At 42.8% G+C, this 72,089-nt stretch overlaps 1 protein-coding gene across 1 annotated transcript; it reads right to left on the reverse strand.

The window, feature by feature from the left end:
* Window positions 1-13,376: 13,376 nt before the first annotated feature.
* LOC147898682 (RPA-interacting protein A) lies at window positions 13,377-48,623 on the reverse strand. Its single transcript, XM_087379715.1, has 6 exons — window positions 48,415-48,623; window positions 48,250-48,342; window positions 46,329-46,557; window positions 34,406-34,494; window positions 33,741-33,845; window positions 13,377-14,067 (listed from the first exon to the last, which is right to left on the reverse strand). The coding sequence occupies exons 1-6, from the start codon at window positions 48,475-48,477 to the stop codon at window positions 13,909-13,911; spliced, it is 738 nt and encodes a 245-aa protein (XP_087235841.1). The 5' UTR covers window positions 48,478-48,623; the 3' UTR covers window positions 13,377-13,908.
* Between the last annotated feature and the right edge of the window lie 23,466 nt (window positions 48,624-72,089).

Here is a 72,089-nt window from a genome sequence, read left to right on the forward strand (position 1 = left end):
TACAAAAGGGCAAACTCAAGTATCTAGTTCAAGGACCCTATCAAATTAGAAAGATGAAGCTGTGGTACTAGAAACATTGGATGAAGTCCAATTCAACACAACAATAAGTGGGAGCCGATTGAAGTGCTACTACTTCAACACGCAAGCCATCCCCGACAAAAATGAAGATTTAGGAAACCCAAGTCTTCCTTAGGATTAGATTGTATCATGAGCACTCACTTGCATATGTACATCTTTGCACATATAGATAGCAACAATCGATTTCAACCTCGGGCTCAGAAGTGATGCCTGAGTTCTAGCTGCCCTATGAAATCCCAGCAATAAAAAAATAAGTATATAGCTAGTCCATATCTAGCTACTAGGTCACGTGCACTCACACACTTTCGCTTAGACACATAGTCGATTGCATGAATAATTGTGCCACACAGTTTCATTCCACACTCTCAAAGCATGTGTAAAAATAAGATCTCTCACAAACACACACAAATGTCATACCTGCATGCCAGCTAATCTAATGATCAATGGTACACCATATGCACATGGATTGGATGCAGGTTCAGAAACAATACTGCCACTAAAGAGGATGTGCAAAAAGAGCCCACTGCCTCAACCATGAGACCCCCTCCAAAGTTCGCAGCCATCTACATCCTCTCAACCTCGGTGGACCATAAGCATTTGCAGAGGAGGATTTTGTGCATGACATGGAAACCCAAATCCCACCCCAGTCACCACCGGCCTACACAACCATTGACGGGTTCCAGTCAATAGAACGTGTGTGGCCACCTACATTGACTTATGCTCTTTCCAATGCAACAACAACTTTTATAGAGCAAAGGGGTCTCAGCAGTTTGTATGAGAGCCTAAAATCCTTGGAAGACAGTCCTACAATGACCACATACATCAAGGACTTTCTCCATTCTTACCACTCCAGCAATGCACAAGTTGGCAAGTATGGCACCATCACTATACATCAGAGCCCACTCAACATTATCCTTGAAAGTACAGTCATTCAAAGGGCCTTCTCACTCCCAACACAAGGTGCCAAATACCCTACAAGGCCTATCGATGCTAAATTTCTCGAAGTACAACCTCTCCTCACCAAGGGCACAATGCACCATAGGGATGGCATATTACTTTGCACCATCATTAACCCTTGCCTCAAGGAAGCAACACAATTCATATCCACAATCTTGGAGGTTAAGTGCAGAAAGAATCAATCTCTTCCACTCTCCACATTTGTTTTGCTGAGTAGGAAACTAAAGCAAGACTGGATCCAGCACTTAGTCATCTTCTTCACAAAAAAATTGGATGGTTCATCAGGCCAAAAATGTAAAAATTCCACACTTATTGGCTGTAATCATCAAAAAAGAGCTACATGAATGAGAAATGACTTTGCCCCAGTCACCAAAACCTATTGAGGAGTTGCTCACTGGCATGGGAGCCGTCACCAACTTCTCCTACTATCACATTGGTAAATGTGGATACCTCAGAAGAAATGCCTATTCTGGAGGTCAAAATTGAGGAATTGCCCCACGAGATGCTACATCTTGGTGCATGACTACAACCAAAATATCTCCAACAATAGCAACAACTAGATCTTGAGGCAAGTTTGGCATCAGATCCTGAGACAAGATCGATACCAGAGCCTGAGGCTAGATTGGCACGAGTACCACCCATTGATGCCATGCTAGTCCATGAGCCACAAGGGGAGCTAGTGCCAGATCAACAGTATGATTAATGTACCCAAGTGACTAAAATACCATTGGAACAACACCCCACAAGTACAATAGAATCATCAGGATGGCGACATGGGCACCAACTGTATCAACAGTATCACTAATCCTCATCACTGTTTGTCATTCTCCATCATCAAGCTAGCCAAATGATCCAAATGTCCGAACTATTCACTAGCTTGGCCAAGGAGGAACATGCAAGAGAATTGGACAGACAGACTACAACAAAAATCAAAGACCAATTCTAGGCAATTGCCAGAGAGGTCAAATCACTTCAAGTGCAAATAGATAAGGAGGTTGAAGAAGTGCGCATGAACCAAGCTCTCCAAGCTCAAGAGAAGGCAATGATGGATGTGACCTCCAAGCTCCACCAAAGCCAAATACAACTGATAGCAGTAATACAAGCAACGGCAATCCTACAGACCAACTATAACTCCTTTACCTTCGCACATTCTCAGCAAACGGAAGCACTGGCACAAGCTCGACTCACTCTAACCCACAAAGAAAAAGAGCGCCAAGATTGCCAAGACAAGCTTGAAGACATGCAACAGTCTTTGGTAGAATGCACATTCAGCATTGAAGAGCTTTACAAGGGAATGCAGAATCTTAAAGGACCAACTTGCTACACTTAAGAGGCCAGCACTTCACAAGCACAAGTCTTGGACCAATGGTCCAATACCCCTAAAGACATTCCTCAACAGGCGAAGGTCACCTTGCAAATGAGAAAGCTTAAGGAGGCATATGCATCCATCTACCATAAATATAAAGAAAAAATGGATGAGATGCAATCCCAAAAGATAATCATCTCCAAGCTTGAACTCCAATTGCTAGTGCACAACAATGAGGCAATGGAAGACAACACCAATGAAGCCCCACTCCAATGCACAATGGTGGTATACCAAGAGCTTGTAGCTACTCTACAAGTGAAAGATCACCTCAACAAATGAGTGCTTATAGTGCTTATCCAATGGAAGCAACTCCAAATCAGAATCATATCTGCTCATCCAACAATCAAATGGGAATGTTCCATAGGGACCAAAACTCTGCGCATAATTTTCCAAGACTTGTCCAAAAATGACAAAAATATATTTTGCCTATCTACACATGTCGGGTTTATAGCACTCACGATGGATGCTTTCATCACATATGTATGCCTCATGGGTAGTCCTCCCCTCAGGGTTATTGCTGGTTTGTTGCCATTGCTACACAGGCCATCACTATTATTTGCAAGGCATGACATAACCGACATCCCACCCTTGTAGCTGATGATCCCATCGCACCAGAAAAAAGAAGTGTTGGAAGATGACATGGCCTATCTCACATCCAACTTCCCATATCTAAGCACTCTCTCTGCCAACCTCAAAACCTCACTTCCCCTTGCTGCTACCACCCTCTTAACCTTCCCTGAGCTCCATACTAACATCTATTCCCTTCATCGTCTCTTTGCTCATGCCTCTCACCATTTTCAACTAACCCACAATAGTCACAAACTTTCGAGCCCCTCACACCTAGCTTCTTCCCTTCCCTTGCTAATCCTACCCTTGAGGATTACCAAGCTACTCAAACCATTTGCCGAGTTCTTCCCCCCCTCCCCTATGCTCCCCCTTCCACAACTAATACTCTTCCATATTTATTCCCCATGTCCCCAGATTCTCTCCCTACCCTGTCATCACCTCCGACACTACTTGTGCTACCATCAGCAGAAAATGACACAGTATTTGATTTTGAATATCAGGATCCGAATAATCCAATTCATACTCCCATGCCAAGTTCCAATGATGGGTATGATTTTGATGAGATACCAATTCCCAGTAACCCCATCAAGGAATTTTGGAGCAAATATCCTCTTATGAAAACTCGAGGTGGATGGACCCTGGACAACTTCCCTACCAACCTTCGGCAGCATCAAATTAGTGAAGATTGGATAAGCAAGTTGGATCCCCAACTTGATTGGCGCCGTCCCAAGCTCTTTGATGTAATCTTCTTAAAAGAATACCTGCATGCACCTCCATGTCTCAAAACCCTCTATGCAATTCCACGATGTCACAGATGGGAAGCCAACATACACACTTTGGGTGAAGATCGCACCATTGATTGGCCAATGATCCAACCATACTCTGGTGTAGAATGGAATATCCAAGGCACAATGATCTGAGCACTTCAGTAGCATGAGCAAATAATGTGCGACAACATTGATCGCTTCCTTCGCCTAAGTGTTATCTTCTGCAAAACATTGGAATACATTCTGGAGGTCCCCAGTCACCTTGATCGCCATTTGCCTCCACTCAGTTTCAATCCCAATGAATGGATCCATGCTCAGAGTACAAGTCGACAGTACAAGTCGACTCTATCAAAAAGTCATCTTCTTAGAAGCACACCACGTATCTCTGTTCAAACAAATGGTGGATACAGGCTACCTAGAAACCGAGCAAAAATTGTATGGTGCCAAGGCTTTACAATATGATCGACTGGCATGACACAAGTTCCACAGCCACTGGATTACATGCATGGAAACCCAGCTATGTGATCCACAATAAGCCATAACCCAAGGATGGGTAATAAAATGGATCCGGGAGTATGTTGTCTTTGTGCTAACATGGACTTAGGGAGTACAAAATGTGTGTGTAGAGTAGCAAGACAAAGCTCCACTTATACTTACATAAGGGTAGGAATAATCTCTCTTAGGAATCCTTAACATGCAAGTTCTACTTGCAACTCCTACATGCAAGTCCTACATGCGACTCCTACATGCATGTTCTACATGTGAGTTCTACATGCAACTCCTACATGCAACTTCTATATGCAAGTTCTACATGTAGAGAGAGAATGTCTTACAATTCCTACATGCAGAGAGAGAAGCTCTCCAACTTGTATAAATACCCCATAATGGAATGAAGCCCATAGTCTTTGGTGCATTGTGTTGAGTTCTACTTTTGTATTCCAAGGAATTGTCTCAAGTGTCCTAACCTTGCAACTCCTCCTCCCCTCTCCTTCAACCTTGCAACCCATCCTCTCCCTCTCCCCCTCCCCCTCCTCCTCCTTCCTCCTCCTCCCTTCTCCACCTCCCTTCTCCTCCTCCTCCTCCCTCCTTCTCCCTCCTCCTCCTCCCTCCTCCCTCCTCTTCCTTTCTCCTCTCTCTTCTTTCCCCCCATGCTCTTACACCTTCCTCTCCCACTCCTATGCTCCCCCTAAACCCTTAGTTCCTCAACCCTTAACCTCCATGATCGACAAGGGAGATGAATTCTCCACCATGTACTCTACCCTGAACCTTGGAACCTCCTTCTAACCCTTGAACCTCTTCTAAACTTTGGAACCTCTCTCTAAACCTTGGAACCTCCCTCTAAACCCTGAACCTCCCTCTAACCCTTAAACTCCTCCTAAACCCTTTAACCCCCAATGAAGGTGAAAGTAGTCATTACCTCAACCATGATGATGCATGTTCCTTTCACACATGCATGCACTATGTTTGCTTACCACACTTCAACCTACGTCTCTCACCGGAATATGACTCGAGGTCCTAAGCTACACTTATACTACAAACGACAACACTGATATATCTGTAGGTGACAAAAAGCCTCGGAACCTTGCATACTGAGAGTACCCTGCTCTTCCTGTGGAAGCCGTGGGAAAGATCCAACACAGTGTGATGGTCACTCATTCAATATTTTTCTCCTTGAGAATTTCACGTTCATCAAACTTCATAAAAAGTTTGAGATGTCATTGACACTCTTCAAAAGTGACACCGTAAAGTTAAACCAGTCTCCTTTGTACTTCTTAAAGATCGACAAAAATATTTTTACAAGGATTATACACAGTGCTTCCCTTGTCAATTTCATACAACCCTTCAATATGCATAAAATATATCCAACATAATCATCCACTTGCTAGTTGAGTAGGCCTCTTAATACCCACACTTCTACAGGCTTTAGTAAGAGCACACAATTTGTCCTCTTATCCTTCAAGGTTGATTACATGGGATAAACACCAAAGAAATAAATTCAAATGCAATCAAAATTTAAAAAAATTGAATACCAAACATACCATGTCATGAGTACTATGTGATTCACCCCATCCATCCACCATGGCTTCAATGAACTCTTTCACTATGACTTTATATAGTTGCACATCCTCATTGTCTATGGGAGACTTTCTCAAGATCTTTACCACATTGTCTAATGCTTTCCAAACACATATTCTTAAGGTTCTCACATGAGGTTCAACTTCCAAATTAGTGGTACACTCATATAACTCCTTCCAATAATTCCTATGCATATTAAATCGATTTTGGTGAGGACTGGACCAAAACCTTCATGCCTTTGAACCCCCCATGGACACTTTATTTGGAAGATTTCTTGATTTTTCTAAGACTTATGTGTCCATGGATAGCTTTGCATTCCCTTCATATAGACCCATGCTTAAGAGAAGATTTTTGACCCTTGCAATACATGATGTCACTCTCTCTTTTAGTTTCATGTTCCATACATATACAATGTGCAAGTAAATCAACTTATCAATGAGCCATATCTCAGCATGCAATACACAAAAATGCACTCTTTGTAATGGGATGTTTAATATTGGATCCCATTTTTCATCATTTTATCTCTATTGGGTGTAGCATCCTAATCACATCTCATCACTCCATTGCTTTAGTACATTCATTTGTCAGCATTGTCATCTACCATATCACTTATCACAACTTTACCATTCCCAAAGTATTTTCCTATTTTTATTTTCTTCCGTTCCCCTTACCCTCTATATTTTCCTATACTTGTGTCATTACTCACTCAAAATTGTTATGAATGCATGCAAAAAAGGCATATATATGTTGCATTTGCACTCAAATCCATTCCAAACATATGCTTCAATGTTTTAAGGTATCTTGACATGTGTCATTCAACTTTGAAGGATCTAAATCCTTTAGCTTGAAGCAACTCTCCTTTGGTCTAGGCATCAATGACACTTGGAATCTAGATCTATCAAAGACCCATTTCAAGAACAAGGGTGTCTCTTTAGGAATTTCAAATGTAGTAAGCCACCAAATGTGCCTTTTTGCTTGAACACTAAAAATCTTCTCTAACTTCCTTGTTTTTTGCATGTTCAAGGGCTTTTTTCATCAAAGTAATACTCATCCTCTTCACCATGGAAGGGTTGGTCCAAGATTCTTTGCCACCTCTACCTCTTGCACTTATTTTATACTATATCTCCCATTGAACTTGAGCCATGTCTCACTTAATGCTTGCATGGGACCGGCTAAGTCAAGGGATTGCACATGGAGATTCCTTGCCACCTCAACCACTTCTTGCATACTACCTTATTATTGCCATGGACTAGACCCTCAACATGCATATGGGTCCTCTTACATGGAAGGGTGGAACATGGACCTTCTCTACCACCTCAACCACTAGGCTTGCATCCTATATGATTATTGCGATGCACTAGACACTAAGCACACATATCAGTACTCTTACATGGAAGGATGGCACATGGACTAGACACTAAACACACATATGGGTCCTCTCACATGGAAGGATGGCACATGAACCTGCCGCCATGCAACCTCAATTTTGGGCCCTTACCACTTAATATCATATACTCCTAATGACACATCCACACTCATAACCCTTAGGTATCAAATTTTCTTTGGTAACTTTTCCTTTATAACAATCCCCCCTTGGCAAGGAATGCATAGCATCCCCATGCTTGGGACAAATGTAGATGAGCTTGCCATGATCAAACACAATGTGGTGTCAAAGCCAAATCCACACATCTTGGATCAAACACAAACCCTTTACAACTCAAAAGGGCCACAAAACCCAGATGATGCATCAAAATACTCAAAAGCTACACACTCTCCCCTGTTGGGAGGGCAAGAGCTCCAACACATCATCCTCTCCTATGGAGGGAGATCACCATTTCACTTTAAAACATAATCCCCATCATGTTGGAACCACTACTCTAGTTTACATCAAGATATGTGTCTCCATCTATGGAATCAAGAGGAAAAACAAATGTGGAAAGGGTTTATTCAATTGGCAATGCATCATTCTATGCCTTCAACTCCAATTCAAGCTCCATGTATGGCCCATTATTTATGAAATCATCAAGAGAAGGTTGAGTGCAGCAGCTTCATCTCTCTACACCAAGGGAAAACATAAGCCACTGATAACCTCCTATCATCAACATTGCCAACAAATTTGCATCAATGAAGTTTGAGGTGTTAGCCCATAGTCTATAGTATTCTTCACATATTTGAGAACTCTTTGGGCTATAATGATGAGATGTACCTTCTTTGGTTTTTGCATAAACTAGCTGAGAACATAGACTACATAAGTGAGGTCAGATCTAGTAATGGCAAGATAAATGAGGCTACCTATAAACTATATATATTACTAAGGATCAATATTTAGAAAATGAGCATAATTTTAGAACTTTTGGTTGCACTCCATGGGAGTGCCACATGGCTAGATATTCATCATGTATAACTAATGTAAAAGTTTATTGGCATATTTGGACCAAGTCAACATGGTCTAGGAATAGACCTCCGGATTTCTTTGCCAAGAAACTAATGCAACTAGCCCATATGCTTCATGGAAATTCTTTATGTCGATTTTGCTTTGTCATTAGCAAGTAATTATCACATGATCATGTGATCCATTAGATCATCCACATAGATGATTATCTGCAATAAAAATTTAAAGTAAAAACTATAAATCTTGGTGAAACTTTGCAAAAAAGTTTCAAATCTTGGCGAATCTTTCAAACATTTATTTTTATTAGGGCATACAAGCTTTCAACACCAATGTAAAATTTTAGCTTCTTAACGAAACTAACTCGAAAAAATCATCCATGTCCAGGACTACAATAGCAATAATACTCCTCACAATTAAAATTTTGGCAAGTGAAAGTGGGTACTATGGCAATATTAGTCCTCTCAATGTCATTTTGGCAATGGCAAAAGTAACTCTTAGCAACAAGTCTTCCCTTATATGTGGTAAATTGAACATCTGAAGAAGGCTTGACTTTGTATATGCATTTACCACCAGTGTTGCATTTTGAGGCAACTCCTCAAATGTCGATGTGCATTGGTCCATGATTGCTTGATACTCTTCATCCATGGTAGCCTACCGTTTTGGCAATTTTACGATCTTGCTTTATGTTCCTCTGCATATCCAAGAATGGCACACTTTTCACTCTTGTAATGAAGTGCCTCTCTTCTCTTTCACCACGTGAGCATAGGTAGTTGATCCAAAGATCTTGAGATGTTGGACACTTGCAAGATTCCTTTGGCATCATATTAAGTAAGCGTTAGTAGGGGACTAGTGAGGGACAAATTGGCAAGTAGACTGCTATGCAAACAACTTCTACCCAATGCTTATTAAGCATGTCCTTAGTCTTCATCATGATCCTTGCATACTCAACAATGGCGCAATCGTCTCTTTTGCCACTCCATGTTGTTGTATTGTCTTAGGCAAGAGAAATTATTTGTGTAATCCCCATTGCAAAACTTTTTAGATGCTTTGGATACATATTCTCTCCCATTAGTTAGATCAAGTTCCTACACGTAGTCTTGAACTCTTTAAGCCTTTCAAAAATTTCATCATTGCTTCATGAAGTAGGCAAATAGTTTTCTAGTGTTGTCATCAATAAATGTGACAAAGTATTTTTTGAGTGATGGCCTTTTAGTGATATATATTGGCATGTCAATATGCACTAGTTCCAACTGTATCATGGCTTTTATGGCCTAGTTCTTGGGAAAATACTCCTTGTGCTATGTCCCATAAAGGCATCCTTCACACAAATCTCTCTGTTTGATAGATCAGTCCGTTATAAACTTGGGAAAGGGTCCAAGGAGGTGGGTCACGTTGTCTTGACTTTGGGGAAGGGATCTTGATTGAAATGGAAAATGAACCTAACAGTTGTTGCACCCATGAAGGTATTAGCTAAGCTGATATACCCTTAGATCCCACCTTCTCCATGTGGGATCCTATCTTGTACATGCCGATTAAGCTATGAAGGCTCTTCTCCTTCCCTCATGGAGCCTCTCTTTCCTCCATCTCCCTTCATGACTTTCACCATCGCCTTCCCTATGTGCATATTTCCCTTCCATCCTCATGTGTATATTTCACTCCCACTCTTCATCCTTTGATTGCCTCTTTCCTTCCCTTCCTCCTATGTTTATTCTTTGCCGATGCACTCATGTGGATTCTTATATGGTGTGGATCCAAATTCATTGGCACTTTAAAGTGTGGCTACTGGGATATGAATCTTTGCAACATAGTATCTTGAATATCCTTTATGGAGAATGATTTACTTTTTATTTTTCTCCACATGTTGTACTTTGGTTCCTCGAAGGCTATGAACTTGCAAGCTATGAAGCCGATCAATTGACTTAGATGCTTCCTTTGGGGAATTGAGTCTCCTTAAGTTATATTCTCCCACCCATTTCATTCCCTCTCCTTTCAATTTGTCTCCTCTATGTCCTCCCCCTCTCAGTTCTCAATCACTTCCCCTTCCCATTCCTCTCTCTCTCACCAACCCCCCCTTCTCTCTCTCTCTCTCTCTCTCTCTCTCTCTCTCTCTCTCTCTCTCCCTCTCTCCCCCCTCTCGTTTTTTGTTGCTAGTACCCCCAAACCCCCTTCACATTCTTTTCTTTTTCTCTCCCCATGCTCCCCCTCATCCCTCTCTTCGTAAACTCTGCCTATTCCCCTCTCCCTCCCTTATTTCGTTCACCTCCTCCTTTCTCTCCTCGCATTAGGCTCACCTCCAATCCTTTATCTTGTTGGTTCTCTCTTTGTGCCTCACCCTCTCTTAGCTTCTCTCCCCATCCACCTCATCTCTCATTCTCTCTCCACTCTCTCATGAGCACTTCGCACTTCTCGCACACACTTTTATCCTCTCCCCACACCCCCTCACCTCTCTTCATCAGTGCCTCACACTCCTTGCTTGCCTCCCATGCATGTCAGTGCCCATTCCCCCCTCTCTCCCCTCGCATGAGAACTCAGCCTCCATGCCCCCTCACTATCGCTTAGACCCACCCCCACTCACCTCCCTCCTTGCACATAGAACCCCCTTGTGCCACTCCATCCCCGATATGGCTCCCTCGTCCCCCCTCACTCTACCACTATCTCCTCTTTCTTACTCACGCCTTCTTACTCACGCCTACTACTTAGCTCAGCCCCCTACCCCCCTTGCATCCTCTTCTCACATCTCATTCACCATCTTGCGCTCCAATCGATGAGAAAAAAAAATGAAACCTTGCAATAAAAAGATTTGAAGGAAGATTATTCATAGTTTTGACACATGTCTACCATTCTGCTTCCACATGGTAGTCTTTCTGCTAACATGTGGCACAAACATAAGGTGACATGTAGCAAGGCCCCATACATGGGATCCATCCATGTGGCCATGTGGTAATTCCACCATTCCACAAGGCTTAATGTAATATTTTCGAGAGGCCATACCTTTTCATTGGAATGTTAATGCTGCAAAGAGAAGTGTTTACTTTTTCAAGATATTTTTTGCAAGGTAGTTGCATGCTTTTCAACAAATTTGGGGATATTCCAATTGAAATCAACTTCTTTGTGGCATCATTGATAACTGCCAGAGGGAATGTTTTTAGTACTCTATGTTTCATCCACGACTACGCTTCCCTTCATATCAACCATTTTTATTGCATTATAAGAAGCATGTCATCATTATATTCCCCCACTCCTCTGATTCTTCCTATTCTCAATTACTGAGAGACATGGGATGTTCAGACCCTGGTGCTTGTATAAAGTCCTCTAGGAAGTTGCTATCAGATGTTGAATATAAGCGTGTGGATAAGGGAAAGCCAAATTGCTAGAGCAAACACCATTAGAGGAAATAGCTTAGAGATTGAAAGAGCTTCAAGAAGCCAAAGTAACACTCAAGCTTTACATGTATTCCCCTTCCACATGGTGTTTCTATTCTTTGTCGAGCTAACAATTCAATCCAAGATCTTGCAAAGGTGATCCGTGAGCTTTGATTGAAGCTAATAGATTTTGAGATGGAGGCTACAAGAGCTTAGCCATAATCTTCCACATGTACAACACTTGGAGATATCTAATACTGAGATAAGTGAGTCAAATGGTGAAAAGATGATGCCTATTGAGGTCACTTCACTTGGGAGTGCCAATAGAAGAAGACATGACTATCTCTCCCTTTTGCAATGAAATTCATCTTGCAACAACGACGAGTCCTTTAATGATTTCTTTGGTCCATTGGTGACATGCATGAGTAAGATGAGTTATACACACTCATCCCTTCAAGCGCCCTTTCTCTTCATTCAAAAAGTATAGATGCTAAAGCACTTAAAGAGTTCATTGCTGAAGAAAGTGCTGATGAGATGAAGTCTTGATGGCTAATGCTAGTGATTATGACGAGCTCAACACTTCCCATTCACCAATTGAGGCCTTGAATCTCATGACTCTAGAAGAGTGACTTGTGAAGCTAAGAATCAACGAATTGAGACATTACCAATGTTTATGGAAGATGCCATGTAGGACATTGAAGAAGAATGCAACAAAGTAAGGGAAAAACTAGCTAATTCTATAGAAGTTGCTATCATGATGTAGAAGAAAATGAGGAACGTTTTCTTTCATCTCCATTTTCTCCTGATGTCACAAATGATGGCTATGCATGAAGCTCGATGCTAAGTTGAAGGAGCAAAATGATGCAGTATCAATTCAAGAAACTCTCTCTCATCTCTCTTCCCTTTTGATGTTCTAGATGGCGACACTTTGCTTGATGAGCATGATGATGATAAGTATTGGTTGTAGCATGATTGAGGTCATGTTTAAAGGTGCCTAGATTATGCCCCTCCATGTAAGAGGGAGGATGTGTTGGAGATCTATGCCTCTTAAATGGGGTGAGTGGCCATTTTTGAAGTTCATTGATGTAGCATCCCAATATTGGGACTCATTTGACCCACAAACGTGGATCGTCAAGACAATAGCAGATATTCATCCTAGGCATGTGGATATTGCATTGACACCATGCTTTGTGTTTGATCAACCTCCCCCCAATAAGGCTTTGGCCAGCATCAATTTGAGCTTTATTATATAAACGTACATTCGTTTGGATTTAGTAGTCATGATCAATTATATTAAGTTTTGAGTTTTATTATACAAGCATAAGTTTATTTAGATATTAGTAGTTAGCATCAATCGTACCATGGTCGGCCAAACAAGTGAAATGAAGATGCTTTTTGGAATTGATTTCAGTTGATTGGTGGTGCAGATATCAATATGAAGCAGTGGCCGGGGATCCTGTGAAGCAGGCTGCATAGTAGCTAGTTGTCTTTTCTAATTCGTTAAATATGTCGGTATTTTCCAAAAACCTTCTAATAGACCGTTCTTTTTTCTTGGGGAGAAAGAAAAACAGGCTGCATACATGCCCCAAATGTACAACATGACCAAGACCTAGCTCTGTTGGCTTTCCCACACAATGTATTACATTAATCTTAATTCCAGACAACCCACCTGAGTTATTGCTTCAAATGTTTAAAATCAGTTTCACAAAAAAAACTTCCATAGTCACATAAAAACTAATCTGCAAATGCAATTAAGGCTTGGCCACTTGTCTCAATTGAGCTTGAGATGTTTACTCCAAAAAACTTTGTATGAGAGCTACAAAAAAATGTGTACTTTCTCCCAAGAAACTGAACAAATCATGCAAAAAGGGTTCCCAAATGCATGTGCCTGTTTATACAACAGAGGCATCCAAGAAAGAAAACATTTTAACAATTGACAGCAACAAATTCAGCTGTCCAAATCTACTTTTGTAGCTCTCAACAAGCTTGTCAGATCAATAACAAGGAAGTGACTCTGTTGTAAATCCACAACTTTGACATGAGAGATTCTTTCCACCCACTGCTCAATTCTTCTCCAGAATGTCCAGCTTATGGGGGTAAGAAGCAAAAAGAACCAGCTGCAACGAGACCGCAGGGAAACTTTGGGATGTAGTTAAAGAAGTAAATGACTTTCATCGTTTCTAGGATTTAGCAAATAATATTCGTTTCTAGGATTTAGCAAATAATATTTTACAATACCGACTCAAAATTCTCACAGGTCCTGCACTGCATGTAGGGAGAAGCAACAGAGGATCTTGTCTGTTAAAAAACTGAAGACACGTGTGAAAAGCAAGTGTACAATACTCACAATACCAACTCAAAGGTCTGACAAGAGTTGCACTGCATGTATAGAGCAGTAATAGACAACTTATTGTCTGTAAAAAACAGAGGTCTACTTTTGCAACCCAGATCATGCTGCTGTAGTATTTCTCCAAGGCGTTTACGCAGAAACTCTAAATCCACCTTTCCAAATTAAGATATCACATTAGCATTAATAGAAAAATTATCACTTGCTGAGTTATCTTGAACTTAATAGAAGTTTCCTTTTGACTCACAAACACACACAAACTTAATAGAAGTTTCCTTTTGACTCACAAACAAACACACACACACATTTTTTTGGGTGAGATCCATTTGTCATTACATCCCAAAGAAAGGGACATCCAGTTGCGAGTATCAAAATACATCATTATATGATAAAAAGGCAGGATAATCTAGATCCCGCGCATGTAGATAATCATAAAATGATTGCCCTAGAGATGCCCGGAAGAGCTGGTATTTGGCAAGAGATGGATCGCCAAAGAACCTGTAATTGTGATCTTTCCATAGGGTCCACAGTGCCCAATAACGAAACACCCCCCCCCCCCCACACACACACACACACACCCCAGTAAAAACCATTACAAACTCTAAAAGCAAAGCATGTAATCATGCACCCATAACCCTCCATATTGCTGTGTGAGATTATAAGGCTCTGAGAGGAAAGCTTTCTAAAAATTTGGATCATTTTCATGACAAACCAATTAATGACAAGAGTCACATAAAGGACACTTTTCAAAAGTAGCCTCAGTTACTAAGATGGCGCTGGGCGGGATGATGAAGCTGAAAAGCCTCAGTATTATGGTCATTCTGGACATATGCTGCAAGCATGGCACTCCATGTAACTTGATCCCACACAAGTAGCTTGTCATCGTTTTCCACGTGTGTACACTCTTTAAGGTAAATCTACAAGTTTCTAACCTACCCTAACTTAATTTTAAGGTTTTATCTAGGTCGAGTTTGAGAAAATAGATTTATGATTATTTTCTAAACTAGAATTGCTAAGATTAACAGTTACTGACGAAGGGATTTTGAAATATAATACTCAGACAATGGCCAAATGGAATTGCAATTGTAGTAAATAAGAATTTCCCTCAATCTCATCAAACTTACCTTAAACCTGATGAATAGACCTGTCACCCATCACACATTACTGCTCGACTTGCCGGCTCCCAATGCAATTTTCCCCTCATGCATTTGTTGGAAACCATACCTGTGTACCCGCTGACAATTGGATGCAGCAATAATATGGACGTTGAGCACTACAAATGCATGCACACTTATTGCAATCCACCAACAACCATATCGCCTCATGTATAGTCCTGCTCTGAGTTGAACCCATCATCACCAAATCTACCTTACACGTGTATTTACTCAGGTGCCGTCAAGGATCTCTATGCCTAATTATGCATCACAGTGCATCTACCGCAAGGCACTGCTACAAATAAACTTGTTCAAGAAGCCAACCAATGCGATGCAACAAAATTGGACTTCTGCTACACAACGCATGTGTGTATGAACACACCGATCCCCGCTGTGCACAACTAGGCCCTACACAACACAATCTCAGCACTTTTCAATTGCATAGACAACCCAACACCATGTAAAAGCAGTGTACATCGTTATGCACATATAATTGTTGTGCAATTATGTGACACCACCCTGACATAGATCAAAGACATTAGTCAAGAAACAACTCTCACAGGCTGTTACTAGTGCCAAACCTTTGCCGTCCTCCTGAGGACACTCTAGCTCACAGGCTGTTACTAGTGCCAAACCTTTGCTGTCCTCCTGAGGACACTCTAGCTCACAAGGAAAAAAAGGCAACTCCCCATGCAACCTGTCTGATAGAGAATTCTGGAAGAAACTCTCAGCTGTTCAGAGCTGGCACGCAACACCAGGCCCAACCACTGACCTTGGATGAGAACGAATCAATCTGGAGGGTCCTGGCTGAAGGCGAATCAATCTGGAAGCTCTTGGGCAGTGAGCGAATCAATCCAGAGGGTCTTTATTGTAGGTGAATCAACCTGGAGGCTCCTGGGCAGTAGGCAAATCAATCTGGCGACTCCTGGTTGTAGGCGAATCAACCTGGAGGCTCCTAGGCAGTAGGCAAAGTAATTTGGAGGCTCCTGGCTATAGGTGATTCAACCCGGAGGCTCCTAGGCAATAGACAAATCAATTCTGAACAGTAGACGACTTTTGTTTTTTAGCTTTTGGCAGCTTCCTGGTTGATAGCAAATTCTTCTGGGGGCTCCCTAGCTGCAGGCGAATTCTGTTTTTGAGTTTCTAGCAGCCCTGGCAGCTCTGAAACAGCCCGCGGACTGCTCTGGTGGTCAAAAATCAGCAACACGATTTGTTAGAATAGCCTTGGGGCGCTTTCCTAGCCTGTGACCTCCCTCTCTGCCTTCCTCTCCTCTAGAAAACTACCTTCAAGTGAATCTCGACTTTTCTACTTGCTTCCCAAGCCAGCTTCCCAAATGTGGCCCCTAGAGCTACTTTTAGTAGTTGAATTTTTACCCCTCTCTTGCCCTTCAACTCCTTGCCTTGCCCCATGGAATTAATACATTGGATTAGCCCTTTTACAATTTAATCAATGAGAGTTCACAAGAAAACTCAGGTCCCCGTGAACAGAGACCAAAAAGGTCTGCTGAAATAGCACAAATTTTGTATGATTATCAGAGAAGCATCGGGATAGTCACAAAGACTCCCCAAAGGTTGTACCTTTGACTCTTTGCCTAATGTCAAGAGTGTGGGTAGCCTCTGTTGGAGGCAAACTTTGGAGGTCAAAATGGTCTTTGTGGCTATACATGAATACGAAAATTGGCAGCTTGCCATGCAGGTTTTGTGCAATATCTAGTGTGTTATAGAAGGTTCCGAGCAATTATAGGAGATGCTTGAGACATTGATTATGGAAATCCAGGGCAGTGGCTATATGAATCTCCTTAACTCACTATATCTACATGCATCATTTATTTTGCTTCTAGGATATCTAGAAAAGTTTTGGGTTCACTATAATGTAACATGCAGTTGCACAACTACTTTCCCTTTGCCATTATGTAAGTTAGTTTCTTTGTTAGTAGATTAGATGGATCATTTATTCCCTTAGCTATTTTCTTACGTGCATAGAAATATGAAGGCATTGTCAAGATATTTTGGCAAGTCCAAGTCAAGTTGTAGGCCTGAATAAGATGATCTTTAGGGTACTTGATGAAGAATGTTGTCAGCATACTCTTCAATCTAAGGTGAAGGTGACGAGAAGCATTCTTGGAAGAAATTTAAGACTATGAAGCTTAAACATTCCAAACTTACAAGACAAAGATCGAAGCATATGTAGGTGCGCCTATTGCAGTAAGAATGGGCATAAGAAAACTATTGCTTTGAAAAGCAGTAAGAATGGGCATAAGAAAAATATTGCTTCGAAACGAAGAGTGACAAGCAAGAGAAGATTTGGCAAATCAAATTTTCATCACAAATAAAGAGATGGATCTTCGTTGATGGCTGGCTCAATAGGATGAACTGTGTGGTTTCCTGTGTCTGTGGATGACTGAGACTATGATCTTGGAATAGTGAGAGTGCATGTAGTACGAGTATAGGGGTTCTTGTGAAGCTTTTCGTATGTTGTCTGGTCCGGTCTATCTTCTTTTCTATACACGTTTTGTTGTTGAAGGGCTGCTCTTTTGTAGAGTCTTCTTGTTTAGCAAGAAGTTGGGAGCTCGCTCATTTGTTGAGGACCTCTGTTGTGCTCGTTTTTGTCGAGGGTTCAGTATTTGTGTGGACGATCATATGTTAGGGCTTCACTATTATTTTATATAACAATGTTATAACCGACTCGCTCATAAAAGAACCGACTCGCTCATAAAAGACAGCAATTATACTTTCATAAGCTCTCCCTCACTCCCTCTCTCTCTCTGTAGATGCACTAGGGCCCAGGACAAAACGTCGGGCTGGACCCCCCCGAAGGTATTTTATTACTTGAAGAGAATCTGTTACAAAAGTTCAGCGTAGAGCTGTCTGGTAACCTCCTTCAAAACGTGAAAAATCCCCTTTATTACAAGAGCTTCAAGCTCATTTCAAATTGGCAACATGCCACTTGTCTAAAATCTAGACTAAGTCCTATTACATGCCACTAAGGGCCATTCTGGAGTCTTCAAAGCACTTGGTCACACGAACCGCCTCCTAGATGCTTGTCAGGCTCCCGTAGCGCTTAGGAAAAATAACTCTTCCTAGTACCTGCAACAATTAATTAAAGCGCACCACCATGGCACCCATTAATTGTTAGCGCTTTGCATGCAAATAACACACTGTGGACTAATTCTAGTCACGGTGGGCGTCCCCACTGAACACATGTGCACACCTAATAAATATAAAATATATATATTTATTCTCTGGTTGACCGGAGTCAACACTCTTGATTATAATTAAGGAGCTTTGACCAAGGGTCGAGGAGCCTTAATTATAGCCAAGTCTCTCCAACCGAAGTTGGCACATCTTGGTTAACCGGGGTTAACCCTCTTGGCGCATGCCAAGTCTTGTTGACCGAAGTCAACACTCTCTGACCGTAGTCAGCTCTGTAGTTCTCTGGTTAACCGCAGTTAACCCTCTTGGTAATAAACCAAGTCTCCTTGACCGAAGTCAGGTTTACTTGACTAGAGTCAAGTATCTTTGACCATAGTCAATCCCTTGACCATTAAAATAACTCTTTGACCATAATTAACACATATAAAACTCTTTAATTATGATCAAATAAATGGTCAACTGTACTTTGACTTAGGATATTTACATTGTGGTGACATCCCCTCGGCTTCTATTCAGTTGACCTCAACTGAAAAGCTTCCTTGTAAACATCCAAAAGCTGTGGATGGTCGGATAACATGTCTTCGTCCATCCACTTGGCATCTAATGCCGTATAATTCTTGAATTTTACAAGATACCTGTAAAACTCCTTACCCTGAGGGCCTTTACGTACAGTATGGTACACAATTTGCTCTGGCTGAAGGACTTCCTCCAGCTCATCCACTTCTGGTGGGTCCTCTGATACTGGTTCTGTAGGCTCTGGTCCCTGGAATTTCTTTAGAAGACTCACATGGAATGCATTGTGAATCCTCCAATGCTCTGGCAATGCTAATCTGTATGCAACCTCATTTATTCTTTCTGTAACCTTGAAAGGGCCATAGTATCTGGGAGATAACTTTGCATACACTTTTTGTTTGCCTTTAAACTTGCGGAGCCTAGCTTTTTCAAATCTCAAAAGTACCCAGTCCCCTTCCTTGAGATCTGTCTCCTATGCTTATCTGCAGCTCTTTTATGTTTCTCTTGAGACCTTTCAATTGCTGTCCAGACTTGGCTATAAGCTGTCTGGAGGTCTCTCACAAACTGATCAGCTGCAAATATTTCATCTTTGGTCCTCAATATAGGTGGCAAAATCACCTTCCCATATATGACCTCAAAAGGGGCTTTCCCTGTAGAGCTATGTACTGTATTATTGTAAGCAAACTCTACTAACGGTAGGTACTTTTCCCAGTCTGAACTTTGGTCACCCACGTAGCATTTCAGCATATCCAAAACTGTAGAATTTGCTACTTCACTTTGACCATCTGTCTGGGGATGGAAAGAAGAAGAAAAATTCAGATTCGTCCCCATGTTATCAAATAAAGCTCTCCAGAATAGACTGGTCATTCTGGGATCTCGATCACTAACAATGGACTTAGGCATACCATGATGTTTAAAAATTTGTGCCATGAAAAGCTTAGCCATATGATCTGCCTTTATGGTTTTGCGAACCGGAATGAAATGAGCTTGCTTGCTGAATCTATCAATGATAGTCCAAATCCCATCATTCCCTGACTTTGATCTCGGCAAATCAAAAATAAAGTCCATTGTAATACTTTCCCATGGTGCCTGAGGCACGGGAAGAGGCATAAGTAGGCCAGGTGCCTTCCGTCTATCATACTTCACTTTTTGACACGTAAGGCATTCAGTAACAAACTGATGTATATCTTTCCGCATCCCTGGCCAAAAGAAATACCTCTCTAGTGCTAGAGTTGTTGCTGTAATTCCTCTGTGTCCAGCATAGGGAGGTGCATGGCATTCCTTCGAAATCTTTTTCCTCATCTCCTGGGTGATGCATAGGCAATCATCTTTCATTAAATACCCATCTTTCAGGAAATAGTGACTGGTGGATTGCCCCTCTTGCATTTGCTGTAAAATTTCACCAAAATCTGAATCACGAGCATATTGCTCCCTCATGCCTTCCAAGTCCTGGTGATAAGCAATAGTCACGTTATGGACCTGGGGTCTCCGGGATAAGGCATCTGCCACTCTGTTCCGAATTCCTGGGGTATGGACAATCTGAAAATGATACATTGACAGCATGTTTGCCCATTTCATATGCTTCTCGGAAAGCTTGGTCTGAGTCAAAAAGTATCTCAGACTTTGGTGATCTGTCTTAACAGTAAAATCTGCACCCAAAAGATAGTGCTTCCATGTATGGATGGCATGAATTACAGCCAATAACTCTTTCTCATAGATTCCTAGATATCTTTCTGCATCCCGAAGTCTCCTGCTTTCATAGGCTACTACATGACCATTCTGATGCAATGCAGCCCCAACACATTCTCCACAAGCATCGCAATCAACATCAAAAGTTGATAAAGATCCAGGACTACAAGAATAGGCTCTGTAGTCAACTTCTCCTTGAGTGTATTGAATGCTTTCTTCTGTGATATTCCCCATGTGAAGGCTGCATTTTTCTTAGTAAGGTCATGTAATGGAGCTGCAATATCAGCAAAGTGTCTAATAAACCTTCTGTAGTAAGAACACAGGCCTAGGAAACTTCGAACTTCATGCACAGTTTTCAGCTCTGGCCATTCCTAAATGGCACGGATCTTCACTGGATCCATTTGTATCCCATTCTTGGATATTATATGCCCCAGATAGTGGATTTCTTCCAAGAAGAATTCACTTTTCTTGCTGTTTGCGTAGAGCTGATGATTTCTCAGCTCTTGAAACACTATAGCAAGATGTTCTCTGTGCTCTTCTTCTGTCTTAAAAAAGACTAAGATATCATCAAAGAAAGTACCCGTGAAATGCCTGTACTTTCGAAAGATGCGATCCATCATTCTATTGAATGTGGCTGGAGCATTTGTCAACCCAAAAGGCATCACTAAGTATTCATACAACCCGAATGTAGTGCGGAATGCTATCTTGTGCACATCCTGAGGCTGTATCCTCACTTGGTGATAGCCACTCTTTAAGTCTATCCTGCTGAAAACTGTAGCTCCATTTAACTGATCCAGCACATCATCAATGCGCGGAATATGGAATCTATTCTTGATGGTCATTTTGTTCAGTGCGCGATAATCGACGCACATACGGAATGAACCATCTTTCTTCTGTACTAACAGTACAGGGGAACAAAAAGGAGACGAGCTGGGCTGAATCAACCCTTTGGACAGCAAATCCTGTACCTGAGCCATAATCTCCTCTCTCTGAGTCGCACTGACTCTATAAGGTGGTCTGTTTGGTGGCTCACTACTAGGCATTAACTCTATCTGATGATCTTCTGGTCTCTCTGGGGGTAACTCCCCTGGCAAAGCATCAGAAAAGCAATCTTTAAGGTTTACAAGAAATTGAAACTTATCTTTGTCTGCATCATTTATTTCAGCATGCATATCATTCTCTTTTTCTTTTACAAAAACCATGTACGCAAAAATTGCAGACTTTATTGCTTTACCACATGTAACATCAGATACAATGGGGATAGTGTCCCCTTTATTCCTGGCAATTAAACGCTGATTTTTCCCCCTATGCACAAACTCCAGTACTCTTTCAGGAAGAGTCAACTTCACTGCCTTGCGATGAAACCAAGGCATTCCCAAGACTACATCATGGTGTTTCCGTGGAGAAATGAAGAAGTCTTCCTGATCCACATAACTCTGAATATGAAGACGGAGCTTCCCTATCAAGGGAGTAACTGGCACAGGATTCCCACAAAACATCTGATCGGCATCCAAAGCCCTGCCTAACTCCTCCGTCTTTATTCCCAGCCTCAGGGCTAGATCCTCTGATATGAAATTATCAGTAGCCCCTGGATCAAATAAAATTAGTGCTTGCTGGTCTCTAACTTTGCCCCATGATAGCAGCAATTCTCGTTCTTCTGGGTTCGAAGCATGACCCAGAATGTCAGGAATTCCCCCCGCCATTGGCTTTTGCGGTCCTCGTGGCTTCTCTGCCTCTTTTCCCTTCGAAGTTGAAGGCTTTTCTGGGCACTGGGCAGCCACATGCCCCTCTTTACCGCACCTGAAGCATTTCCCATCTCTACGGAATTCCGCTATCTGTTCAGGGGTGAATAGATATTTGCCCTTATAAGTCTTTGAAAACTGAGTACCCCTCGGCTTCTAAGGCTGAAACCCTTTCTTTTCAGCCTTGGGGTACTCTTTCTTTTCTGATTTTGAAAAATCAGTTTTCTTTTTATCAGCACGTCCTGCATGCAAGGATAGCACTGTAGATGGATCTTGTAATGGCACAAGACTCGCTACTGAAGCTGAATGCATAAGGTCTTGAATGTTCTTTGCCCCCAAAGCATTCACTACTGCCTGAATTTTTGGAGTGAGACCTGCTCTGTACTTTCTCATTTGGGTCCCTTTGGAGATCTTTTTGAAAGGTGCAACCTGTAAATAAGCATCCCAAAACTTTTGGTTGTACACATCCACTATATCTCCTGCATCCATATGCAAGCTGTCCCAATCTTGAAGAACATGGTCTCTAAACTGTTTAGGCATAAACTACTGGTAGAAGGCTTTCTTGAAGTCCTTCCACTTCCTTGGGGCTGATCCATCTGTGGTCTGTGCACTCCACCATGCACTAGCTGTTGCTGTCAAGTGCAAACTGACCATTCTTAACTTGGAGGATTCTGAAAAATTTTCTGTACCGAATGCAGCATCAAACTGCCTGATGAACTGCAATGCTTTGTTTGTATGACCATACTGTCCATTGTAGGTCATAAACTTGACAGATTTTCCTCCCTCTTTAAATTCCTTAGTCTCTTTGGAAGACTTTCTCTTCCTAGACTTCTTGTGTTTCCTTATTTTCCTGGATGGTTTATCTGATAAGGAAGAAGAAGACACAGAAGTCGAACTTGAGGTAGACGGTGATGGACTAGGAGATCGGTGATGATGCCTCGATCTCTTTTTGCTAGGACCGTCCCCTATGAGATCTCTCTTTCTCAAGCTGTACACGAGAGTGTGCCTCTGGCATTGGCACGTCATATACTGCATTAGGCATAGCTTCTGCTCGAAACAAATGCTGAGCCCTTGGATCCCTTTTGAGATTTTCCATCTCTTGTATATGAGTGCGTACCATCTGTTCAAATTCTTGTTGAGTTTGCTGCACACTTCTCTGTCTTGGATGTACATCCCTATCTTGTGAATCCCACTGGATAGGTGATTGATCCATATTCTGAGATTTGCAAATTACACACACCGTGTAGTACTGATGCACAACTACCTTTGCTTTTCCAACAGAAAAATACCTCAACAAGAGGTGCTTTGCATTCACAATCTATGCCAGTACTGGCTATCAATTCAAGGCATAAACCCACACAGTTGCCAAAGCATCAACAACTATATTGCCCTTTTCTGGCTGCTGCAGATGGCTTCAAAAGGCATCTGTTTTTCCCTCTTTTCACTACTCAAAGGCATGCATACTCTTTTTCTGCAAATCTCTGATTTCTCTGCTTTTCTGCTGCTTTTCTGGCAGTAGAAGTCTGACAGACAGGTGAAATCTGCTAGCAGAAATAGTCTCTGCAACTGTCTTTTTTTTTTGAAAGAACAGTAACCAGATGGAGTAACTGGCTAGTTACTCTAACCAGACTGACTGGTTCTGGTCTGGTTAGTCTGCAACTGGACTAACTAGACTGGTCACAGTCTGGTTACAGTGACCAGACTAGACTGGTTGGGTCAACTAACTTGACCTCTAACCAGTCCACTACCAAGGTTGAGTTAGATTAACCCCTGGTCAGCCATGTCAGCATCCAAGTCACCTGTTAGAATGCCAGGTCATCTCACACGTGCATGCCACGTCAGGTGGGCTGCCACATCAGCCTAAGGTCAGAGACAGGTGTGCAGGCGACGGAATTGTCCAGAGTATCGCACATCGCGCCTTCACGTCCGGCGAGGAAAGAAAGGTGAAAACTTCCGTCAGCACTCAACGTAACCAGCGCAATTTATCTCCATCCGCATCTCTGTCATATTTTGCCCACTCTTTCTTAAGGCTATCCATATGAAGGATACGCCTAATTCCTTGCTCCCCGAGTGATAAGCTAACTGCGCTTAATCCTTGGTAGTCAAGCTTCACGCTGCTTCTATGCTGTTCTGAATTAGAACAGCTACGTACCAAACCTTTGACATTCACAAACCCTGCCTAAACAGGCCGTAGCACACAAAACAGCAATCCGCCTCAACTTTTCCCAAATTTACTGTTTATCTGCCGGCTTAGCTCAGGGCATATACATTCAAGCACATCTTGTCGTGCGATTGGATTCGTGCGATTGGATTGCGCCGCTTTTAAAATCTCTTGCCCCAAATTTTCACCTCATACAATTGACGTATCTCAGGCGGCAATTCCTTCAAGCATACCAATGCCCCAAAATCTCAAACGTATGAGAAGAGCGACGTATTATCTATGGGCGATTTCTGATTTCTCTGCCGCGATTCTGAATTTCATGCTTATCCCAGCTGCAACAAGCCGTCATCTTCTTCTGAGTATTGCATAATCAGAGAATTTTAAAATTCAGTCCGCCCTCTCTTTTTCAGCAATTTCCAAGAAAACACACCACAGGGCATGTGCATCTGTGATCCTTCCTTTGGTTGCAGGCATATTCTGAGACCGTCGTAGCTTTAGAAAACCACGAATCTGCGCTCTGATACCAATATAACCGACTCGCTCATAAAAGACAGCAATTATACTTTCATAAGCTCTCCCTCACTCCCTCTCTCTGTAGATGCACTAGGGACCAAGACAAAACGTTGGGCTGGACCCCCCCGAAGGTATTTTATTACTTGAAGAGAATCTGTTACAAAAGTTCAGCGTAGAGCTGTCTGGTAACCTCCTTCAAAACGTGAAAAATCCCCTTTATTACAAGAGCTTCAAGCTCATTTCAAATTGGCAACATGCCACTTGTCTAAAATCTAGACTAAGTCCTATTACATGCCACTAAGGGCCATTCTGGAGTCTTCAAAGCACTTGGTCACACGAACCGCCTCCTAGATGCTTGTCAGGCTAGATGCTTGTCAGGCTCCCGTAGCGCTTAGGAAAAATAACTCTTCCTAGTACCTGCAACAATTAATTAAAGCGCACCACCATGGCACCCATTAATTGTTAGCGCTTTGCATGCAAATAGCACACTGTGGACTAATTCTAGTCACGGTGGGCGTCCCCACTGAACACATGTGCACACCTAATAAATATAAAATATATATATTTATTCTCTGGTTGACCGGAGTCAACACTCTTGATTATAATTAAGGAGCTTTGACCAAGGGTCGAGGCGCCTTAATTATAGTCAAGTCTCTCCAACCGAAGTTGGCACATCTTGGTTAACCCGGGTTAACCTCTTGGCGCATGCCAAGTCTTGTTGACCGAAGTCAACACTGTCTGACCGTAGTCAGCTTTGTAGTTCTCTGGTTAACCGCTGTTAACCCTCTTGGTAATAAACCAAGTCTCCTTGACCGAAGTCAGGTTTACTTGACTAGAGTCAAGTATCTTTGACCATAGTCAATCCCTTGACCATTAAAATAACTCTTTGACCATAATTAACACATATAAAACTCTTTAATTATGATCAAATAAATGGTCAATTGTACTTTGACTTAGGATATTTACATTGTGGTGACAATGTAGTGGGTTGTTGCTCGTCGTCATAGTTAGTTATTTGTTCTCTCCATCCTTAGTTTAGAGAGGGTGTTGGAGGTAGACTTTGGAGGTTGAAAAATGCCTTTGTGGCTTAGTCTCGTGGCTATGCATGCATACAACAGTTGGTAGTGGCCACGCAGCTTTTGTGCAATATCTAGTGGGGTGGCAATTTGTGCTCTTGGATTATAGAAGTCACAAGCTATTATAGGAGATGATTGAGACATTGATTATGGAGAGTTAGGGCGATGGTCGTGAGAAGCTCCTTACCTTGCTATTTCTATGTGTATTAGTTATTTTTCTTCTTAAAAAACTATATGCGTGCACGCGCGCTCGTGTGTGCATGCGTGTGTGTGTGTGTGTGTGTAGAGAGAGACACACACGCATGCACACACGTGTGTGTGTGTGTGTAGAGAGAATACCATTGTGAGGCATTTAGGGTATCCCATTGGCTGGAATATTACCCCTCAACAATAGCTTAAATGGATGCTTCAAAAGATTAACAAGAAGCTGGAATACTGGCACTTGTCAACTTGGCCTTTACATGTTCGACTTCGGATAGTGCAGTCTATCATTATGGCATATGTGCAATTTTATTTGCCTCTTCTTCACTGGTCTTTTAAGCATTTGGCTTCCTATATGTCCCAGGCTATGGAGATATTTTGGAAAAGTAAATCTCACAAAAAGGCTTTGCGACTACTTCCCATGCAGTCTGTTTGTTCTCCTAAGACTCATGGGGGACTGAATATTCTCAATCTTCAGTTTCATATGTTGGCAAGAAAGAGCACTATGATTGCTGATTTTTTTCAACAAAAACAGCCATGGGCTATTATGTTAGCAGCTATGTGTGGAAACACGAAGTCCCACGCATATGGGTATTGGATTATAGATCACTGGGAAGCATTCATGAATACATTTCAGGGGAAAATTCATGGCTGTCCTGTTTCTACTGCTTTTATTCATGATTGGAAGAGAATTCTCTCTTATGCTAAATGGTCAGGTGCTTCCTCCCATCATGGTAATTCTCTTCGTTTGGAAAGCATCCATTGGAGCAAGGTGTTTGATTCGCCTCTTGCTTTACATGCACCTATTAAAGCATATAATCTTATGAAATTGGGCATAAGATTTGTCGGAGATGTGGTGGATCAACATGGTTATGTGCTTTCATTTCCACAAGCTTGCAGGACATTCCCCTTGGGTCTGCATCATAGGCCCATTTGGAGAATACTTACAACTATGTTGCAGCCCTTTGTTCCTGTTCCTCCACTGTTTGTACAGGACAGATTACTGGATTGGAATCTGACTTCCTTGTCTCCTGCTACCTGTTCACTTTCAATGCATAATTTGACATCCTCGATGATCTACAGATTTCTTCTTCCACCGCCGTGGATTGATAAGCATGCCAACACTCTTTGGAATTTGGATAGGCCTTTATCTTGGTGGCAATCAAAACTCAAGAAAATTTGGAAAGCTAAATTGCCATTGAAACAGAGGCTTTTCTTTTGGAGATGTATAGTGGGAGCTTTTTCCATTGGGGTGAAATTGGAAGCACGTCGTATTGCTTCCTCTTCCTGCCCCCGTTGCTCTCATCACCGTGAGACAGTTCCCCATTTGTTATGGTCTTGCCCGCACTCTCGGATATTGATCACTCATGTCTCTCATTTGCTGCGGCTTCGGTTTCCCTCTATCAGATTCGGAAAACTCTTCTGGATGTTTGGATGCTTCTCATCTCAGATGTTTCCATTCTTCCTTTTCTTTCACTGGGCTCGTTTTTTGGTACTATGGACTATTTGGACACAGAGATTGCATTTTAGGATGGGACAATAGTTCCCTCGGGCATATGCTTTCTTCAGAATGTCCCTCAAGCAATCTTTGTATGATAGTTATGCTGCGAGGGATTTGGATGCTACTAGCCTTGAAGTGTTTTCTCACTGTTTTTGAGTTCTTCCATTAGGCTCTCTTTTGGAGTCTAATGTCATGTACATTGATTTCATATTAATGTTATAGTTTGGGCCCTCTTTACTAGGCTATTCTTCTTTTGGTGACAACCTTTAAAACCACCATCCAACAAACTACTAGGTGCATCTTTGTCGCCGCGTGGCACACTGGCATCGTCGTAGGTCTTCGTGAAGCAAACTACGTCCTCCATTGATGTATAAGTTGCAATTGAATAAATTCATCATTGTACACCTCCATGGCATTTCCCATCATGACGAGCCTTTTGAGTTTAAAGAAATTTCAAACTCGTCAAGTTCCTCTATGAATTAACTTTGAAGTCATCCCAAGAAAGAGGTGCTTCAAACGTCTTGGAATTAGATACTTCCATTGTCACGCAAGTAAGCCTCCACAACAACTACATGGTGTGCTTCTTGACAGTTCACCAGGCTGAACTATGCAGCCCAATGATTAAGTGATGAGGATACATAATCTTTTTTCCCTTCTTTTCCCAAGCATAAAGATGCCCCTGTGGCATAGCGGGCATCACAATTCGCTATTAGATGATGATGCTATGGCTGCAGATAAGTAACCATCTGGCTCATATAATTTAGTTGAGCCATGAGTTGAGGCATGGATGGCGCAAGCAGAGGTAGCTGAGGAGAGGGTGACTCATCATGTTGCACACCCTCCATAGGCACCTATGGGAGATCAGAAGACGAAGCGAACAAGAGAATAGCTGGCCGGAATAACAAGACTAGGAAAACTAATGGGATTTTTTGAACTAGTGGCCATGGATCATGTACTGGATTTGGATACCTTTTTGAGCTAGGGATTGGCTGAGTAGTAGGTTGCTTGTGCTTGCTAGTGTTGAGATTTAGATGGGCTGTGTTTGGACAGGTGCAAGGGCATTTAGCCTTGCTGTAATTTTGCCTTCTGAATAAAGTTGTAAAGAATACCAAAAGGGCCAATCAGGTGTCCAATGTCTGAGCAGGATCAATCTGGCTCCCCGCTGTGGATTTTGTGTTCTCTTTGTGCTGCTGAAAGTATTCTCTAAGTGGCTGAAATGATAGTACTTGCTGGTTCATATTATATACACCACCCTTTAGTTTATCTGAAGACTAGTTTCAGTGGTTTTGTAGTCGGGACATCACCATCTTCCTCAAGAGGCGTGCACGTGGTTGTTACTAGGGAAAGTACTATTTGCTGGAAGTTGTTTGCAGCCAAGAGAATCATGGAAAGTGATCGGGAGGGAGAAGTCGTCGCAGTCTTCTCAGGAAGAGCAGTCCTGACCTACTCTAGCTCAGCTCACTCAGGATGCAAGGTTTGCAGAGTCCCTTAGTGCTCCTCCGAGGCCTAAGAAGAAGAAGAAGACTCACGAGCAGCAGCCTATGCATCATGCATAGGAAGTTTCCCTGCCACAGTCTGCTTTTGGCCCTGGTCCTGGTTGGAATGGTCAAGGAAATAAATTCCAGTTTATGAATCAAGGGCAGAGTTTGGGGGAATGCAAACTGGAATGCCTAATATGAAGTACGGAAATATTGGTATGCAGCCATGAATGCAAATGGGATGCATGGTAACATAGGAGACTCTACTGGTATGCCTAGAATGCAAGAAAGGGGACCTGGGATGGTAAACCCTGCGGTGAGTATTGCTAAAATGCTCAGAATGAGGAAAAGGCTCCATTTTTACAGCCGAAAGTATATGATAATTCGACACCCAAGGGGAATCTTAAAGACTTCAAAGAAGATGGGGCAGCAGTGAAATTTGGGAATCAGGATAGGTTGAAGGCTTTAACATTTATTCAACAGTTTGATGCAATCTATTCAGGTGGAAACTTCACTTAGTCTTCCAAAATCAGGAAGGTATCCACTTTCTTGAAGGGAAATGCATTACAGTGGTAGACCAATTTGCTTTTGCAGGGCAGGGTACCAGTTACTTGGGTTGATTTCAAACAGGTGTTTTCAGCTGCGTGGTTGACTACACTTTTGAGGTAGATATCATGCAGCTTGGCATTAACTGAATGCCAACAATTGATATAACCTGGAAGAGTACAATAAGAAGTTGTTACCCATCAGTTCTTATAGGTATATGTGCCACTGTCTGAGCAAGTTGAAAAGTATTGTTGTGGGCTGCCAAAAGAAATCCGGGATTATTGCACTAAACCTAAGGTGAATAATATGTCACACCTAATCAAGAATGCTAACACAGCATATGCTCTTTTGCAGGGCATGACCAATGGCTTTAAAGGCAGTAAGAAGGATGAATTTAGAAAGAAAGAAAAATTCAACAAACCTTCCAAGTTTTTTTTTGTTGCAGGTCAAAGGCGTACTAAACCAAGTTTTAAATGGTTGTTCGCTGAAGAAAAGAAAGCCTTGATGGAAGCTCATAATTCTTTCTTTGCAAAGAAGAAGGCCATCAAGCCAGGGAATGCCCAAGCCGTAAGAGAAAGGAGCCTACTAATAATACGGGTGAGCAAAAAGGTGAGCAGAGGGGCAAGAAGTCCAAGCCCACTACCGGATTGATGCCTGATGTGATAAGTGAACAAGCAAATGGGGATGCCACAGAACTATGCTGAGCATGGAGCAATGTGCGTGATCAAATGTCTTTGACTTTCTTTTTGACCCAGGCTCGAGCAAATTTTATTTTCCCAAAGTTGGTAGGTAAACTTGGAATGCGTGCAGAGGAAGGCTTGACTTGTCCAGGGCATAGTGTACCAGCACTCCCATCATTGGAAAGCATCGGTTACACGTTTAGAGCTATACAGATACTAAAGAATTATTTATCATGCCTCTATATGGTTGTGATGTATTGTTGGATATGCCGTGGTGCCATCGTGTTTGTGCTTTTGTAGACACTTTTGATTACTCTGACACACAAGGGCAAGACTCATGAATTTATGTAAAACTCAAGGGAGAGTCAATCGTTGTTGTATCCGCTTCGGCTATTTCTTTTGTAATGAAAAATCATATTTTTGCGTATTTGTTTTTTGCAAAGGAAATACAGCCATAAGATACTCCCTCATATTTTTGGGCTGGATAAAGAGCGGACTGATTTTCTTGATTGCTTTTCTGAGTCTCTACTAGGAGAACTTCCACCACAAAGGCCTAAGGATCATGCCATTGATATAATACCAGGCAATAGCCCGCTGAACATACCACCTTACAATGTAAGTAAAGCCCAACAGGAGGAGATTATGAACTAGTGAATGATTTGCTGCTGAGTCGGCCTAGATTCTCTCTGTTTTGTTCACCGGTTCTGCTCGTGCAGAAAAAGGATGGTTCCTAGAGTATGTGCATTGATTATAGTGCACTGAATAAGATAACCAGATTCTTGATTCCGTGAATAGATGACATCTTGGATCATTTAGAGGAACCTACATTTTCAGCCACATTGATCTTAAAAGCGGGTATCATCATATACGTATAGGCCTGAGACGTGCACAAGACAGCTTTCAGGACCACTTTTGGCTTATATGAGTTGCTTGTTATGCCATTTGGACTTACTAATGCTCCTGCAACTTTCAATCGGACGATGGACAGAATTTTTCGAGAGCACTGATCTTTCGTGGGCACTTTCTTCGATACAGTTGGCAAGTTGGCTTGGAAAGCAAGCAAAAAAGTCAAAATTCACTTTGGAGGCAGTTTTCTAGAGGAGAGGAAGGCAGAGAGAGGTCACAAGCTCGGAAAGTGCCCCATTTCTACTCAAACAAATCGCCTTGCTGATTTTTGACTACCAGAGCAGTCCGTGGGCTATTTGAGAGCTGCTAGAGCTGCCAGAAACTCAAAAACGGAATTCGCCTACAGCCAAGGAGCCTCACGAAGAATTCGCCATCAACCAAGGAGCTGCCAACGAAACTCATCCACTGCCTAGGAGCCTTCAAGTTGATTCATCTACTGCCCAGGACCTCCAGGTTGATTCGCATTCACCTATGACCCAGGAGTCTCCACGTTGATTCGCCTACAACTAGGAGCCTCCAAATTGATTCGCCTACTGCCCAGGAGCCTCTAGGTTGATTTGCCTACAGCCAGGAGCCTCCAGATTCAAGATTGATTCGCCCACTGCCCTGGAGCTTTCAAATTCAGCCAGGAACCCTCCAAATTGATTTGTTCTCATCCAAGGTCAATTGTTGGATCTGGTATTGTGTGCCAGCTCCGGACAGCAGAGAGTCGCTTCCAGAATTCTCTATCAGACAGGTTGCACGGAGAGTCGCCTTCTTTTCCCTGTCAACTAGAGTATCTCCAGGAGGGCAGCAAAGGTTTGGCACTTATGAGCTATGTGGCTGAGTCGGGCTGTTAGCAAACTTTGCTTGGACAGCCAGGAAGAGGGTGATTCAGCCTTGTAGGTGTTGATGGGATTTTTGGAACTGGCGGCCATGGATTATGCACTAGATTTGGATGCCTTTTTGAGCCAGGGATTGGCTGTGTAGCAGGTTGCTTGTGCGTGCCAGTGCTGAGATTTAGATGGTCTCTGTTTGGACAGGTTCAAGGGCATTAGCCTTGCTGTAATTATGCCTTCTAAATAAAGAAATAAAGAAATACCGAAAGGGGTGCCAACGTTTGGGGCCAATCTGGGTGTCCAGTTTCTGAGCAGGAGCAATCTAGCTCCCCGTTGTGATCCTATGTTCTCTTTGTGTTGCTGAAAGTATTCTTTAAGTGGCTGAAATAATAGTTCTTGCTGGTTAATATTTATTCATCCCCCTTTAGTTTATATGAGGCTGGTTTCAGCCTCGCTTGGGGATCAATAACTTCGCTCACATAAGAGGGCCCAGCTTTCCAAAAATATGGGAGCTTTGGTTGGAGAGGATACATAAGACTATCCTGGCTCTTGACATCCATAATCTAGGACGACTCCCCTCCTAACTGGGTTGTTCATAAGTTAGGCCTAAAGGATCATTTTCACTTCTCTTCATATTTGATGTTCATCTCCATTGATTGCTTCCTCCTTTATAATCAAGAGTCAACCGTGGACTATATTTTTTTCTTTCATTCTTTCATCCACCTTAGGTCGCTTTGGTACTATAGCCGAGATTGGTGGAGCCAAGAGAGTTTTGTAACATATTTTAAAGAATGATTTCTTTTTTCTTAAAGGCGACAATAGAGGTAAGGAAAGAATCTATGACACGACCCCGGCACTCCTAAAACCTCTAAGCTGCAAACAAACACAAGAACACACCAAATGTGAGGAAACTGAGCAGGCTGCTCACCACCCAACCATGACATCTACGGGATGCGATCCCGAATCAGGAGATGTCCCCTCCGAGCCACGAGCTGAGCTACTAGCACGAACTCCCAACCAGATCCTAACTAGCCTAGTGTCCCATACCACCAGGTGGCACTATGAAGCCTGGGATCTACTACTGGGCCTTGGGCTAACCTATGTATAGGCGCGCGTCCACGACTCAATCCAGGATCAGACCTAGCACTTGGGAACGAGACTTGCTCCCATCGACTCTCTGAGAACTGAACCTCTAGGCCCCTTATATAGACTCGGGCCCTAAGCGCCAAAAATAGCGAAGACCTCTAACTGGTTCGTACCCTTGCCACTCAACCCGAGAATCAAGCCTGCCTAGCCCTAAGCCTCCCCAGGCTACCTGAGCTAGTCTTGTGTACCCAATACACGTTAGGTACCAATCCGTGCACATGACAATCTACCACAACCATTTCAGCATTTTGTTGAGAGGAGAGAGAAACATGTTGCAAGTTGGCCTTGAAAATTGGCAAATAAGTTCAATGAAAGAACATCCGCCACCCTCTTTCATTGTCAATCAGTCCTGCCTTCTTCATCCAGGGGTTGCAATCATCTATTCGGGATATATTATGTGAAGCCTTGCACATCATGCGTGAAACAAGCACTTCAAAAAAGTTTGCCTTGTCTAGGCTCATACACCTCACATTACTTCTTGTTTGATATACTGAACATACACACATGGTTGAAGCATTCTGACATTCAAAAGTGCGGTCTGCATTGAATACCTTCTCGTTTTGAACATCCAGGTGAAGTTTACCACAGCTGCAGTAAATGAGATGTTGGGTCTGGTGCAGGAATCCAGCCTTACATATAGGACACAGTAGCCCATCCTTTACAAAAGACAGTAAATTTGAGATATTAGCTGCCAATTTGGGAGGAACCACTTCAATTTCAAACCAAAACATTCTATAACACTTGAACATACATATCTAACGGACTAATATAGTAGATGCACCTGAGCTTCACAATTTGATTCGTCTATCACATTTTAGAGGGGTGGACAGTTAATGTATGATGAGACTGACTGGTGGAAAGTTAATGCATGGTGAAACTGATTTGTCTATCACATTTTTAAAATAGAGGGATGGAAAGTTAATGTATGATGAGACTGATGTTCTTAACCCCCAGAATGAGTAACCATGCTGGTTTTTGCTGTTGACTCTAGTTGTTTAAGACTTTTTTATATTATGATAGTGCATACTTAACAATGTTACAGTGTATAGCTATTTTCCTTCTTGTTTCTTTAAAGTTTTGAAGAGAGAGAAGACATTAAGGCATCCTTTCTTGCGTTGCTGGAAAACTTCCTAGATTGTTTTGGAAATGCAACCTGGCCACAGTACATAAGCGAGAAAAGAATATTAGGAATAAATTCCTCGCAGAAGAGCACTACCTCTCCGGTTTGCAATTGCTCCAACAATTTTGCTAGGGAATCATCCTCTTGCGTACAACGGCTCTCAAATTCCTCAAGTAAAGCAGCCTCTACAGCAGATGAAAACGGAAATATCAAAGATCACATGGCTGCAACTGGAAACTAAGACATTCAAACAAATCCCCCAAAAAAAAAAACTCGAAATTCTTGCTATCCCCTATCCACTCACAGAAATGTCCAAATGAATCGTCCCTTAGGGTCCTTTTACAGTGAAATAAAACTTGGCTGTCTGGGTGACACTTACATGATGTAGCTCATATCACAATTGCAGAGGTTAACAAGTCAAGAAGCTGCCACATTTTTATACATTAATCTAATCATAGCATAAGAGCGCCTGATCCTATGCAACAGACTATTAACATGCACAGTTTTTTCCAAAGTGTGTGCTTTACATAAGTAGCAAAGCATGTCCTCCCTAAAACAACAAATAAGGGCTCTTTCCTAGCAGCAGGAAAACCCCATAAAGTACTTTGTGGGTTTGTTTACCCCTTGTAGTCAAACAACCAACAACAATGATAGAAACAATCATAAAGGAGCATCCCTTGCATACATGTTGTTAGGAAGGTACAGTGTTACTTGCACCTTAATTTGAACTCCAATAAGACTGTTAAACCTTTACGATGTCAACATGAAACTTTAACATCACACTGCTATAGAATGAAGGATGCATTCAAGCTGTCTAGGTAGCTCGTGTCTAAGTGCAAATCCCCATGCCAGAGGGAATTGCTGTCCTGCTCATTATTTACACTCTGTGGCACCAAGTTGAGCAGGTCAAAATGGAGGACCTGCTCAACTTGGTGCCAGCCTTCCACGAGCCAATGAGATGACAAAAAATGGGGGGTGGGGGATGAAATGAAACACACTCCCTCTTTCTTGAATGCTTCAGATTTCTGTTCAGTTTTCTTAAATTGCACAGCAAACAAGAGTGTAGGGACAGAGAAAAGAACACTGGATATGGCCCTGCAATGGGGAAGAGCACCCAGACTGATATTATGTTGACTCTTGCTCAAGTACACAGCACATGCAATGTCTGTACGAAGTGGATTGTGGATGATGCATAGTTACCAGGAAATGGGAACGTTCCGAGATCTGCTGCCAGAATGGGAATGTTTCATGAAGGGGGAATGTGGGAACGGGAACAAGAACACCATGTCATATGCCACATCATAGACACATCATCATAAGACATAAAACCATGCTAGAAAATATAAGAAGCTAATATTTTACAGCTTCCAACCTTCCATTTCAACCCATTTTGAATTTTCATTGAGAAAAAAAAAAGGGAGGGAATGTTCCGGGGCCATTCCGGTCCCCCCTTGACTCCCGGAATGTCCAAAACCCTACTTTGGAAGAGGGAACGGCGTTCCCTCTGGTAACTATGGGGTGAGGTGAGCGAATGTGGACAAGAAGACACACAATGAGACATGAAGAGGCCCACAACTCTTCGTACCACCCCATTTACTCAATTCGGATATACTTAGCCCAACTAAATGACTAAGGTTCCCCCCTTAAGGTCTTGGACCTTATAGAAGTGCACTCTAATAGTCTGTCCCCACCTAGTTGCCTAACGCATGACTCTTTTTATTTCACTAACATAAGAGTTACTGTCCAAATTTTGTGCCGTCTGAAGCTTAGTTGCAGGAAACGTCCTAAAAAGTTAGGAAACCCCGTTTCCTAACGTTTCCAAAATTGAGACGTTTCCGAAACTTGAAAACGTTTTGCAAACGCCTAATCTACAAATGTGCCAGAAGAAAAGCCAACAAGGGCAGGTATTGACAAGAGATAATGGCAGGCTCTTGCATTATCATGGTGGGTGCATAGCGAAGGCTTTAGAAGTAACACAAGACTCAGATTAGACGATCTACATGGGTGACGACTAATTCATCAATGCACTATACGAATCTCATCTTCAAGGATCATCTGCTCCATGCTCTCCAAGAATCCAATTGCTTGCCTTGTGCACACGTCTAGCTTATATGGTGCATGTTTTGTTTAATTACTAGCTTCTGTATGTGAGCAGAAATATACTTTATTCAGCCTACCCCTGCCGTTTCCTATTAACACAAGTGGCGTTTCAAAACTACCACGTTTCCTGCATGGAAACATTTCGTGCAACATAGGTCTGAAGTAGTGGCTTCATCTCGACGGGCCCGATCTACTTAGATGATCCACTGCCATAACAATATCAGTTGGACACGTCAAAATACAAAACATGTGTCACACCATCAAATTGGCACATAATGTAATGATGTTCTAATGTGTATTAATTCACAAAATCATTATTTTCCTTGTCCTGGCACTCCCTCTTGCTTGGATGAGCAGGAGTCCTCTTCTTAATTATCTCTTGACTCTTCTGAAATATCTATTGCCTCTTCTGAAATATCTCGTCTCTTTCACTTGCATACGCTTTCTGTTTATACATTCGCATTTGCATCGCCTCTTTATATTCTGCAAATATCTATGGAAAATTTGCACAGCAAACAAGAGTACAGGGATAGAGAAAAGAACGCTAAAAACGAGCCTCCAATGGGGAATAGGGCCCTGGACTAGTATTATGCTGACTCTTGCTCAAACTCACAACAAGAAGACACATGATGAGACATGCAGAGGCTCACACCTCTTCGTACCACACCATTTACTCAATTGGGATACACTTAGCCCAATTAAATGACTAAAGTTTGCCCCTTAAGGTCTTGGACCTTATAAAAGTGCACTCTAACGTGTCTACCCCCACCTAGGTGCCTCCTTATACATTACTCTTTTTATTTCATTAATACTTAAGTGTTACATGTCCAAATTTAATGCCGTCTGAAGCAGTGGCTTTAGTTCGAGGGGCCCTATCTACTCAGATGATCCACTACCATAACAATGTCATTGTCCATCATAAATACAAACATATGTTGCACCATCAAATTGGTGCATGATGTAATAATGCATTGATTAACAAAATAGTTATTTCCTTGTCAAGACACGGAAAGGGGTACATCCCTGATCTTGAGGATGCGGACAGTCCCTGGGGATTGAGAAAAGCTAGTAGCATGCACTAAGTCTCTGTAGCAAGTATGGGGATAGTATCCCATGCAAAGCCTTGCTAGCTCTACTCTCTCCTCCACACACCCTCCTTCCGCCCTTCTCTGCTCCATCAGGGCCTTCTCACCCCTCCAACAACCAGCCTAAGGGCTGGTTCAGCACCTTTTGCCACCCAAAACCATCTCTTGCCACCCGCATTCCCCCTCAACTCATCCATAGCCCCTCCCCGCCACCCCCGACATCCCCTAGGCTCCCGGGCCCCCACTTTTTACTGTTCCTCAAGCTGCCTTTGATAACTTAGAGGTTTTTTGGGGAGACCATACTCATCTAGCCCACTTATTTTGGCCCTTCTCCATCCCTTTCCTTTCCCTTTGGCTTCTCCTTTGGCTTTTCTGAGCTAGTAGGTTGGGTTTTTGTTTGACTTAAGGATTCCGATCCATAGGGCAAACTTTCTTCTGGACAGAGGGGCTCTCATGGCAGCACCCTCAACACCTTCAGCCATCCAGATTTCCCTCTCCCCAAAAAACAAACAAAATGTGCAGAAAGCTATCCAAATTCTTCAAGATAAAGTAGTGGTGGGCTGCATTGTTGGCCTCACTCCCACACAACGATAGGTTCGAGACTGGGTCTAGGCGAGTTTAGCCTTGGAAGGTGATCACATTCAAGATGTAACCATCTACGAGAGGGAAGTTTTCTACTACAGCATAGCTCTTCAGTCATAGCTCAAGCACTCATGGAACAAGGCCCAACGTACCTTGGTCCTCATCTAGTTTTCTTCATCCCTTGATACCACAATGTTACAATGGACAACATGGAGACAACGCATCACCTACTATCACACCACTTCCTAGGCCTTCCTAAGCAATACAAGTCTATTTTGTCCTCTATTGGGGCTTGTTTCAGCACTATTCTGGAGGCTCCGACCATATCAGCCTCAGTAGTCTCTAACGATGGAGTCCTGAAGGTGCAATTCATGTGGATGACCAAATAGCCTCCTTGAGGAGGTACTTCTAGAGACCCTAGATGGTGGAGTCTTCAAGCGAAGGGTTGAGATTTTAAGCTTTCTCTAGGGCAGTGCTTATGTTGCAGATAGATGGGCCACCTCGTCAAGACTTTGCCCACAATTTACGGGCCACCCCCCAATCCCCAGGCGAAAAGAATGCCAGCAAGACAACAAGAGGAATAGGATCCCTCCCCCCCATGTCAAGTGGCACACCTCCTCAATCGCAAACATGGGTTGCCCAATCAGAGGGGGTTTAGACTAGAGGGGAAGGCAACAAAAACAGTAAGAGATCAACAAAGAACTATAGAAGATGAGCTCATTGCAAGCGAGGATGAGACCTTAGACTAAAAACCTCTCCGTCGTAAGGAAAGCAGCCGGCTATGTCTCGCTCGACCTCCCTACTGAGGGAGTTCTTCCGATCTTCCAACAAAGATGGTGCCACGAGCCAATGTGCAGTCTAGCTACAAGTCTCATCTTCGTTCTTGATGTCTTGGGATCTCAAGGTAGGCTTGCATCCAGTGATGCCTCTCAACGTCACCACACGGATCTGGACTACTCCCCCTCTAAGCCTCCGGTGGAGTCAACTTGCTCAGAACCACGCAAGCTTCCCACCATCAAAAGGCCATGTTCATCACCTCCCCATCTTCTCCATGATTTGGACGCTAGTGAAGTGGAACATGCATGGTTTCCACATTCATCACCTCCCCATATTCTCCATGATTTGGACACTAGTGAAGTGGAACGTGCATGGTTTCCATGATCATGCATGCCAACAACCACATCATTTGAACTTATGATAGGAGTTAGGCACTTGGTTTACAATTTCCTATGGCCAGGCTTGGATAGCACATAGAATACCTTGGGCTAGGGTCACCTAGAAGATGGTGATTCTACCCTAGGCAAATGGAGGATTGGGCATCATAGATCAGAGATGCAAAGTAGAGCCATGTTAGGGAAGCTCATTGTTAGGGGCCTAGCCCCAAGCTCTAGGTCTTGGAAGCTCATGTTGGCAAGGCATTCTAAGAAACATGCCCCACACAAGGGAAAATTGGCAATATTCTCACCGGTGGATGTTCACAGAGGGCCCTCTCACAGGAAAGGGATCATCATTGACGAGGAGCTTCATGAAGGTATGGCGGCATCACTCAAGAAGCCTCATTCATGCCATCCCCTAAAGCACAGATGAATTCGAGTGGAACCCCCTAATCTAGCACCTCTACATTTGAGGAGGGTCGTATGCTGGGGCAGCACACACACATTGGTTGGGAATAGTGGAACATTGGTCTAGCAAGATTCTTGGGGGCCTGGAGTTATCTTCCCTAGCAGCTCGAGGAAAGATTGCATGCACTCGCCCACCTGAAAGAAGCTAGCAGCAGGATACAAGAGATCAATAGGGCCATCCTAGAGGCATGGTGGAGGGGCTTGGTAGGACCCCAAATGCTACAGGCACTCGACATTGGTTTGGCCAGTTCTCCAAGACCGGAATCCCTTTCAGAGTTTTCTTCTTGCAGTAGGACCACGATGCGCCCTACTTAGTTTTCTTCAACATCGGTTCAAGCGGGTCACTCCACATGAAGTCCGAGAGCGAGCGGACAGAGACCCCAAGGATGATAGGGTCTTGGACTTAGTGGAGTAGTAGAGGATTAGAGTGGTTGGCCATTACCCTTGATTGTGCCTTCGGCTATGGGAGCGCAGACCGTGCATGAAGGTGCAGTGGTATCTAAGTGGGTGGTCTTGCTATCCAAGATTGGACACTTGGAGCAGGTAACAAAGGTTTCTTTCTTCTTCTACACCACCAACACTGGTAGATGACTTCAATTGGACACATTGTCTTGAACCTTTTCACATTAGGGGCACTGGCTCAAGCAATAGGTGCCGCATGAGCTCTTTACCAGGCTTTGGTCCTACCTTTGGACTAGCCTCCGCCCGCCCGCAACCCATGGAGGTTTGCCCATAGTTTGTCATTGCTGCGATGCTAGGGACCTTGAGACAATAGCTCATTGCTTGTGAAGCTGTGCAACGGCTCAAAGGATCTGGCAAATCTGTCTCGGGATTGTAGTGTAGCAGGAGATAGACTATCCTCACTCTCTCCTGCTCACTAACTACAAGATGATGCACTCAACACACAAAGTGATGATGTGAGTGACAGAATCACAAGGAGAGAATCTAGTGGGCCTCCGAAGAGGAAATATAGCTGAAATGTACGAATGCCCAAAGGGCTGAACACAACTGTATGAAGGGGCTTGAACCCTCAATTGTATGTGGTAGGCGCTGATGTCAGCGCTACCACGTGGCAACTCATGTGCTATCTGTGTGGCCTGCTCCTGCTAGCTAACTGCATGGCAGTCCCACATGGCAGCTGCTGACGTGGTTGCCTACGTGGAGCATGCGTGGCAATCCAGCGTGACCACGGGATGTGGATGCCCGTGACATCCCCTTTGCTCAAGCTCGAACTAGGGTAGAGAGAAAGCCGCCTTGTATGTTGCAAGGAGGTCTAGATAGTCTACAAAGAAATCTTCCTCCACCCATGGTGCTTCGTGGGAGCCCCTATGCTTGAACTTGACTACGTACAAACGTTGTCGATTCATGTTCCTCTTTTGAACCGATGAAGTTAAATCTACTCCGATTCCACGATCTCAGCCACATCAACAACTTCAAGCTGCTCCACATCGGGTATTGTGGTTGGTGCCGGACCCACATATGGTTTGAGCCATGACACATGAAATACTGGGTGCATGGTCCATGTCAAAGGTAATTGCAACTTCATGGCCACATCCTTCACCACCTTGATGATTGGAAAGGGTCCAAAAGAAAGCTTCAAGCACCTCCTTGCAATCTGCTTGAGACATTTCTTCATGATTCGCAAATAGACCCATTGCCCTTCCTTGTAACTTACATCACACATGTGCTTATTGGCTTACGTTCGGTAGGTCTCTTAGGCTTTGGCAATGAGGTCCTTTACTGACTCCATGACCTACTCATAGGTCTATGTGACGCGATTGGCTTCATAAACCTTCTCGGATGTCCGGGTGAGAAGGGACTTGACCTTTTTTGCTGCTTCATAGGGAAGTCCGGAAGAATGGGTGTCGTTCAGGATCCCTTAAACTAGGGGCAAGTATTGTTCCCAGCAAGACTGAGCATCTGCAACATAGCATTTCAGAGTATCAAATGATAACTAGTTGTAGACTTTTGTCTCGCCATTTGACTACAGATGAATACTGCTAGAGAAGCTGAGCTTGGTACCGAAGTTATTGAACAGGGCTCTCCAAAAAAGACTGGTAAAATTTGAATCCATGTCGGACACAATGATACGGGGCATGCCACACATCGGATACCACCATCTGAGAAATAGACATGCTGTGTCCTATGAGTCAATCGTACCTTTACATGGAGTTAGCATGACAAATTTGCTAAATCTATCCACTATGGTCAGGCACATGGTGTTCCTCATACCAATAGCTCGTTATTTTTCTTGGCGTTGATGTACAATTGGTTGTCCTTCAGAAGTTGAAGAACCTATTGAACATGCTTCGCATGATGTGTTGGATCCTTCAAGAAGATCAGAATGTCGTCAAGAAACACAAAGACACTCTTACCAATCAACGGTTTGAAGATCCAGAGCATCATACGGTTAAAGGACGCGGGTACCCTTGTGAGACCGAAGGGAATCACCATGAACTCATGCTGGGCTTTCTCTGTGCGGCTTTGTTCAAGCACTCCAAGATGTAGTCGATCCTCGGCATGGGGAACTTGCTCTTGATGGTTAGCTTGTTCAATGCGTAGTAATCCACACACATCCGAGCTGAGTTGTCCTTCTCTGTATGGTGAGTTACTGGGGCAGATGAAGTTCTTCGTATGGTGAGTTACTAGGGCAGATGAAGCCACTGCATAACAACTCCTCTAACTGCTGCTCAAGTTCCTCCTCCATCTTCTTGTTGAGAAGGTAAGGATGTTTTGCTGGGAGGTGATGATCCAAGCAAAAGCTCAATACGATGGTCCTCTGGCTGATTGGGTGGTAAGGCTAGAGGCAAGCTTGATGTGAGAAAAATGTCCTGGTACTGTTGAAGCAAAGCTTCCTGCTTGAGGGTCCTGGATGGAACTTCTATATTGGTCGCTTTGTGTATGCATGTCTCTACTCACTTGCGAATCTCGCGTGCCATCTGGATTGCAATCAAAGAGCGAGGCAAAGCGTCTTTGAGCCAAGCGATGAACTTACCCCCATGATCTAGAATTTTGAGGTCTGAACCCTGGACCTGATAGTCTAGGCAAATTTCAAACTGATGCCACCATCGGGCTCCCAAGATGATGTCCGCTGATTGAGTTGGTGTGACCCTGAAAGTACCGGTATCTGCCCATCATCCTATCTTTAGAGTGGCTCCTGAGGCCACCTTGTTGCTCTCCACCTATTGTCCTATGAATGCGCCATTCAGGGCGATGGTATCGGACGGAGTGAGAGTCAACCTGGCTCGATCAATAGCTTTGGTAGAAATAATGTCCTCGAAACTCCTTGAATCTACGAGGATGAGGACTTTCTGGCCGCCGATCTGTCCGTAGAACTGGAACATGGTGGGAAACTAGTGAGAGTCCCCCTTCTCCTGATCTTCTTCAATCCCCTCTGTAACCACTGAGGTTGCCTTGGCCGGAGTCAAAGCTGTAGAAGAACCACTTTACATGGATCCAACCTACTTGCTGGTTCTTCAAATGTGGGCAATCATGCTTTTTGTGCCCCTGCTCATGGCAAAAGAAGCAGCGGTTCTCTTTGGCATAGGTCGCTCAGGTGGCTGCATAAGTACCCTCCATAGCCATTGCTGTCTTTTGCTGGCCAGTTCTTTTGTTGCCCCGTGCTGGCCTTCTTTCCTCCATCAATAGCGGCAAAACCCGGGGGCTTTTGGGTCCTTGACCCTTGTGCATGGACTCAAAGTTTTGAGCAAGCTCATATGCACACTCATAATCCCGTGGCCAAAAACTACGAATGTAACACTGGATGTCTGATCGCAGCCAATGAAGGAATTTGCTCAGCTTCGGACTGTCCTCCAGCTGCAACTGTACGAACACCTGTGTGAATTTATTGGCATAATGATTCACTAATTTGTTGTTCCCCTGGCGCAGCTCGTAGAATTGACTCCTGAGCCTGTCCAGGTACTGTGGTGGCAGGAACTGTGATCGAAATCTCTTACAAATTTCGTCCACCTATAGAAAGGTGTCTCCTTGTCTACATCATAGTGGTCTTTCTACCACGTGAGCCACCAGGTGACCACCTCGCCTGTGAGGTGCATGGATGCTAGGATGCACCACTCGTTCTCCTTCATAAGCATCCCTGAAATATAACTTTCGAACTAATTGAACCACGAAGTCAACACTAAGGGTTGTTTCTTATCATCGTACCGTGTGAAGTTGAGTTTCCCCGGGAAGGAGGGCTTGGCCGGAGGTGGAAGTCTCTCCATTTCTCCCCCCGCTGGTCGGAGTAGAGAGATGAGAAGCTGCCGGTCCTGTTCTTCCTTCTCTTCTCAAGCGGTACATTCTTCGATCTCCTTGGCCTCCTAAGCCTCGCGGTCTAGAGTCTCTTGGCTTCCCGAGCCTCTTGATCGTGTTCGTCTTTTGTTTCCCGAGCTGCCCTTACGGCTTCTCGAGCTTCCCGATCGTGTTCTTCTTTTGCTTCTCGAGCCTCCCGATCGTGTTGTTCTTTTGCTTCCCGAGCCTCTCGATCGCGTTCTTCTTTTGCCTCCCAAGATAGCCTTTCGTGCTCTCTGGTCTGCTCACGATCTTCCCGTATCTCTTGAAACTGGGTCGTGCAGGTGAAAAGAGCCTTGGACTGTTGTTGCTGCATCTGCATCATAGCCTTCAACCTGGCTGTCATGGCAGACATGGAAGTGTCTGCATGAGTCTGTGGTGGGGGTGGGGTTGGTGGTGGTGGTGGTGGTTGAGGCACTGAACCCTCTTCCCCTGTGTTGGACTGCTCACTGGTGCTCATGGTGTCCTTACCGGATCTTGTCTGGACCATAAATGATGGGGGCTATCCCTAATTGACTTGAACCTCTTGATTCCTGGAATTAAAAAAATTCCCCTCTTTAGTGCACGCAGCAAGGTGTAAAGACCTACGGGTGAAGATAGGAGCCGGCCATATGCGCGATGGAGTTAAGGGAGGGAGCGGCTAATGGAGTATGGTCCTACCACTAGTCCGGGGTAGAATAGATACCCTACAAACCCCTCTGTCTCAGGAAAGATTCTGAAGCTCTGATACCAATGTAGCAGGAGATAGACTCTCCTCACTCTCTCTCCTACTCACTAACTACAAGATGATGCACTCAATACACAAAGTGATGCTATGGATGTGAGATAGAATCAGAGGGAGAGAATCTAGTGGGCCTCCAAAGAGGAAATATAACTGAAATGTATGAATGCCCAAAGGGCTGAACACAACTGTCTGAAGGGGCCGAAACCCTCAACTACAAACTGGAAAAGACTAAGCTAGCTAGAGGATGTAAATCCTCACTAGAACCCTGGAGAGGCTGAGGCAGCCTTCTGGTCTGCTGCGGGGAAGCCTGGCTCTGCTGCTCTTAAGGCTTGAAGGCCTGAGGAGTGGATGAGAAATGAGGAACCAAGGGGGCTGCTTTTATGATCAGGCTGCAAGATGCTGACCAACCAGCCTCGACCTGCTGCTGCTACTGCTGAACCACCTGCTGATGTGGCAGCCAACTGGCCACAGTGGCAGTTCCTGCGTGGCCTGCACCTGGGCTGACTGTGTGGCAGCTCTGCTGGCATGGCTGCCTGCGTGGCAGTCCACATGGCTGCCTACATGGAGCCTGAGTGGCAGTCCAGCATGGGCGCGGGCTGTGGATGCCCGTGACATGTAGCCAAGATGCAACAAATCCGGCGGGATTTCACGTGGGGCATGGCATGTTGGTTGACAAAGGGACGGCATGGCTTCCCTAGTAAGATGGTCGCTCTGGCCTACACATATGTTCACCTGCCTGGACATTCAAGACTTAGTCCCTCCCCTTCGACAGAAACGTAAGTTCTCTCCAAAGGACAAAGTTAGGGACTATCACCAGCATCAATGCCTGGAATATCTGGGTAGCGTGTTGTAGTGTAATTATTGGGTGCAGCAGACTTGACCTACAGCCACCCTCATCAGCATATGGCATAATATTATCTATACCCTGCGAGCCACTTGGGAGTAAGGTACAGAGGGGTGTCAAGGAAGACCGCTAAAAGGCAGGAGCCTTTCTGCATGGCATGGCCTGCAGGCACTTTTTACATTCTCAAGAATCCAGGAGTCTGCTAGTTGTATAACCCTCGATCCTGGTTGCCGGCACCTGTTTCCTGATACTCTAGACAGTGAGCTGGGATCCTCTGAAACAGGCTGTCCTCTGGAAAAAGTTTTTGAAAAAAAAGGTTATGCAGCAAATCTGGGAAGTCTCACATGCTAAAGTTTGAAATCTTTTCTGCACGAGGACCTGCTCTAACATCCCTATTTCTGATTTCCCTCACACAGAAATGACTTATCCCAAAATTCATGCCAGATGGCAACAGAACCCTATTTAGATACCCTATACCTAGTGTCTGGTAAATGTAAGGGAACACATTTTATCCAAAACTGAAGTGTGGCATTGACACGAGGCCTATAAAGATAAGCAAGAGTCTGCACTAAATTTGCAGGAAATTCCCAGAGTCAACAGTACCTTTCCCAATCTCCCAAATCCAAGCTTTCCTGTTCATACCTCACTGCATATCAACAGCTGTCATACAAAAATATGTTTTTCTTGTTCATCTCAAGATGAGAAAATGAAATAAAAAGGAGAGGTTTGTATTTCAACTTTTAACACTTCCATATGGTTGCATTTGTGATACCTCTTTTCTGAATCTCGGTCTGTGTTTCTTCATGAAGAATAGCTTCCATAGCTATCATAAGTTCTTCATAATCTTCTTGATTCAGTTCAAAGAACTGTCCCGAGGTTTCATATTCCCACAACATGCTATCATAATCAGTTCCATCTAGGGAATCCCGGGCACTGCTTGTATGCTGCAGTCTATTGATTTCATCAGAAAGAATCTGGCCAAAAGCTGACCCATCAGCCTCCTGAAAAACAACTCAATCAACCCCACAGAAATTAAGAGACTTCAAATATCATCAGGCATTTTTAAAAGTACCCTAACTTAGCCAGACAAACCAGCCTTTTTCCGTTTGAAAAGAACAAACTCATGCAATGTATCTCAAATCAAAATTGAATAGCCATGGTCTACCCAAAACCTGTCCTCACGTCACTAAACCACAGCATCATATACAACAACAATATAAGCACCTGGGCTTAAAGGTAAGCTTGCAAGGTACTACTCCCAGCTGGTATCAATAATGTTTAAGAGTTCACACAAAAAATTTCAAACAGGATTAGCAAATTATTTCCAGAGCTATTTTCCCCATTCCTTCGATATGAACAGCTAATCCAAATTACTTTGCCTTCCAGAATCAAGCCTGCCATCCTTGCAAGATTAATGGGACAGACCAGTCTTGCCTTCTCAATACAATAAAAAATTAAATATAGCAAAATCAAACCAAGCAAAAAGTCTGCAACTCACGACTCTGATTATTAAGACCAAGTTCTGAGTGAATATAGCATAGCCTAAAGATACAATATGCACCTCTAAAAACAATGCTCACCTTGGCAAGCAAGTTCCCATCTAGGTTGCTAGCTTGCCATATCTATCAAATCATCCACATTTCAAATACTGCAAGATTTAGTTTCACTATTGAAACCACATGTGAGTCAGATGGTGTGAGTCTTTCCTAAGCTGCCACTTATGGATGAGGAAAGCCTGAGTATGAGCAGCCTTGGTGGATGACAAAGGCCTGAGCATGAGCAGCCTTGATTATTAATTTCTGCTCTGCTTTTGTCAAAATCGGATCTTAACCTCGTTTTGTTTGGGTATTGCTGCTGTTGCATCCCATATTTTCTTGCAGCTCATTATCAAGTTAACATGGCCGCTCCAATCTCAGCCATTGCTTTCTGATGGGGCCTTTAGCACTTGTCCGAGTGCTTCTTTGACTCATTAGTCCATTTATAGTTATTGCTGCATGGGTGCCTGATCCTTACTGTTTTGCTATCGCCTGCGTGGGTGTCTGGTCCATATATGTCCCTTGGAGATTGGCCTCTGACTGGATATTGTTGACAAGTTATTGTTGAAAGAATATTCTTGCATGTGCTGTGAGCAACCACTGATGAAAGTTGGAAAGAAGGCAGTGTGCACTGCACTCGAGGAGGAAATTGAGCTGGCAGGGACTTCAAAGCAGTTGCAGGCAGGAAGCTTCTCACTGGTTATTGTTGGCAGGCTGTTGTTGGAGTCGTCTATTTGCATGTGCTAAAAAGACGTCTGTTAACGCTCTCCTTCTCAAAAGATGGATTTTTGTGATTGCATTTTCTAGTGCAGTATCAGAGGACTGGTCACAGGGCTGCAGCTGCTCGACTGTGACACTCCTATGCGACTCTAAAGTTAAGGTGTTTGTATACTGATCAACAAAAAGTGTTTTTTCACTCGTCTGCTCTCTCTCCACCAAAAGATTCTCAGGCATTGTAAGTGCAAAACCAGATTTAACACACAAAAAGTGCTACAAAGTTGGAGAGTGTAATAAAAACATTACACTCACATGATATGCGGTCCTGTATGTTTCTTTAACTGCCTTCATGTTTCACATTCCAAGAAATACAATCTTGCAATAACTAAACCTTCAAAGTTGAGCTAGCTATAAAATGTTTGTCAAACGTTCGTAACGCACCTTCGACACTTGCAACGATTTTCCAGCAGACCTGATTTTCCACAATAATTGGTTCCTCTCTTTCTTAACCGTTTGTATGCAACTCTCCTTGAGCTGGAAGGGTAACATCATTAGAAACAAAGCGTGCACACACTAGTATTGTCATTAACCTTGAGCACTTAATACCTTCTCCTTCCAACGTCGATGGCTGGCTTTGATTGCAACTCTTTGAGTACTCTGCGTATCCATTATATTCCTGAATCAAAATCTAGAAATAGTTGAAAAAAACGCAGAGCCATTACATGAGACATAATTCTTACGACCAATATAGAGTACTATTGGTTTCCGAAACTTTATTGCATAGCTAAGCTCATTTTTCAAAAAAATTCAAAACTACTAACTAGGAACACAAGACAAGTAAAACAAGGTGAATGATATATCTATCATTCATTACATATGTGAGCGAAATTCCCATAGAGAGCATAAAATTAGAGGCCCCATTAAGAGTGTGCAAAGAAGAGTAAATGCTAATGGCCCAAAAGTCTCACTTGTGGGATCAAGTAAAGGGGGATTGGATGCCATTGGAGCTGATTCGTTACTTGGCCAGCACTAGGACGTTTTTTCAAATTCTGAAATCCTGTGCTTCCACATGGCACAATATACACCCTTAGATTTTTTAAAAGCCCAAAAGCTTTGAAAGCTTTTGAAAAGCTGCGTAAAAAGCCAAGGCAAAACCTTTAAATATAGGCGAAACATAAAAAAACATTGTAATTTCAAGTGTGTTGTTGTTTGTTCATCATCACCATCAGGTTTGCTTCTACTTCCTTACTTGCCTTCAACTCATTTATTAGATCATCAATCGTTGTTTGTGCTTGGATTCAAAGTAGCCAATCGTAAACAGATTTTTAGTGCTTCACTGTTGCAACTTCCCTGATCTCCCACTATTTCTTTAACTCTCTGTGAACGATTCTTCTCTGAGTGCACAACCAACAGACTTCAGCTAACAATTTTTGCTGCCTCTATCCCAAACTTGAAGCCCTTCCATCTCATTCGCAGTGCCCTTTTTGAACTCCTCAAGCTTCAATGCGAATCCACTTGTTTTCTGGGTTTCATGTCTAGAATTCGTTGTTGGATTTTAAAACGCGACCAGAAACCAGGACGTAGGGAACGTCCAAAAACAACATAGCTTGAACGTCTAAAAACAACATGCGTGCGCGCTTTCCTGAGGCAGAATGCGTTGTCACTTTCGAGCTTAGCCAGCTGATTTCAGAAAGTAAAGAAGGTATCTTCCGACTCTACGACTCATTCTTCAATCTCGCCAGGAAACACCCTTTGCAAGCTTCCTAAAGTTGTAATCCTCAATGCGGATGAAGAAGTATCCCTGAGTGTTTGTATGGGCCGTCTCGTAGATGAAGGCTTTGTAACATAGGCTTTGCCGAATCGTGAAGAACCAATCAAGGGAGGCTTCCTAAGTTTTCGTTACTATGGGTACGATCAATGCTCTTCGAGATATTACAGACTGTAATATCTTGCAACGCTCCTGACCGCTCCCACTCAAACTTGTTAGTTCAGTTGCCTGTGAAGAATTCTCCTTCTTTGGCAAGATTTCAACATCTTGAATGCGCTAGTCATTTTCCCAGTCTTAGCGGTTTTCCTGGAAAATTATCTTCCGCATTGCAGATTCTAAAGAGCGCGGCCGAACTGCGCAGTCATGATCTAGAGAGTAGTGCTTTTGCTTGCGCCAAAAATCCAGGAAAGCTGCACTCTATTACTAGCATTTATTATCACGTCAAGTGCACTCTTTGACTGTCAAGAATTCTTTCTGGCAACAACGAATCCCCGCTCAAATCCCTAACGTTGCTCGTGGTTAGACGACTATTCTGCGTCAATGGGTAGTACATAGCAGTTGTCATGCTTGACCTAACCAAACGAATTCATTCAAAGAGTCCCATTAGTCCTCCTAAACAATTTCAAACGACAGATCATCGTACAAACCCAACTGCCATCGTGTTTTGCTGAATCTGGCGGTGTCTTTTTACTGCTGGTTTTCAGAATTGTGCCATCAAAATTAGCCCATCAAAACGTCCGTCGTCGGGTGTCAGGGTTTGTCTTGGGACTATCTCACGGTTCTTCTATTGGACCAAGTTGGGATTGAGCTCCAATTATTAGACGATGGTGTTGCTAGGGATATCCAGGCTCGCTGTGTTGAGTCCTAGATCCTTGGGTCTTCTTTTACAGAAGAAACAACCCACCTAGCATCGAGAAAATGCCTAGTAGATAGATACTCCAAGGTTATCGTGGTTGAACGAGACTCCCTGAGTGTTTCTTCCCTCTCTCGGATGTTCAACGCAGGAGGTACTTGCCCTGGGGAGAGCCTTGCTCTGAAAGGCAAGCTATTTCTTGACTTCTCGAAGCTACCTGTGCTGATAAATCCTTACTTGATGAGGGAAGCAATCTCGCCGGTCTTGAGAGCCTCCCCAACTTTGTTAAGCTCTCCGGGCTTTGTTTGCTTGTTGTCGAATTTGTTGTTGATGGTCTCATGTTAATGCTTGGCACTGTCTACAGATATAGGCCTCAAGACGTTATCTCCATTTTTGTAGTTCTCCTTCTCCTCAGGCTTGCAGGAATCCTTCTCTCCGAGCTTGTTGAAATTTTTGGACTCTGGAAGCTTATGTAGCTCTTTGGATTTAGAGCGATCGGAGGTAGGGTTAGACGAAGCAGCCCGATGGGAGGGAGGAGAGGGCGAAAGGTGCATTGCACGACCGATGCAGCACCAGCGTCGTTCCACTTCAACGATTTCAACAAACTTACAAGGATGAGACGAGTGAGCTCGATGCTGTAGCACATCTAGAGGGAGTAGCTAGGGCCATGGTAGCTCCGAGGTGGCAATGCTTTTCTACATTTTAGGATTGGGGTTGTCTTCTAAGGGTGTATCGTGTATCATGAAGGCATCGCTTTACTACACTCCAGACTTGACACGATTTGACGTAAAGAAAAATGGTGGCGTCGTAACTCGTTTTTGCACTACTCCTCGAGGGCAAAAGGTTCGCGCACCACCGTCTGGAAACCACAACGGTGAATTTTTTGTTGTTTGGTGGAGCAGGACGGACAACAAAAGGCTGGTCTGTACAATAACGGAGTCAGGCCAGTCTTCCTGCAGCTAGTTAGAGAACGACTTCTTCTTCTGCGAGGGGGGGTGTTGCTTCTTCAAGAAGTTCGCCCTCGTCACGCCAGTTTGTATCCGTTCATTCCTTTGCACCTTGCGCTTCTAATTTTAGCGTGTCGTTCCGGTAAACGTGACTGGCAAGATGCGCTTCGTCTATGCAAAGGTGGAGTCATTGTTCCGAGCCGTTGTTGCTTCTTTTTGTTCCCAGAGGGGGTGTTGATGTGTGTATTTCCTGTTCTTCTAAAATGAGTTCTCAGATCTCTCGTACCTCAGCACAGCATGAATCTGATGAGTGGTGAGTCTGCGTCTAATTCACAGAAGCGACCCATCACACAAGGATTTCACTAATGACACGACAATGAGAACCCTGTCCCAACAAGCTTCCATACCCAGTGTTCAAGAAAGTTTCAATAATGCTTTGGCTGTCACTTGCCGCTGCCAAAGTGTAAACGTCGAGGAGAGACGGTTGAAGGGCAACCGTTTCAAGCACCTTGTTTAACTTTGCACAATGGAATTTGAAGTGCGGCAGGAGTGCATTGGTGCAATGTTTGCAATTGCAGCAGGGTGTCAGGATTGCATCAGAACAGTGAACGGTTCATTACTTGGCCAGCACTAGGACGTTTTTTCAAATTCTGAAATCCTGTGCTTCCACATGGCACAATATATACCCTTAGATTTTTTAAATTCTGAAAGCCCAAAAGCTTTGAAAGCTTTTGAAAAGCTGCGTAAAAAGCCAACTGCGTAAAAAGCCAAGGCAAAACCTTTAAATATAGGTGAAACATAAAAAAACATTGTAATTTCAAGTGTGTTGCTGTTTGTTCATCATCACCATCAGGTTTGCTTCTACTTCCTTACTTGCCTTCAACTCATTTATTAGATCATCAATCGTTGTTTGTGCTTGGATTGTGTATAGCTTTTCTGCTTGAATTTTTCATCTTTAGGAAATTGCACATATGCTAACCAACATATCCAAACATGCAGAACATGAGGAATGCATATTGACTAATCATGATTGTTTTTCAGATTCCAACATTCCAGCAAAGAAATAGGCGACTTCTCGTCGAGCTGTGGACGTCACAAAGGATACTCCACGTAAGTAGAATGTACGGTCATTTCAATTCTGAAATGTTTCTGCACCGTCTGTTGCTCTGGTCCGCATTAATGCGCTACACCTCCAACACTGGAGGTGACTATTCGAAACGGGGGGATGGCACGTTCCCCTATGATATATAATTTTTGGAGAGACATGTGCCGGCTCTTCACCATACATTACGTATGGTTTTTTTTTTTTAACACCTCATCTTGAGCACGCACACTTCTTCGCACATTCTGTTTCCGCAAGGGAACATTACAGTTGCTTGGTTCGACCAACATACTAATCATGTCTGCAACACTTCTGTTTTCGAGATGTTTGCAGCCTCCAAACGAGTGTCTTCTCCTAAAGGTACGCACAACAAAATGTATTTGCTTGATTCAAGTTATTTTATCAATTCTTTCACCTTCTAAAGATAGAGGTTCAGTCCATTTTGTTTTTCCTGTTGCGTTTAGACAAAACCACGTGAGTGAAATTGTAGCAAAGTTTCGGACGGTTTTTATTATTAATCCCTGTAGGTGTTTAAACCCGAACATAAGACATCGATTCATGTCACGATGTAGAAATGACCACCGGAAACTCCTTCGAACATGACCATTCGTCAATGCTCAAAGCAGCCAGAGGTCGAGCTATTCAACTTGATATAACATCAAGAAAGATGTCCTTGAGGCCAGCTACGTCATCGTGGTTGACCATCGCAGATAGATGCAAGCAATGGGTTAGTAATTGCGCGGCTATTTTCTCTAGCCTTCAAATCTGCGGTGTCTGTGGCATAACCACGCTACTGTCTGCAAACCAAAGGATCGTTTCTTCGCAAGGCATAGGCATCTCGAGCCACAGCGCCGCACTCGGAAACATGATACTTTTGGATGCCTGCGAGAATATGGGCATGCAAGTGACTTACTGGAAATACCAAAGCTGCACACGAGATGCCCAGCGGAGCAGATACATTGTGCGGTTGATGCCACAGTACTCTCGACAGTTGCTTAAAACAAACCACCTCCACACGCAACTGCTAAGCATCATAGATATATCCATTTCAGTTACCACGACTGCAAATGCGATTGCTCGTGGCACACTCGATAGAAGGTCACTTCTAGACAATCCTCTGATATCTTGGTGAAACGTCCCACTAAGCTCGGCTCAAGAAATCGTGACGAACGAGCTGTCAGGTGTGCTCGCATACAACATCGAGAACAATCTAATATTGCGCAAGTACAATTCTTTAGCAGAGCGTGCGGACATCAAGATGGGTATGTGCATCTTGAGTCCTCAAACCATTGCAGGCATCTTGGAACTACACGATGAGACAGCTCCCTTCGAGTTAATGTCAATAGCGGAATCTCAGCCTGAGCTCCTGCTTTTGCAAAACATGGTGAACCCCGCGAACCGTCGCGCCTTTGATGTAAGGGACAAGCATGAGTTTGCCTCCATACAGCTACGGGGTACATAAATGCTTTCAGAGAGGGTCGCTTCATTCCACGTCGACGGAGTAGCAGCAGCTGGCAGTGCGTGTGTTGACATAACCATGGAGTCAGCAGTGTTCCCCTTCCTGTCCCCTTTCGAACGGGGCTACTATGATGGCTGCATACAGTTCAGCAACTATGTGAAAATGAGAATATGCACCTTATTCTCTATCTACACGCTCTACAAGCCGTACCTGTTGATCATGTTCTAGTTAAAACAGGCAGTGATGATTGCCAATTCAAGCAACTCTACATGCTTGCAACGAGACATCGACCAATATAGGAAAGCCAACCCTGCCACGACCGATGAAGACGCAATGAGACACATGCTTCGCTACAGCATGCCATCAACAATGCCAGGGTCCCCATCGTGGCATCGACGGCAACTGAAGGACCTCATAACGATGGTCGATGCTTGGGGCCTCCCAGATTTCTTTCTGACATTCACTGCAGACGAGGTCACCGATACACGGTGGCAAGAAATTAATGTGATCGAGAGCATCGCAACACATTATAATGCGCAATTCACTTGGAAGGACTATCCTGTTGAATGCGTGGCACTTTTCCACGCACGCTTCCACATGTTCATGCGCAAGCATTTGCTTTCATCCGACGGTCTGCTTGGCCGAATACAACACCATGTTGTTCGTTATGAGATACAAAACAGGGGCTCCCTACACGCCCATGTCATATTGTGGGTCCACCATGATGACCGTCAGCGAATTGCAAATGAGATTGCGGCTTACGTCCCCAGGGACGAGGCCCTGGATCCTCGAAACACAAGGCTGCGAGAACTAGTTCTCAAGAAGCAGTTGCACGTATGCAGGAAAGCGTGCTACGTCAGACCGTCACACCACAGTTGCAAGCACGGCTTCCCTTTCGCAACACAGCCAGAATATGAACCCATCCTCGACCCTCTGACGCAACGTTGGTTGTATTACCGGCCGGGACATGAGCACCGAAACGTCGTCCCTTACCACCCTTCCGTGTTACTGTTGTGGGGTGCACACATGAACATACAGCGGGTGACAAACTCTTCAATCTCTCACTACCTCCTCAAGTACGCGATGAAATCTGAACCAATGGGCAAACTGAACATCCGTTCAGAAGATACCTCGCGCTTGGGGTTGCAACATCTCGACGAAGTAAAGCTGAAACTCATCGCCGCAAGCCTCCTATCAAAACCAACCTCTCCAACAGAGGCCGCGCTAAACTGCATGCAGATACCAACAATCACAAGGAGCGAGACTGTTCACTATGTCGACTCCTCCCCACCATCTCTAAGACAATGCATCATCTCGCGAAACGACGTCACCCTGCACCCGGTCGACATATACTGCGGGAGACCGAGCGTCATCGAGGATAGCACGTTCTACGATTACCATAGGCAATATGTGATCTGAAAGCGTAAGGAAACGCAACGTGGAACGGTCGGTCTTGACCTCTTAGGCAACAGGATCGCAAAATGTGAGCGAGTAGTCAGATTCACTGACTACCACCCTGGACATCAACCAGAGGGGTACTTCTACAACGTGCTCTTGTGAAAACTCAGCTTCAGGAATGAAACGGAGCTCATATCGCCTGCCAACACAACTGGATCCTACTTTGTTGAATGCCAAATGCGCGACCTCATATTGAGCAACGAGGACCTCGAGATGTATGTGACCGAATACACGCAAAGGAACTTGCTAGCGACTAACCACACGGACCAGTTGATCAATATGATATTGCAAAAGGTTGCGATCATCCGAGACTGCCCGATGGAAGCGCCTAACATCGACCAACAAACCATCGAAGGGCCAACACACGCGAGGATGTTGGAAAAAATGGCCGAGTTTCGCACCGTCGCCAATGCCGCATTGACAGTAGAACAACAAAGAGTCTTCAAAAGCCTGGCTTCAACAAGCTCGGGGCTGCACGTTGTTTGTGGAACACCAGGTAGCGGCAAAAGCTTCTTGATACGGTACTATGTTTCGCATCTGGTAGCGCAAAACAAAACGGCAATACTCTGTGCATCAACAGGGGCGGCTGAGCGGGATTGCAACCACTGTACACTACCAATTCAAGATCCCTGTGCGCAGCAGTCAGTACCCACTGAACATCCATGAGACAGATGAGCGACACCTTGCAATCAAGGAAGCCAACGCGATCATCATTGACGAGATGTCCATGCTAACAAGGATGACTTTCGATCTCGTGGTAAGAGAAATCGTCAATGTGACTAATGGCACATTGCATGAGCCATTCAGACACAAAATGCTCATAATTTTTGGTGACCTGGTGCAATTACCTCCAGTTTGCAAACACCGCGAGGATCTCTGCGAGCCGTGCCACATCACGTCCTCCGCGCACTGGGCTCAAGCGAAAATGTACCACATGCAATTCTCGGTGCGACATGCACGAGACATGCCATTCCTGGCATTCTTGCATACCATAAGACTCAGGACGCCCACAACTGACGAGATTTCCGACTATTTGGGGCAGTGCATTGTCGACAAGGAAGGTGCATGCCACTTCATCGATGCCGAAACAACCATCATTTGCACGCACAGAGTCGCAGTAACGCCGCTAGCAAACCAGCTCTCAAAGAATGGTTGGAGGACAAAAGCTTCAACGAGATAGGAAAAACTTGCGTGGGGGCGAAGGCAATGATAACGGAAAACATCGACCTCGCAATAGGTGCCGCAAATGGAGCAATGTGCAAAATCAAGAGCATCAATGCAACTAGCAGGGGAGAAATCAATGGTATCACTGTCGTCGTGGACACAACAGCGGCCGTGCTCACATTACGATGCTCGAAGCATCAGCGAAAGGCAATAAATGGAAAATGGTTCCACAAGTCCACATTTCCACTAACCCTAGCATATGCTATCACGGGACACAAATCCCAAGGCGCAACCATATCCAACAAAGCGCTGCTCATATTCCGAGGAGTGTTTGCCCCTGGCCTAGCATACGTGATGTTGTCCAGAATTACTGAGAGAACGAGGCTGCGCATACTACATTGCCCACATCCAGACATATTCAGACCAATTCCACGAGAGTTCTCACAGCCGACAACACAACCACGCGCATAAAGGTATTCACTACCAGAGATTGAACAAGGTAGAGGCAAGTCATGAATATGTTACGTCAAACATGCGTGCAAGGAAAATGGTTTTAATATCTTGTCTGTTGTTGAGAACAGGTGCAGAGAATCAGAAAGCTCGGGACATTGCAGCATAAGACATGGACGCAGACAAGGTAAATTCCACCAGCATGAAAGAATCTTTTTTTCTTGAAGATTTAAAAAGACGGCTCATTTGAAAAGACGGTGTAATAAGTCGTGCCTGCAAGCAGCTATTTGAGCTATACAAAAGCAACGCGAAGGCAACAAAACCTCCACCAGCAAAGAGGAGGTTCTTCCTAACCACAAAGCAATTCCGGCTAGCAAACAATGCAAGAGAACATCCGAGAGCTTACATCAACGGCTTCAACACGTATGCGGAACTACGCGACTTCATTGACAACTGCAATAGGCGTTTGCCAGCTAAAAGAGAGCCGGGAGGCTTGAGATTCGCAAATGGTACGTAATGCTTCCGAAAATTAAAAAAAACCGCAACAATTGAGAAAAAGAATTAATGAGTTGCAAGAACAACAAACTCATCATGGATTGCACTTCTCCTGCAGGACTCCTCAAAGAGATCCTTGTCGAGCTTGACATTGAGTTCGATGAGACCTATAGGATGATGGAAAGTTTGGAGGGGCAGAAGCTACTAGACACGAAGATGAAAGGGATCACAGCGTATGCGTGCGAGCTGCTGCATTACGGGTACAACGTATCCTTGGAGTTGCTGAGGGACACGATGTGCGATCAAGCAACGGCTATACTCGAACAATTCATGGAACAATTTGGAGGGACGCACGACGCGACGCACCCGGTGACAACAATGGAGAAGCTTACGTATATTTTCGACAGGGACTTATACGAGGAGCGCTTCGGTATTGGAAACGATCCTTTCACGCCAACAGAGAAAAACCAGGGCAAGTAAATAAATGCATTCTATTATGGACCTCAAACGGGAAAAAAAAGACCGAAAACCTCAATGACTAACGTAATTGTCAATGTTTACGCAGGTACGACATTGAAAGACGCGAGCCTCGAGATGAAGGAGGAGCCTCCACTGAAGCGCCCGTGCAAGGGAATCGCGCGAGCCTCGTCGTCTACTGCATCACGTGCAAGCCCAACAACAAAAAATACATAGGGAGCACGACGGACCTGCCGCGGAGGATGAAACAGCACAATAAAAAACCACCGGCAAAAATGAAAGAGGACTTGCAGCGTTACAAGCCCTTCGAAGAAAATTTCGAAATCAAAGTTTTGGAAACAACAGACACTGTAGACAAAGCACGAACTTTAGAGCAGTACTACATAAGGAGCCACAACACAGTAGGTCCATTAGGTTACAACACGCTCGAGGGCCATCCGGCTAGAGCGCGGAAGTACTATTTTCTAAAGCGTAGGAACATAATTTGACCCAAAAAATAAACATTTGTGCCTTCGAAAAAAGGGATCCAATGAAGTTGCAAATGGTGTTGGAACTTTTGTCGTACATGCAATGCAGCTTTGGGTTTGGATTATTCCTGTCACAGTTGCATGCTTCTGTCTCAATTTGGTTTTGATTTATTATTTATACATTTCTGAAATACATCTCCCCGTCGTTCGCTCGAAGTGGAATGACAATAGATTTGCTTACAGTGCAAAGAATAGGAATTTGTCTTCCTCCGAAAAAAAGAAAAACTACGTTTTACTGTCGACATGAACAACATCAAGTGCAAGCAGGACTGGATGATAACGAAATCTCTAGAAAAGGTTGCATGCAATTGAACATCAATCTTCTGCATCATTTCTGACAACGTCACTCATGTGAACCTCACCAAGATAGCAAAAGAGAGAAGTATTCATCAAGAGCCCAACTGGCCAAGCACTCTAGTTAGGTTGAGTCAACGTGAAGAGACTCTCCTTCGCATGGTATTGGATAGAGTTCCACAATCATGGCTAACAAACTGTGTTGAATATGCTAGATTGAGACCAAATATGTGGTTTATAGCTAGAACCTCTTTAAATAAACTAGCAGCAAGAGTAATTTCCAGAGGCTTGGTGAGTAATACTGGAGTGGCACAAGATTTGAACAAAGTTTGGGGCATGCGTAGGTCCCCTAGATGGTGGATGAGTGCCCTTAATAGTGTATGGAAGGATTGTAAAGTGAGACAGAGTAGTTTCTTCTTATGGAAGATGATGCATAACTGGTTGCCCCTGCGAGCGAAACTTATGAAAAGATTTGTGGTCAATCCACTATGCCCCCTATTTGGAAATGCAGTGGAACATGCTCTTCATGTGCAAGGTAGAGGCGGCACTAAGGAAAGCGCAACTGATGTCGAATTTCAGGCTGGGTGGAAACTGGAAGCAGGGTGTCCTAGGTGATACTTCAGGATTACCATCTACCCTGGTGGCGTGCTAGCAGTATATCAAAGTTGCGGTGGTTAAAGCAGTGTGGTTAGTCCGAAATAGACTTTGTTTTGGTAAATTACCTCCTCAGGGCTTTACAGAATCAGCGATGGTGGTTTATTGCAAAAATACATTGCTATATTTTTTGAGTATCTTGTTCAAAAGTGATTCACTGGCTGCTCAGTCCCTGAAGGACATGGTGGGTTTTTTTACTGGTGTAAATATCATCCCGTGTGGAGATGAGTCTAGGTGCTAAATTTAGCGTGGGCCACGGGCGTTGATCCCTTGGTGTGGCCTTTTTTTGTAAGGGGATTATGTTTGGGAGTTCCAAGTCGGCTTGTTTTCCAAATTAAAAAAAAAGGCCCAAAAGTCATACAAGGGGACCCCAAATCATCAACACTCTACAAGTGCACCAACCACAAATTAACAAGTAAGAGAGCATGAATAATAACAATGATTTTATTGTTCCCATCTCAAAACCACAACCTTCACTAAGGCCTACCCATGGCAGGCCAAAAAATGTGCTCCCTACATAGTGGAGACTTCTAAAATGTACAATTGAAACAATTAAGAACGAATTAACATCAACATTCATGTGCTCCCTATAAACTTCTACAATGCACAATAGAAATCTACAATTATGACAAAGACATAACATCAACATTCATGTGATCATAGTCCAACTCATAATGTAGTAAAGGTCATAATGATGCTTACTTGCATGTTATCAATTAGATCCGGGCATGTAGCTGTATTGAGTGAGAATATATTTTATTTGAATTTTATAATTTTAGCATATAACCACACGTTTTGTTTTTAGAAATTTGAATTTGGCACATAGCACTTTGCATTCAACACATAGCACTTTACAGTCTGCACATTGTACTTTGCATTTGGCACATGACATACATTTATGTGGGGGGAGAGTTACCACACTTCCTCTCCAAAATTATAAGACTAAGGAATGTGCCATTCTTTGGATTCATTTCAATTTGCATTTGCCACAAAGCACTTTTAATTTTGCACATAGCATTTTGAATCTGGCATATAGCACTTTGCATTTGGCTTCTAGTACTTTGCATTTAGTAGATAACCACACGTATATTGTGGGGGGAGAGTTGGCACACTTCCTCTCCATAATTTACAAGACCAAGGGACGTGCCCTTCCTTGGGTTCATATCAATTTGTATCTAGCACATAGCAATTTTAGTTTAGCACATAGCACTTTACATTTGGTACCTAGCACTTTGCAATTGTTGGACACTTCAGTAGAATTCATCTTCTTAATCATTTTAATGTGGATTTGCCACAAAGCACTTTTATTTTTTGACACATAACATTTTGAACGTGGCATATAGCACTTTAAAGACATTTGGATTATAGCACTTTGCATTTAGCACACAACCACACATTTGTGAGGAGAGTTGGCACATTTCCTCTCCAAAATTTATAAGACCAAGGAGCATGCCCTTCCTTGGGTTCATATCAATTTGTATCTAGCACATAGCAATTTTAGTTCAACACATAGCACTTTGCACTTGTCGGACACTTCAGCAGAGTTTGTCCTCTTGTTCATTTCAATTTGCATTTTCCATATAGCACGTAGCCATATGTATTTAAAATTTGTATTTCACACATAGAATTTATAACACCTCTACCTTAGGTTGATAGCAGTTTGAATATAGCACATAGTAATTAGCTCTTTGCATTCCGCACATAGTACTTTGCATTTCACACATAATACTTTGCATTTAGCTCATAACCACACATACATGTGGGGGGAGGGTTGGCACACTTCCTCTCCTAAAATTATAAGACCAAGAAACGCGCCCTTTCCAAGGCCGTTTCAATTTAGCACTTAGCAATTTGAATTTTACAAATAGCACTTTGCATTTTGTACACACTACTTTGCATTTAGCACATAACCACACGTATAGTGTGGGGGGAGAGTTGGCATGCTTCCTCTCCAAAAATTATAAGACCAAGGAACGTGCCCTTCTTTGGGTTCATATCAGTTTGCGTTTAGCATATAACATCTTGCATATAGCATCTTGCATATAGCATGTAGCAATTGAATTCGACATACGTAGCACTTTTCATTTAGGTCATAATGTTAAAATAAATTTTATTATTATGAAATATACAAAATAGCATCTTCATAATGAATTAAGAAATGTTATATTCTTCAAGAAAATTATTAATTAATTACCATGAGAAATTTTGTTATTTGAATGCTAGTATATAAGAAGTTGAATTTTCTTTTCTACTAATTGATGTTTTCATGTTTGTGAAATTCATTAAATGCTAGCATAGAAGTACTTGTTTTATTTTTGTTGTCCCGAATCATAGTCCAATGAATGACTTGCAAATTACCAATTGAATAGAGTTGTAAAATAAATTTGAAGACATTTTACAAAGATAAGAATTTAAAACATGTGAGCTTCAATTTAACTTTTAGAAATGAGATGGACAATTATTGTATTATAGTTAATTATTGTATTATATAATTAGATCACATTTTGCATTTTATAAATAGCACCATGCTAAAGTTGAAGACATTTTACAAAGATTGGAATTCAAAAAAGGTAATCTTGAGTTTGAATTTTAGAAATGAGATAACTAATTATTGTATTATATAATTAAATAACACTTTGCATTATTTTAATAACCACATGTTTTATTTTTAAAAAATTAAATTTATCATATTGGAAAAGAAAAGTGCAATTACAAAAACTTAACAACAATGATAGCATAGATCAATGCAATGACACCATTCTGGGATGAAACTTTTCTAGGCCTTATTTGTTTAAACTTTTGGATTCAATTTCTTGATGGCCCCACAATTTTGCTGTTGCCTAATGTGCCTCTACAAACCATACTAAAACTATCAATGCTGACAATGTGACCTTCATTGAAGTTTTCTATTGTGGCCAAAAGACTAGACGACGTGAACCTCTTGTCCCTATTAAGAAAGGCTAGATTCTCCTCCCCATGCAACCGCTGTATGCACACAAGCCCTTGGAATCCTGGTGGGAATCAGAGGGATCCTTCCACTAAGGAGATTGCTTGATAGTCCGATCATGGAGTCTGCTATAGTTAGCAAGCGAGGGTGGTATGCTGCCCGTGTGCCTGTTTGAAAATGAGTGAAATTCTTACAATCCAGTGGCTCGCCCTAATTCACTTGGGATGCTACTGACAAGAGTTTGGGATCCTGCTAACCCTTGTCTAACATTCAATGAGCATAAAGATCATGAAGGCTCGAACCATATACAAGAAACCATGAGGACAGAGACACCAAGTAGGAAATACTCAATCTATTGCAATGTGTACTTGAACAATACAAAGAAAGGCTTCTTATATAGAGAGAGCCTTTAGAATAGTCAACACTTGTGGGATCCTCTGATCCACATCTCTCCTAGTGGATGTCCTTGCTCCACATCCTCACATCATGTAGTCCACATCCTAGGTGGCTACTTTAATACATTCCTATACCATACCTTAGCCTCTAATCTATGTGCACATGGCACCATATCTCAACACCTCCCCTTGGTGCCATGATCCATTCGCTACTGCAAGGTAGTTAAATGTGAATTACAAATCCATCACCTCCCCTTAGTGTATACATTGCTACGTAAGGTGCCCAAGTGTGGTTTTTACATGTTAATACCTCCCTTGAGTGTTTGTGGTTACTTGTAGGTGGTCAGGACTGATTACAAGAATATAGGCTAAAGTTGGAAAGGCTTTTGCTTCTCAATACATGTTGTTGTTGTCATTCTGCTCAAGGCTTGATGATGACTCCACGTAGTTGACTTACTGGTTCTTCAATCTACAGTCTTCTTCTTTGTGTCCCAGCTTCTTGCAATGGTGACACTTTGGTTTGTTCTTCAGTCTGCAGTCACTTTGATAGTGACACATCCTTCCACAATGATAACACTTCGTTGATGTTTTATTGAACAATGCTTGTTCTTCATTATTGTTGTTGTTGCATGTTGATGTAGATGTTGATGTCGATGCCTTCAACTCTCTTTCTTTCTCAAGAAGAGATGATACACATTCCTCAAACTTTGGACCTGGAAGATTCTTCAAGGTGGTTGTCAGTGCGTTGTACTCTTTAGGCATGCTTTTAAGGAGGATTGCAAGTGCATCCTTTTCTCCTACTTTTGCATTTATGCCTTCTAGTTGGGTCATAGTGCTTTTGATCTTGTTGACAAATTGTGCCATGCATTCATTGAAGCTCATGTGCAAACCAAAGAATTCAATCTTAAGATGAATTTCTTGGTTTTTGGCTTTTGCACCAAACACTGTGTTCAACTCATCCCATGCATCTTTGGCATGATCCTTAGAGTCTATATGATGAATTATGTTTGGACCCAAGTGCAAGCCAATGAGTGATAGTGCTACTTCGTCTTTTTCCTTCCAGGCTTCATTTTGTACAATGGGTATGTCTTCTTTTACAGTCTTCCAAAGCTTCTGAAACATCAAGAGATATCTCATTTGTGTAGACCAAGTGTGAAATCCTTCCCCAATGAACTTCTCAATAGTTGGGATGCGTATTGTCATTGCAAAGGTCTTACCAGTTGAAGAAACTTTCAAATCTAACAGTGTCTAATTGCATTCAACAAAACTAACTTGACAAGCGCATAGAGCTCAAAAAATCGATTATTTTTCCTTTTTAGACTGCATGCAAATTCTTTTCGGATTGGAAGTTATGGCTTGTCAAAGTTTTAATGAAGAAGAGGCCTTTGATGATGTGGCACAGGGATTCACATGCTACATGAAAAACTGTGCTTAGCAAGGGTTGTTGTGCTTAGGAGACTGTGCTAAGGTGGCACTATGCCACGTGTCAGTCTTCTAACCAACAACTGATAAGATCTAAGCTAACCACAATTAAAGATAACCATCCTAACTGCCACATGGCATTTCCACGTGGCATTTCCACATGGCCTAAGGTTATCAAACCTTGAAACATAGAGGAGTTTGTGGATTTTGTGAGGTCGCGGTCGTTATGGAGACACATCGCGTTCATGGAAGAAGTGGAGTTGATGGGCATCAAGGCCGCCGAAGACGAAGCAGGCGAAGAAGAAGGTGCGGAGCCAGAGGTTGGAGTCGTCGTAGTAGCTTTAGCACTTGCAGAGAAGGCCGTATGTGCAAAGATCCATCACGTCAAATGTATCCATCTCAGGATCCATCTCAGATGCGTCGTCAACCGAGATGCTCCCATCTTCTATCACACTGGCTACTTCCACTTCACCAGGCACGTCACTGGTATCCAAGACATTTTCTACTTTGCATGATCAGCCGGCTTTGTGCTTGATCAAGTTGCTATCGTCATTGATGTGTCCTTCAGCACCTTTTGGTCTAAAGAAGGCCATCTTGCCTCGATGCATGTGCGTTGTCTTGCTGTTGTGGCATCGTTGATGCATCCTTCGTGGTCTGTAGAAGATTGTCCTAGTCGTCTTGCCTCCAGTAGCCTATGAGTTGTGTTGCACAGCTGTGTCATTGTGTGGTGCTCCTCATGTGTTGTGGGGCAGTTTTATTCTGCAGTGTAGGTTGCTCGTCATTGTTGCCCGTCTGTTAGGTAGTTCTGTGTCTTGCTTGTGTCACCTTTTATGGTTGCTTTGTGTGCTGCTATGCTTGGGTATCATTAAAGCTTCAGTGTTTGCAGTCCCTTCTTGCTCTCGAAATGCTAGAAAAATTTCAAGGAGAATAGGAAGAATATGCTCTAAGAACCTCTCTCATAGTTTTCTCATAGGAAGAATAGAATTTAGAGGAGACCTACTGATTGAAACCTCTTCAATGGAAATGAACAAAAGTTTATGAAAATTACTAGAATCAATCTCACTCTAAAACTATTCTAGGACAACTAGACCTAAGCTCTGATACCATGACAAGAGTTTGGGATCGTGCTAACCCTAGTCTAATACTCAATGAGCATAAAGATCATGGAGGCTTGAACCATATACTGGAAACCATGAGGAAAGAGACACTAAGTAGGAAATGCTCAATCTATTGCAATGTGTACTTGGACAAAACAAAGATAGGCTTCTTATATAGAGAGAGCCTTTAGAATAGTCAACACTCATGGTTTCTTCTAATCCACATCTCTCCTAGTAGATATCCTTGCTCCACATCCTCACATCATGTACTCCACATCCTAGGGTGGGTACTTTAATACATTCATATACCATACCTTAGCCTCTAATCTATGTGCACATGGCACCATATCAAGAAACAATTGGCCGGTACAATTGCCCAAGGAAGATGGTATCACCCCTGTGAGACTATTCCCATATAAGTCTAGATATAGCAAATGGGTCAGTGAACCCAACTCCAACAGAATGATGCCGCTCAAAATGTTGTAGTCAAGATCTAGCGATCGCATGTTGGTGCAATTACCGAATGATTCCAGGATGCTACAAGAGAAGCTATTGTTTGACAAATAGGAATCTCCAAGAATCTTACAATCTCATAATGCTATTGAAACCAATAAATTTGTTAGAAAGTAGATGATCGAGTAGCGATAAGATTTTGTGAAGAGATATGGTTAAAAGGAACAACCAACTCTAAAAAAATGCAAGTAGCTACAGAAGGAGAGGGCGACTAGAAATGCAACGAATGCAGATGAAGGAGGATGGCTAACCTACAAGAAAGGTGATGAGGTCTGCGAGGGAAGATTGATTGGTTGATGAAGATGAACATATGAATCGATCGAAGGAGAAACAACATCGAACACCAAAGAAGAAGAAGATGATGGTGATGAAGAAGAAGCAGAACAAGACGACAAAGAATTGGATGTGCTCTTGCCACGAGAGCAGTTACATTAAGTTCAAAGGATATAACATTTTCTTGCACTTCACTTCACTCGAGATTTAAAATTGAATTTAAAGTCATGACACGTGGCTCCACAAGAAGGAAGTATTTCATTTCATGGTGCAATGCTACCTACCTAAAGAGAGAATTCAAAAGCTCACGCGAGCAATCCCTTATTCGTGTGTCTATTGGCCTTCAGTTTTTAGAACGTAATCTTTGTTCATCACGAATAATAAAAGCACTATCCCTAATTTTTACAAGAAGGATTAGGTCCGATGAACCTTGTGTCATGTCTCATCTCTAAAATTTTCCAACTTCTTTTTCTACCTCGTTTTCAATAATGCTAAAATTATAAAATTGAGATTATATTCCAAATAAACATGCATCTATAAACTATGATTCATAGTTATTTTTATTTATAAGCTTGCCTTTTTCTTGTTCTTTTTTTAAAAATTATTACGCCGAAAACATTATACAAAGAAATTTAACACTATGGCAACTTTTCAAATTTTAATACAATACTTAATGAGGTGGTTGTATCCTTTTTCACCTCTTGTTTGAATTCATAAGACACTCTCGAGATCCAACAAAATATCATTTTTTGTGTGGTTATGATTATGTCATGCCTATTCTTAAAACTAAAAACATCACTACTTGGGCAAAATATATATAATACTTTGATTTTGCATTCACCATGGTCATTTCGTTCGATTCCTTAGCTCTTGCTGGACATGCATTAAAAAAGAGAAGGCTAGTTAAATATAATCATGACTTTATAGGATTTAAGTCTAAATGTGTTGTAAAAATGAAACTCTACATATTCAATTGAATAATAGGAAGCTATTTTCCTTTTTTTTAAACCCAAAATAATGAAAATTGAAAATTTGAAAAAGTGAAAATTTTTAAAAACTTGTAAAACAAGAGGGTTGTAAAAGAAAGAATGCAAATCCATACATGATATATGGGAAGGGGTGGCACACTTTCTCTCTGGTTATTTATAATATGAGAGAGTGTGTCCCTCTCTCGTCAGCTTTTGTTTTTAGCCCTATTTCTAGCTCTTCTTTCTGCTTTGTTTTTTGCATAGCTTTCAATTCTATTTTACTTAGTTCAAATCTTGAATGTTTATCTATAATGGTTTGCTCATATGCTCCTTTTTTTTGTTGCGGTTGTGTTTGAATGAATACCTATAAAAGCAATTTAAAAAAAAAATAGTGAATGAGTTCAATCATTAATGAGGGAAAGATTGGTTTCACAACAACATACATTACTTATTAAAGAATATGTAATTGTTATAGGTGATTTTTATTTGTTTTATTGAATTCAAGAGAGAAAGGTAGAATATGTAATAGTTGTTGGTGTTTTTTATTTGTTTTATTGAATACAAGAGAGAAAGGCAGATCACTAGTACATGCAACTCAATAGAAAGTTGGTATGTTTCTCTGCTTAGTTGAGAAGTAGAGAAAGGCAATTTAATGCAATGTTTGTGCCAACTTGAACCAAAACCTTGGAATGGAGAGAAATAGCCTATTGTACAGAAGCACTAGATCAAAGAAAAGAGCAAGATCTCGAGCAAGAGATGGGATGGTGAAGGGTGAAGAGGTGGAACAAGAGGACCTTTAAGCCTAAAATACGCATGTGATAGGCATAATCTGAACAAACCCCTGTGTTGTGGAGGCTACATTGAGCCTCAATAAATTGGGATAAATTTTGCTTGGATGGTGGGCAAGTTAACAAGGGCTCAATTATGAGATGACCTATAAACAAGGCAAGCTCACTAGCCATAAAAGCAAGGCGTGCTTGAATTTGACTTTTCAAGAAGTTCTCTGAGTGTAATCAAGGCTAAGTGAGCATTGAAATACGTTTGTGAGAGCCATAGATCAAAACACTAGCAAATGAGTGAGACAAACATCTAGTTATTTGTTCTTCTTTGCCAATAATCTACTTCTAACCATGATTATGTCTCCCACATTTTTCCATTGTGCTATATTTTCTCGCTGACTCAATGATTAGAAGTACCTCATTTCTTAGTATTTTTCCTTTCAAAAACATTCGTTGTGATACGCTTAGAGCTCATATGTTTATCTTGGCTTTAGCTTTTGATATGATTAGAGAAAATACAATCTTACGTCTAAAATTTGACGCGTGGCTCAATATTAACTCAAATAGCTTCAAGTTTGTTGAGGCACATCGTGTAAAGGCATGGGTACCCCACAATGGCTCTCATATAATTCCTCCATTAGTTTGCTCATCTATACTTCCATTTACTTATTCCAAAGGCCCTTCATCTCAACAAATTATTCCACGATTTTTCAAGAAAGTTTGTAAACAAGAAAGTTTGTAAACAAGAAAGTTTGTAAACATTCATGCATGTTTTCATCAACGATTTCAGTGTCTTTGGTGACAAGAATTAGCACGTGAAGCATTTAAGTGTTTGTCTCACTATGATATGTTGATTAGCTTGCCTAAGTTTTAATCCAATGCAGTATGGTTTTTGTGTTAAGAGTGGTATGCTCTTGGGCACATTTGTCTTCGTAGAAGTTAATCTGGCTAAACTAGTGGTCATTTAGTTGGCTCTGACTCTACAAACAAAGAGTAGCACTTATTTATATGATTTTTGGGTTTTAAGATACAATCTTGGTTAAGCTTTAGGATTGTCCTTAATTTAAGGGCTTTAAAAAGTGTTTTATGGGGGGATTGAAATGTCTCGTAGTGGTGGGCATGGCTAGTTTTGACCATCATGGTGGTTGATGTGAGTCATTGTGCCGATAGTAATTTTATCCATCGTGTTGGTTGAGGTATGCCACAGTTTTGCCACATGTTTTGCATCACCCTGACATGGTAGTTGTAGTAGATAACTATAGCCTCCATACCCACATGGGTTAACATAGCCATCATAGTGGTTGACTTGGTCCATGCAAGTGTATTCCAATAACCGTGGTGGTTCACATGGTCCTATGTCCTCCACCAAGAATCCTATTCATGGAGCAGTGCCACGTGTAGGGACCAACATGGTGGTTGTGGTAAATTAAATAAAGTGTCAAATTCCATGTGGCATGTGACTATCACACCATAAATTTGATGATGCTAGAAGCATTGTTGCGATGAAGGAGCCTATAGCAAGATGATAGTTTATAAAATTTTGTTGTGGTGAGAATTGTAACCCTTCCTTTCACTTTGCCAAAAAAACTGATGAGCATGTGGGCTAATGCCATTCATTGTGACCCACCATTGATTTGTAATCCCTCGACCACCACATTTCATGGCATGCCACAAAAGTAGTTTCTTGATTGGCTACACCCGATTGCGCATTTAACCCCCATGGAGAGATTACGTGCAAGCCATGTTGTTGACTCATGGGCCTTCTGGAACCTATCTTGAAGGCATGTTAATTGATGTCAATAAAGATCTCGCTTAATTATAGCAACACATCCATCATGTTCCCCCTTTCCATGGATGGATCTAAAAAAATTCCAGATGTTTAGAATAGTCAGAGAATAAAACCTCAAGACAAAGTAGAATCCATGGGCTGATTTAAATTGAGAAGAACCATCTAACCACACTCAATGTTATTTTATCATCTTCTATACTTTTTTTTGTCAACATGATGGGTTATATTAAAAAAAGAAAATGGTGTGGGTCAAGCCCCTACAGACCCTAACAAAAAGGTGGTCTTTGCTTGGGCAAACGACCCCAGACCCATGCAACTATGCCAAAGTTAAGAATTGGGGAGGAGTCTTCCCAATAGTTTTAGCCATGTGTTGATAATCTCATCAAATTTGGCCACCAACGATCCCATATCTAGGAGCACACTAGCCCCTACTATAATAGTGCTTTCTCTACCCCCCATTCTCACAGACTAAGCAAAACCACCCGATTTCTTATATTCACATAGACAAAGCCACCAAAGCTCAAAGATAGGGCCAACAAGCTGCAAGAGTCGATGGGACACCTCTGACATCTCCCATCATAACTAACTTCCATCTTGCCTCGATCCCAACCTCCGCGGGACCTCCGCATTGCGTTCTCCACCTTGGACCATATACTCTAAAGTATCGAATAGGACCACAACAAGTGCTTCACATCCTTTATCATGCAGCCACACATCGGACAAATAGGATTCATCACAATCCACTTGGCTAGTTTACCCTTGACAGGAAGCCAGAGATGAATGGCTTTCCATAATAGAAAACTAGCAAGACCTACTTTATAGTCTTTCTAGATCTCTTGATTAAACCTATCAATCCAGCATTTTGCTCCTCTCTTAGCTACCATTTCCTATTCAACTCAAGAATGAGAGGGCCACTATTTAGTAGGCAATTGTACACCCGTTTTGAGGTAATCTTCCAAAGGCAGGTTTTCCCTAGCCTCCATTGGTTTATGGCCCAGTCCTAAGATCAAATGGTATCGCAAGGCCATCCTTTTGAGATCACTCCAAGAATTGACCTAAGAAGACCTACTTCAGTTGAATTGAGGCCATACATGATTTTAAGCTCCTCGACAGAAAACCAATCAGTGGCTCTAGCATTCCATACATGTTTCCATAATCTGATACCCTTCTTGCAAGAGCCAAGGGCTTTGGGTAGATCCAAAGATGCCAAAGGCCTATCGTTACTTTGGAAAGCAATACCCACCAGATATTTTCAACCAAATTGTTGTCACCTGTCAATCCACTATGCTCTTTTCAAGAGAGGTGATTGCAACACTGTTTCCAAGCACGTACCAAGCCAGCCATGAGATCAGCCTTGGATCTTCAAGGGGAAAAGTGAACACAGCTTCTCATACCAGGTCATGCTCCTTTAGTTACCCATTACTTTCCCTTTCCCATGATCAATAAACCAATAGACTATCTCCACCCAAGGCACTCAACATTCAAAGAGCTTAGGTAGCCATTTGCAGATTAAGCCATATTATGTGTGCCCTCATCAGGCAAACTAAGACCTCCTTGTGCTTCCACCACCTTCATTGACTCCCACAAGATGTAACGTAGCTTTCTCTTGCCATTTTCCTTAGCCCATGAGAAGACCCTAACAATCTTTTGATATGCATCCAGTGTGACTTCTTAAAGGCCCAAAATGATGAGATATATGTGGTTCCTATAGCTAGAACACGTTGAAAAGTAAAAACCTAGCATTCCAACCTAAACAAAGTCCAGCCTAGGCCCTTTACTTTTGCCTCATCTTATTCTTCACCTAGTCAAATATTTGTCGAAGAGTAATTCCCAAACCCAGGCACCAAGGTATCTAACTATCTCACCCCTCTTGATCCACCAAACTGATAGTTCATTGACCCATTGAGGAGCAAAACCACTATCCTAATGCAAGGCAAATGTTTTGAGCTAACTGCATTCAGAACCCGAGGCCAAAAAATAGATTTATAGAAGCTCAAACAAAGCTCGCACACTGTTTTCATCCTCTTGTGTGAGCATAACTACGTGCAGGTGCCATGGACAAATAGGTGATCCTAGTAGGTCTTGATGTCGGCTGTCAATTACCAAATTGGCTGGTGAGAATGTACAGCAACATTGACAAATGATGGTCGCACTTCTGTGATATCAATTGGTTCGGGAGTCCTGGAGTCACATGTCTTCTCGACATACAAGCCCAACAAAGCACCTACCCATGTTGGCTAGAGGATAGTAACTCCACCAACAAGTAAGGTTGAAGCTTCATCATCTGCCCCTGCCACAATTATTACTCTAGGTGAAAAAACCAATACCATGACGGTGCCTCCCTCCTTTAAGGTCATCATCACCATGGCATAAGGACAAAAGGAAATAATGTCACTAGTAGCTGTGCCCACCATATCATGGGTCCCAACTCATGCCTCTCCAAGTCAAGA

Source organism: Dipteris shenzhenensis, chromosome 9 (genome assembly GCF_047967505.1).
Source record: "Dipteris shenzhenensis isolate YYH24624 ecotype China chromosome 9, Dip_SZ_1.0, whole genome shotgun sequence".
Taxonomy (NCBI): Eukaryota; Viridiplantae; Streptophyta; class Polypodiopsida; order Gleicheniales; family Dipteridaceae; genus Dipteris; species Dipteris shenzhenensis.

Coding starts and splice junctions, on each gene's coding strand:
- LOC147898682 (XM_087379715.1), bottom strand. CDS start 48,477: ATGGATACGCAGAGTACTCAAAGAGTTGCAATCAAAGCCAGCCATCGA. Junction 46,558..48,249: donor AATCGTTGCAAGTGTCGAAG/GTGCGTTACGAA, acceptor GTTGTTTTTCAG/GAGGCTGATGGGTCAGCTTT. Junction 14,068..33,740: donor TGGATGTTCAAAACGAGAAG/GTATTCAATGCA, acceptor TAATTTGGAAAG/GTGGATTTAGAGTTTCTGCG.